Here is a 72,089-nt window from a genome sequence, read left to right as displayed (position 1 = left end):
GGAGGCTGAGGTGGAGGGATTGCTTGAGTCCAGGAGCGTCCACACTGCAGTGAGTGAGTTATGGTGGCACCACTGCCAGGTTGACAGAGTGAGATGCTGCCTCTAAATCGGTCAATCAATCAATCAGATCACTGGAAGGTGCTGTCTGTGTCTTATTTTCAAAGGGTGTCTCTTTAGGCCAAGCAGGCATGGTGCCTCACGCCAGTAATCCCAGCACATTGGGAGGCTGAGGCAGGAGGAAAGAAGGAAGGGAGGAAGGGAGGAAAGAAAAAAGGCAGGAAGGCAGTCAGGCAGGAAAGGAAGGAAGGAAGGAAGGAAGAAACAAAGAAACAAAGAAACAAACAAAGAAATAAGAAGGAAAGAAAGAAAGAAAGAAAGAAAGAAAGAAAGAAAGAAAGGGAGGGAGGGAGAAGAAGAGAGAAGAAAAGAGAAGAAAAAGAAAAGAAAAGAAAACGGGGAGGGGCATATCTCCTTGACTGGTGACTGCCCAGGATACAGCTGACTGAAGCCTCGACCTGTGGGGCCTCAAGTGTTCTTCTCCTTATCTCAGCCTCCCGAGTAGCTGCGACTACAGGCAGGTATTACCACGCAAAACTAATCTTATAAAAATATTATAATTATTATTGAGAGAGAGTCTTGCTCTGTCTCAATAATTGCCATGGCATGATCTCAGCTCACTGCAACCTCGGCCTCCCCAGTTCAAGCAACTCGCCTGCCTCAGTCTCCTGAGTAGTTGTGATTACAAGCCTATGCCACCAGAACTGGTAATTGTTCTATTTTTCATAGAGATGGGGTTTCACTATGTTGGCCAGCCTGGTCTTGAATTCCTGGCCTCAAGGGATAAACCCACCTTGGCCTCCCAAAGTGCTGGAATGACAGGCGTGAGCCACTGTGCCCAGCCCAGATGATCTTTTTTATAAATTGTAGAGAAGGAGTTTTGTCAACCACAGGGTGGAGGGTGGGGTGGGTTTTACTCAGACTGCGTACTGTGAAAAGGGTAAATTAGCGTGGTTTGTGAACTAGATGTGGAAATTGTGTGTGTGTATGAGAGACAGAGACCAATCCCACCATGAGGACGCGGAAATGGTGTTTGATTTGGGTACCTGTCTATTCACCTGTCTGTGTGTAGATGACTGAAGATTCCACAAATGAAGGTCAGCAGTATCTATTGAGCTGTTTCTCCCTCTCATGCATCTCATGTATGTGGTGGAGAAAGGAAAGAAAAGAGGTTCTGATGGGAAGTTGTCTTCATGCCTGAGGAAGCTGAAGGCAGGCTGACGGGACGGAGGACATCCTATGTGACATTTCCATACCAGGACACCCTTTACAATGCTGGGGCTGCCAGTCCACCCTGTATGTCAACATACCCCCAAGAACAGCATGGTCCGGGGTGGCCCAGTCTCATCCCATCCGGCCCACCCGGGGTATCTGGTGGAAGTCTTCACTGGAGGATTCGACACCATGGAATACTATGCAGCCATAAAAAATGATGAGTTCATGTCCTTTGTAGGGACATGGATGAAACTGGAAACCATCATTCTCAGCAAACTATCGCAAGGACAAAAAACCAAACACTGCATGTTCTCACTCATAAGTGGGAATTGAACAATGAGAACACATGGACACAGGAAGGGGAACATCAAACACTGGGGACTGTTGTGAGGTGGGGGAAGGGGGGAAGGATAGCATTAGGAGATATACCTAATTCTAAATGACGAGTTATTGGGTGCAGCACAACAACATGGCACACGTATACATATGTAACAAACCTGTACGTTGTGCACATGTACCCTAAATCTTAAAGTATAATAATAATAAAATTTAAAAAAAAGAAAAAAGAAAGCGTCATCGCAGTTCCCTTGGGGTCACCAGGCAACGGCCAGCCGGGAGAGGGTGGTGGGACATGAAGGGGGACGGGGCATCAGCCTCAGAGCTCGCTGGAAGGTGGCAGGTAGCCAGTGGGGGACACTGAGCCAGAGACGTCTGGCAGGATACAGATCTGGAAGGTGCATCAGTCCTCTCCCATACCTCTCCCACGGAAAATCCCACAGCGGCGGTGGGAGCCTTGGCTGGGGGAGAAGCAGGGACAAGGGGGAGAGGGAAGGAGGCCCCCGGGAGGATTTAGCACAGAAAACCCACCCAGGCAAGCTCCCTCCGTCCTATCGGGTCCAAGGTACACCCTGGGAGGTGGCAAGAGAAACGTTCACCCCATACTTTTTGTCTTTCTCTTTATTTTTTTTTGTCTTTTCCATTTTACAAGAGATGCTCATTTCAACAACCAGGCGGTGGATGTGACGGGAGAAGTGTCAAGGCCAGGAGACCAACCTGATCAACTGAGCAACACAAGTAGGAGAGCCCAGCTGAAAAAAATGAAAAAAAAGGGGGAGGAGGAGGAAAGAAAAGAAAAGAAAAAAGAAAAACAATCACCAAGAAAGTTAAAATTCTCTAATGGTGTAGGCACAAAAAAGAGTGATTTCACGTCTTTTCCCACAACATGGATAGAGCTGGAAGCAAGTATGTACCCAGTGAACTGCCTTCTGCTTAAAAGTGGGAGGTAAACAGTGGGTACGCACACGGTCATCAAGATGGAAATAACAGACACTCCAAAAGGGAGGGGGAGGACAACAGGGGGACGAGGGATGAATAAATCGCCCGTCAGAGACAACGTTCGCCACGTGGGTATCGGATACACTGGAGGTCCACTTCTACATCCGGAGGCAGTAGTATGCTGATCTAACAAACAAGTAGGTACACCCCCTAAGTCTGTAAAATACCAAAACAACGACGACAGCACCAGCAGCAGCAGCAGCAACAACAACAGCAACAGAACAGAAGCTGGAACACAAAACCACCACCACCACCACCACAATCACCAGTTGGGGGTTGGGGGAGGGTGGCCGCGCTCCAGGCCTTCAGGCTCAGTCCCCTCGGGTTTAAAAAACAAAACAGCAGACTCATTCCTGCCTGTAGGCAGGAAAAATCCAATCAAAGTTCTCCATTGCTAGAAAGGGAAGTAGAATACGGAGAAGGGCTTATTGATCTTGTGATCGATCGCGGCCATACATGTAGGAAAAAATTAAATGCAGACAGCAACACTTTCTACACTGTTCAAAAGCATCGTAGATCAGACGCACCACACTCCATGGGGCTTGTGCCACTAGAAAGAAAAGACAGGCTGGGCGCGATGGCTCATTCCTGTCATCCCAGCACTTTGGGAGGCTGAGGCGGGTGGATCACGAGGTCAGGAGATCGAGACCGTCCTGGCTAACACGGTGAAACCCTATCTCTACTAAAAATGCAGAAAATTAGCTGGGCCTGGGGTGGGCGCCTGTATTCCCAGCTACTCGGGAGGCTGAGGCAGGAGGATGGTATGAACCCGGGAAGCGCAGCTTGCAGTGAGCCAAGATAGAGCCACTACACTCTGGCCTGGGCTAAAGAGCAAGACTCCGTCTCAAAAAAAAAAAAAAAAAAAAATCCAAGCATATTGCTGCATGCCTGTAGTCCCAGCTACTCAGGAGGCTGTGGTAGAACAATCACTTCACCCAGCAGTTTGAGGCTGCAGTGAGCTATGATCATGCCACTGCACTCTGGCCTGGGTGACAGAGAGAAACCCCTTCTCAAAACAAAGAACAACCAAAAACTTTCAAGAATACTCAGAGATAGTGTAGGTTTGGTTCCAGACAACCACAATAAGGCAAATGTTACAATCAAATTAGTCACATAAACATTTTTGTTTCCCAGTATTTATAAAAGTTGTGCTTAAACTGTGTTGTAGTCTAATGAGTATTTAATAATTATTAATTAATTAATTAGTAATCACATTATGTCTAAAAATCCATGTACATACCTTAACTTAAAATATCTCATTGCTGAAAAATACTAATGAATATCTGAACCTTACCAAGTCATAATCTTTTTGCTGGTGAGTGAAGGGGCGGCCTGCTCCTCCACACTTGTGGGTATTTCTAGTCAAGTGGGAAGAGAAACTGAGAAAATAATTAAGACACAGAGACAAAGTATAGAGAAGCACTAGCAGGCCCAGGGGACCAGCACTCAGCATACCAAGGACCTGCACAGGCACCGGCCTCTGAGTTCCTTCAGTTTTTATTGCTTATTATTTTCATTATTTGAGCAAAAAGGAATGTAGTAGGAGAGCAGGGTGATAATAAGGAGAAGTTTTTATTGCTTATTATTTTCATTATTTGAGCAAAAAGGAATGTAGTAGGAGAGCAGGGTGATAATAAGGAGAAGATTTTATTGCTTATTATTTTCATTATTTCAGCAAAAAGGAATGTAGTAGGAGAGCAGGGTGATAATAAGGAGAAGGTCAGCAAAAAACATGTGAGCAAAATAATCTATGTCAATTAAGTTCAAGGGAAGGTACTATGACTGGACGTGCACGTAAGCCAGATTTATGTTTCTCTCCACCCAAACATCTCAGTGGAGTAAATAATAACAAAGCAGCATTACTGCAAACATGTCTGCCCTCCCATCATAGGGCGGATTTTCTCCTATCTCAGAATTGAACAAATGTACAATCGGGTTTTATACTGAGACATTCAGTTCCCAGGGGCAACCGGGAGACAGTGGCCTTCCTCTATCTCAACTGCAAGAGGCTTTCCTCTTTTACTAATCCACCTCAGCACAGACCCTTAACGGGTGTCAGGCTGGGGGACAGTCACGTCTTTCTCATCCCATGAGGCCATATTTCAGACTTTCACATGGGGAGAAACCTTGGACAATATCCCGCTTTCAAGGGCAGAGTTCCCTGCGACTTTCTGCAGTGCATTTTGCCCCTCGTTTATTAAGATTAGAGAATGGCGATGACTTTTACCAAGTATACTGCTTGTAAACATTTTGTTAACAAGGCACGTCCTGCACAGCCCTAGATCCCTTAAACCTAGATTTCATACAACGCATGTTTTTGTGAGCTCCAGGTTGGGTCTGAGTGGCTGGGGCAAAGTGGCTGGGGCAAAGCGGCTGGGGCAAAGCTACAAATTAACAACATTTCACCAAAGCAATTGTTTAAAGTACAAGTCTTTTTCAAAATGGAGTCTCTTATGTCTTTTCTTTCTATATAGACACAGTAACAGTCTGATCTCTCTTTCTTTTCTCTACAGTGAGGGTCTTGCCTCTATGTTGATGGCTGCTGACTGATCAGTATGGGGGCTGCTGAAGTTTGGGTACCTGTGTCAATTTCTTAAAACAATGAAGTTTGTTCCTTTCACAAAAGATTTCCCTATAGCATGTGATGCTGTTTGATAACATTTTATCCACAGCAGAACTTCCTTCAAAATTGGAGTAAACCCTCTCAAACCCTGCTGCTGCTTTATCCACTAGGTTTATGGAATATTCTAAATCCTTTTTTGTTATTTCAACAATGTTCATAGCATCTCCACCTGGAGTAGATTCCATCTCAAGAAAATATTTTCTTTGCTCATCCATAAGAAGCAACTCGCCACTTGTTCAAGTTTCATCATGAGTTTACAGCAATTTAATCTTATCTTAAGGCCCTAATTCTAATTCTGATTGTCATGCAATTTCTACCACATCTGTAGGGACTTCTTCCACTGACATCCTGAGCCCTCAAAGTCATCCATGAGGGCTGGAATCAACTTCTTCCAAACTCCTTTTAATGTTGATATTTCAACCTCCTCCCATCAAACACAAATGTCCTTAATGGCATTTGCTATTAAGGACATTTGTGATTCACAGGAGGAGTTTGAAATATCATGAAGGGATTAATGGTGAAACCTTTCCAAATGGTTTTCAATTCAGTTTATCCAGACTCATCAAAGAAATTACTATCTATGACAGCTATACCTTTACAAAATGCATTTATTATTTAATAAAAACACTTGAAAGTCAAAACCACTCTTTGATCCACAGGCTGAAGGATAGATATTGTCTTAGCAGTCAGGAACATAACATTAATTTCCAAGTACATCTCCATCTAAGCTTCTGGGTAGATAGGAGAATTATTAATAAGCAGCAATCTTTTTTCCTTTTTTCTTTTCTTTCCTTTTTTTTCTCCTTTATATAGTTTCCCTCTTGTTGCCCAGGATGGAGGGCAGTGGCGTGGTCTTGGCTCACTGCAACTTCCGCCTCCAGGGTCCAAGCCATTCTTCTGTGTCAGCCTCCCAAGTAGCTGAAATTACAAGTACCACCACCATGCCCGGCTAATTTTTTTGTATTTTTATTAGACATGGGGTTTCATAATTTTCGCCAGGCTGGTCTCCAACTTCTGACCTCAGGCGATCCAACCACCTCGGCCTCCCAAAGTGCAGGGATTATAGGTGTTAGCCACTGCACCAGGCCAAGCAGCAATCCCTTTAAAGGACTCGTTTTTTTTTTTTTTTTTTTTTTCTGAGCAGTAGGTCTCAATAGTGGGATTAAAATATTCAGTAAACCATCCTGTTAACAGTTGTGTTGTCACTCAGACTGTGATGTTCCATTTCTAGAGCACAGAAAGGATAGATTTTGAATAATTCTTAAGAGCCCTGAGATTTTCAGAGTGGTCAATGAGCATTGGCTGTAACTTAAAGCCACCAACTGCAGTGGTCCTCAAAGACAGTCAGCCCATCCTTTGAAGTTTTGAAGCCAAGTGTTGACGTCTCTCTAGCGATGAAAATTTTACATCTTCAGTAAGCTTAATCATTTCTAGCTCTTTACTTAAAGTGAGAGACGTGCAATTCTTCCTTCCATTTGAGCTCTTTGAGGCCACTGTGGTTACTAATTAACACCCCCAGTGGGTGTCATCCTCCTCCCTCCTCAATGGAGTTCACCCACAGCTCTGCGTGGGGAACGGGGCTTTCTGCACCACACACGCCCTGCATGCCTGGGGCTCTCCCACAGTGGGCTTTCATGAGCCAGGGAGCAAGGGCCGTCCCCCCGCTCCAGCCCAGCCAGGCTGTGCAGGCAGAAGGAATCTCTCAACCTGCCATTGCACGTGGGAATTTTTGTGTTCACTGCCCTGGCTCCTCTGGAAGTAGGACTGTCTCACCCTCAGACACCTCGGTCGCCTCCACACCCCAACAAATGCCAGGAGGACAAGGATCCACAGCACGGCAGCCTGCTGGGCGCGTGCTCAGTGGGACAGCTTGGGCCCCCTCAAGCTGAGTCACAAGGGCAAGGTGTGTTTGCACCACCCACGTCCCACCGGAGTCCGCGGTGGGTCTGGAGCCCCAGGTCGCCAGGGCGGGATGGGAAACCAAAGACGGGGCACCTCCACCTCCGAAGCTAGCGACCCCGGACGCCTCCGCATCAAGCACAGATGCAAGCCATCCAGGCACCTCTCAACCGCTCCGGGAGCCGGGGCGCTCCTCTAAACTCACCTCCAGCCTGTTAGATGAGCTCCTGTCAACCCCAGAGTTTCAGCAAAAGGCACAACCTTTCCTAGGTCCGGCGCCACTGGGGAAGCTGAAGGAAGTGGAAGAGCCCGTTCCGCTGGAACCACTCCTCAGCCAGGAAGAAGACCGGGCTCTGCTGGAGAAGCTTTAGGACGCGGGGTGGGGGCGGGGTGGGGGCAGGGCGGCCGCCTCTCTTTCGCGGTGAACCTCTGACTCGGTATGGAGAGGCATGTCTTCCCTTCCAGCTGACCTGCCTAGGATCTCTGAGTTCCAGGTCCCATGAGAGACTCCACTCAGAGGAGGGCTGTCATTCTTTCCTGAGCATCCCGGGGATCCCAGGGCCCGTCCAGGTACTGGGAGGTGGAGTGTCTACTGCTCATGCGCGGATGAGCAGGCAGCAGCCTACGTTTTCTAACCAGCTCAGGCGGAGCTCTCATCCCTTCCCTCTTGCGCCCCCGCCGCGTTCTTCACTGGGGCGGGCGGAGACCTCCATCCCGGGAAACACTGGCCTGGGCAGGTGCCAAGCCTACTCTTCTTTCCGCGTCTCGCCACCTCTGTCTCCCCGCCCCACCGTCACTCGCCTACCCTTGCCCAGCCAGCTTCCTCGGCATCACCGTGGAGTGCCTGATGGCTAAATGCAGACCCGAGACCCCGAGCAAACCGGGTTGCTGCCCTTTATACGCGGGAGGGAACTCAGGCAGAGATGGGGAGAGGAATGGAGACAGAGAGGGAGGGAGCGATGGAGGGAGAAAAGAACGGATGGACCCAGGGACCTTGGAAGGTTTGGAAGGATAGGAGGGAGAGAGGGAAGGAGGGAGGGAGGGAGGAAGGGAGGAACTGAGGGAGGGACGGAGGGAAAGAGGGAGGGAGGGTGGGAGCAAGAAACAAAGAGGGGAAGGCAGAGAGAAAAGCGGTCTTCTTCCTCCAGGACCAGCAGGATCTTGCACTCCGGGAAAATGTTGGGTGCCCAGGGCAGGCTAAGTGCTCGGCCCACAGCCGCGTCAGCCTGTGGGGCTCTCACCGTCCCTCTGGATCGCCAGCCTGGGTTACTTCATCTGGTAGCGATTCAGACGAATTTCGTCTCCAAAGGAATAAGCGAACTACCCAGAGAGCAATGAGCCGAGACTCGGGTGATTGTCCATTTTTCATCCACATGGTTCACAGATGAGATAGCCCCACGTTGAGCCTGCAACGGAGCGCGAGGTGGACAGTCCCGCCCACACAGGAGTCACACTCAGGCCGACTGAAGCATGGTTTCGGGTTCCACGTTCCTTTGTCTTCTGCAAGGGGGCCTGTTGCTCATGTGTCTCTAGCCCACTAAAGCGTGACCATTTTGACTGTTTGTTTCCCGAGCTCTGTGGGGACACAGAAACCTCCAGAGAATAGTGGAAAAGCAGCATCGTGTTTTTGCTCTCCTTTCCAGTTTCCTCTTTGGAAACAGGTCATAGTGGAGACTCCCCATTTCTTACGAAACAGGAAACCATCGTCAGGCCGTGATGCACTGGGCGTTTCTTTTCTCTGTAGTTTCGCTCTCGTTTTCTACATGAAAACGAGCGAGATTCGTAAGGAATCAGAAAAGAATTTATGGTACACAAGTCTTGACTACTGTTGCATTCCACTTTGAAATCACTTTGAGCTAAAACAACAGTTTTCCAAGATTTAAAGAAAAATAGATTTTATAAAAGGGATTCTTTTATTCACTCAATACATAATTTAAGTTACTGAGAGTAACAAGTGATATTTTTTAAACTATAATTTGCTCTGATGAAAGAAATAATTCTTTTAACTCCTCACAAATGCTACATTTTCAGGACTAAAGGAATAATCAGTAGGCATTCTTTCTTCTTGATCTAAGTTATTTGTCTCTAGAATATGTCAAGTAAGCTTTTAAAGATTCAGGAAGGGGCAGTTTCATGATTTTTTTCACTCAGAAAATTTTGAGGTGGCTCCTCTGGCTTCATCGCTTCACTGTGATCTTTTTCTTCCTCTTCTTTGCTATCTTCTTCCATTTTTTCACCCTCCTCACTGTCTAGAGGCTGAAGAATAAGCTGATTACCCACAAATACATAAGTGGTAATTCTCTGTTTAACTATTTCTTTTCCTTTTGGGTGGAGCCCTTTGAGGAATCCCTTTGGCCTGCATCTCATCATTTATGAAATTTCTAAGTGTGGGTCGAATGTAAATACAAGCCGAGTCCTATAGATTCCTGACAGTGATTCCTTACAGATTTATAGTGGTGAGGGTTAGATTTAATTTTATATAAGGGTTAAATAATAGTTAAGCTTATGTAACCTGATCTGAATTTGCATTTCCTCTATGAAAACTTCATTTATCTAATAAGGAAATCAAATGATTGTAGACCTATTTACCTTACTTTTGTTGCAATCACTGTTGCTGTGTTGCTGTATATATATTCTGGGCAATAAATGAGTGTAATAACAATACAAAATATTGAATAATTTAGATTTTAAAAGTCCCAAAAACTTTATGAAATTTTACAGCACTGCTACTTTTGCTTTTGAATCTCTTTCCAAAAGACTTGAGTAAAATATCGACTTCTCTCATATAGATTTTAAGAGCAAAGCAAGTGAATTATTAAAATAGGAAGTATGTACTTAATGCAGCTTTTTATATGGACCCTTTACAATTTCAGTATTTTTAAAAATGAGGTTATCTTAACTCTCTAGAATTTTTTTTTATTATTATACTCTAAGTTTTAGGGTACATGTGCACAATGTGCAGGTTAGTTACATATGTATACATTTGTAATGCTGGTGTGCTGTACTCATTAACTTGTCATTTACAAGTAGGTAAATCTTCTAAAGTTATCCCTCCACCCTCCGCCCACCGTACGACAGTCCCCAGAGTGTGATGTTCACCTTCCTGTGTCCGTGTGTTCTCATTGTTCAGTTCCCACTGATGAGTGAGAACAAGTGGTGTTTGGATTTTTGTCCTTGCAATAGCTTACTGAGAATGATGATTTCCAATTTCATCCATGTCCCTACAAAGGACATGAACTCACCATTTTTTATGACTGCATTGTATTCCATGGTGTATATGTGCCACATTTTCTTAATCCAGTATATGATTGTTGGAAATTTGGGTTGGTTCCAAGTCTTTGCTATTGTGAATAGTGCCACAATAAACATACGTGTGCATGTGTCTTTATAGAAGCATGATTTATAGTCCTTTGGGTATATACCCAGTAATGGGATGGCTGGGTCAAACGGTATTTCTAGTTCTAGATCCCTGAGGAATCGCCACACTGACTTCCACAATGGTTGAAATAGTTTACAGTCCCACCAACAGTGTGAAAGTGTTCCTATTTCTCCACATCCTCTCCAGCACCTGTTGTTTCCTGACTTTTTAATGATCGCCATTCTAACTGGTGTGAGATGGTATCTCATTGTGGTTTTGATTTGCATTTCTCTGATGGCCAGTGATGGTGAGCATTTTTTCATGTGTTTTTTGGCTGCATAAATGTCTTCTTTTGAGAAGTATCTGTTCATGTCTTTCACCCACTTTTTGATGGGATTGTTTGTTTTTTTCTTGTAAATTTGTTTGAGTTCATTGTAGATTCTGGATATTAGCCCTTTGTCACATGAGTAGGTTGCGAAAATTTTCTCCCATTTTGTAGGTTGCTTGCTCACTCTGATGGTAGTTTCTTTTTCTGTGAAGAAGCTCTTTAGTTTAATTAGATCCCATTTGTCAATTTTGGCTTTTGTTGCCATTGCTTTTGGTGTTTTAGACATGAAGTCCTTGCTCATGCCTGTGTCCTGAATGGTAATGCCTAGGTTTTCTTCTAGGGTTTTTATGGTTTTAGGTCTAAAGTTTAAGTCTTTAATCCATCTTGAATTATTTTTTGTATAAGGTGTAATGAAGGGATCCAGATTCAGCTTTCTACATATGGTTAGCCAGTTTTCTCAGAACCATTTATTAAATAGGGAATCCTTTCCCCATTGCTTGTTTTTCTCAGGTTCGTCAAAGATCAGATAGTTGTAGATATGTGGTGTTATTTCTGAGGTCTCTGTTCTGTTCCATTGATCTGCATCTCTGTTTTGGTACCAGTACCATGCTGTTTTGGTTACTGTAGGCTTGTAGTATAGTTTGAAGTCAGGTAGTGTGATGCCTCCAGCTTTGCTCTTTTGGCTTAGGATTGACTTGTTGATGTGAGCTCTTTTTTGGTTCCATATGAACTGTAAACTAGATTTTCCAATTCCGTGAAGAAAGTCATTGTTAGCTTGATGGGGATGGCATTGAATCTATAAATTACCTTGGGCAGTATGGCAATTTTCACGACATTTATTCTTCCTAACCATGAGCTTGGAATGTTCTTCCATTTGTTTGTGTCCTCTTTTATTTCATTGAGCTGTGGTTTATAGTTCTCCTTGAAGAGGTCCTTCACATCCCTTCTAAGTTGGATTCCTAGGTATTTTATTCTCTTTGAAGCAATTGTGAATGGGAGTTCACTCATGATTTGGCTCTCTGTTTGTCTTTTATTGGTGTATAAGAATGCTTGTGATTTTTGTACATTGATTTTGTATCCTGAGACTTTGCTGAAGTTGCTTATAAGCTTAAGGAGATTTTGGACTGAGAAAGTGGGGTTTTCTAGGTATACAATCGTATCATCTGCAAACAGGGACAGTTTGACTTCCTCTTTTCCTAATTGAATACCCTTTATTTCCTTCTCCTGCCTAATTGCCCTGGCCAGAACTTCCAACACTATGTTGAATAGGAGTGGTGACAGAGGGTATCCCTGTCTTCTGTTAGTTTTCAAAGAGAATGCTTCCAGTTTTTGCCCATTCAGTATGATATTGGCTGTGGGTTTGTCATTGATAGCTCTTATTATTTTGAGATACGCCCCATCAATACGTAATTTATTGAGAGTTTTTATCATGGAGGGTTGTTGAATTTTGTCAAAGGCCTTTTCTGCATCTATTGAGATAATCATGTGGTTTTTGTCTTTCGTTGTGTTTATAGGCTGGATTACATTTATTCATTTGTGTATATTGAACCAGGCTTGCATCCCAGGGATGAAGCCCACTTGATCATGGTGGATAAGCTTTTTGATGTGCTGCTATATTTTGTTTGCCAGTATTATATTGAGGACTTTTGCATCAATGTTCATCAAGGATATTGGTCTAAAATTCTCTTTTTTGGTTGTGTCTCTGCCCAGCTTTGGTATCATGATGATGCAGGCCTCATAAAATGAGTTTGGTAGGATTCCCTCTTTTTCTATTGATTGGAATAGTTTCAGAAGGAATGGTACCAGTTCCTCCTTGTACCTCTGGTAGAATTCGGCTGTGAATCCATCTGGTCCTGGACTCTTTTTGGTTGGTAAGCTATTGATTTTTCCTCAATTTCAGAGCCTGTTATTGGTCTATTCAGAGATTCAACTTCTTCCTGGTTTAGTCTTGGGAGGGTGTATGTGTCGAGGAATTTATCCATTTCTTCTAGATTTTCTAGTTTATTTGTATAGAGGTGTTTGTAGTATTCTCTGATGGTACTTTGTATTTCTGTGGGATCGGGGATGATAACCCCTTTATCATTTTTTATTGCGACTTTTTGATTCTTCTCTATTTTCTTCTTTATTTGTCTTGCTAGTGGTCTATCAATTTTATTGATGTTTTCAAAAAACCAGCTCCTGGATTCATTGATTTTTTGAAGGATTTTTGTTTCTCTATTTCCTTCAGTTCTGCTCTGATTTTACTTATTTCTTGCCTTCCGCTAGCTTTTGAATGTGTTTGCTCTTGCTTTTCTAGTTCTTTTAATCGTGATGTTAGGGTGTCAATTTTGGATCTTTTCTGCTTTCTCCTGTGGGCATTTAGTGCTATAAATTTCCCTATACACTGCTTTGAATGTGTCCCAGAGATTCTGGTATGTTGTGTCTTTGTTGTCATTGGTTTCAAAGAACATCTTAATTTCTGCCTTCATTTCGTTATGTACCCAGTAGTCATTCAGGAGCAGGTTGTTCAGTTTCCATGTAGTTGAGGGGTTTTGAGTGAGTTTCTTAATCCTGAGTTCTAGTTTAATTGCACTGTGGTCTGAGAGACAGTTTGTTATGATTTCTCTTTTTTACATTTGCTGAGGAGAGCTTTACTTCCAACTATGTGGTCAATTTTAGAATATGTGTGGTGTGGTGCTGAAAATAATGTATATTCTGTTGATTTGTGGTGGAGAGTTCTGTAGATGTCTATTAGGTCCGCTTGGTGCAGAGCTGAGTTCAATTCCTAGGTACCCTTGTTAACTTTCTGTCTCGTTAATCTGTCTAATGTTGACAGTGGAGTGTTAAAGTCTCCCGTTATTATTGTGTGGGAGTCTAAGTCTCTTTGTAAGTAAATCAGGACTTGCTTTATGAATCTGAGTGCTCCTGTATTGGGTGCATATATATTTAGGATAGTTAGCTCTTCTTTTTGAATTGATCCCTTTACCATTATGTAATGACCTTCTTTGTCTCTTTTGATCTTTGTTGTTTTAAAGTCAGTTTTATCAGAGAGTAGGATTGCAACCCCTGCCTTTTCTTGTTTTCCATCTGCTTGGTAGATCTTCCACCATCCTTTTATTTTGAACTTATGTGTGTCTCTGCACGTGACATGGGTTTCCTGAATACAACACCCTGATGGGTCATCATTCTTTATCCAATTTGCCAGTCTCTGTCTTTTAATTGGAGCATTTAGTCCATTTACATTGAAAGTTATATTGTTATGTGTGCATTTGTTCCTGTCATTATGATGTTAGCTGGTTATTTTGCTCGTTAGTTGATGCAGTTTCTTCCTAGCCTCGATGGTCTTTACAATTTGGCATGATTTTGCAGTTGCTGGTACTGGTTGTTCCTTTCCATGTTTAGTGCTTCGTTCAGGAGCTCTTTTAGGGCAGGTCTGGTGGTGACAAAAATCCCTCAGCATTTATTGTCTGTAAAGTATTTTATTTCTCCTTCACTTACGAAGCTTAGTTTGGCTGGATATGACATTCTGGGTTGAAAATTCTTTTCTTTAAGAATGAGGAATATTGGCCCCCACTCTCTTCTGGCTTGTGGAGTTTATGCTGACAGATCTGCTGTTAGTCTGATGGACTTCCCTTTGTGCGTAACCCGACCTTTCTCTCTGGCTGCCCTTACCATTTTTTCCTTCATTTCAACTTTGGTGAATCTGAAAATTATGTGTCTTGGAGTTGCTCTTCTCGAGGAGTATCTTTGCAGCGTTATCTGTATTTCCTGAATCTGAATGTTGGCCTACCTTGATAGATTGGGGAAGTTCTCTTGGATAATATCCTGCAGAGTGTTTTCCAACTTGGTTCCATTCTCCCCGTCACTTTCAGGTACACCAATCAGATGTAGATTTGGTCTTTCCACATAGTCCCATATTTCTTGGAGGGTTTGTTTGTTTCTTTTTATTATTTTTTCTCTAAACTTCCATTCTCACTTCATTTCATTCATTTCATCTTCCATCACTGATACCCTTTCTTGCAGTTGATTTCATCGGCTCCTGGGACTTCTGCATTCTTCACCTAGTTCTCGAGCCTTGGATTTCAGCTCCATCAGCTCCTTTAAGCACTTCTCTGTATTGTTTATTCTAGTTATACATTCGTCTAAATTTTTTTTCAAAGTTTTTTAACTTATTTGCCTTTGGTTTGAATTTCGTCCTGTAGCTCAGAGTAGTTTGATCATATGAAGACTTCTTCTCTCAACTCATCAAAATCATTCTCCGTCCAGCTTTTTTCCATTGCTGGTGAGGAACTGTGTTCCTCTGGAGGAGGAGAGGCACTCTGCTTTTTAGAATTTTCAGTTTTTCTGCTCTGTTTTTTCCCCATCTTTTTGGTTTTATCTATTTTTGGTCTTTGATGATGGTGGTGTACAGATGGATTTTTGGTGTGGATGTCCTTTCTGTTTGTTAGTTTTCCTTCTATCAGACGGGACCCTCAGCTGCAGGTCTGTTGGAGTTTGCTAGAGGTCCACTCCAGACCCTGTTTGCCTTTATAGCAGCAACAGTGGCTGCAGAACAGCGGATTTTCGTGAACCGCGAATGCTGCTGTCTGATCGTTCCTCTGGAAGTTTTGTCTCAGAGGAGTACCCGGCCGTGTGAGGTGTCAGTCTGCCCCTACTGCGGGGTGCCTCCCACTTAGGCTGCTTGGAGGTCAGGGATCAGAGACCCACTTAAGGAGGCAGTCTGCCCGTTCTCAGATCTCCATCTGCATGCTGGGAGAACCAATGCTCTCTTCAAAGCTGTCAGACAGGGATATTTAAGTCTGCAGAGGTTATTGCTGTATTTTTGTTTGTCTGTGCCCTGCCCCCAGAGGTGGAGCCTACAGAGGCAGGCAGACCTCCTTGAGCTGTGGTTGTCTCAACCCAGTCCGACTTCCCCGGCTGCTTTGTTTATCTAAGCGAGCCTGGGCAATGGCGGCACCCCTCCTCCAGCCTCGCTGCTGCCTTGCAGTTTGATCTCAGACTGCTGTGCTAGAAATCAGCGAGACTCCATGGGTGTAGGACCCTCTGAGCCAGGTGCAGGATATAATCTCCTGGTGTGCCGTTTTTTAAGCCTGTCAGAAAAGTGCAGTATTAGGGTGGGAGTGACCCGATTTTCCAGGTGCTGTCTGTCACTCCTTTCTTTGACTAGGAAAGGGAACTCCCTGACCCCTTGCACTTCCCATATGAGGCAATGCCTAGCCCTGCTTTGGCTCACACACGGTGCACTGTACCCACTGTCCTGTGCCCACTGTCTGGCAGTCCCTAGTGAGATGAAACCGGTACATCAGATGGAAATTCAGAAATCACCCATCTTCTGTGTCACTCACCCTGGGAGCTGTAGACCTCAGCTGTTCCTATTTGGCCATGTTGGCTGCCCCCACTCTCTAGAATTTTAAAATTATATGTAGAAATGTTTTCTCTATAGTTCACTGTATAAAGTATTTGGTTTTTTTAGAAAAGCAAAATCATCATTATGTGTGACTCTTGATAGGCCACAGAACGAGTGAATGAGCATGAGTGAGGCCACTTTCTTAGATGTCTGTAAGTAGAAGGGCCATGGTAGACCTGGTCAGCAGATGCACTTTAGCAGACGGAACTTCTAGTTTCCCTGAATGTTCATCCTTGACAAGGTAGGGCTGAGCCTACATTTGCTTTGGATCTTTCTAGTACAAGAAATATTCACAGAAATTGTATGTAGATAGATTTTTTTTTTTTTTTTGGAAAATCCTGTTCAGAATCATAATGTAATCTTTGGGACTCATGCCATGCTCATTTGACTTCTTCCCATATTTTTTATGTTTCTTTTGGTAAAACTATAATGGTTTTCATTTTTTACTTAATATCACACAATTAAACTGTCCATATTTGAGGTTTATTGTAGCTTATCAGTGATAAAAAACAGGTAGTAACTGCCATTGTTTGTTTGTTTGTTTTCCTAATAAGGCCTGAAAACAGCCATTCCTTATTAAGAAAGTGTGCAATGTAATATATTTGCTAGAGTTACATGGATTATATATTTCTTAAAGGGAAAAATTTGAGAGTATCATGGATTGCCACCAGGATTATTATTACAGTAGTTGCTCAGATCAGGTTAAGGAAGCCCAATCAATGTATAGTGAAAGGATTATTATCTCTCTGCTAAGATTCAGATACAGTTTCAAAAATCTCAGCCCCAGTAATTCCACAACATCTGAAAACAAGTGTTTGTGATCATGTGTAAGCATGAAATTGTTCCAAGTAATTGAGGATATTTTAGTTATGTGAAAGACAGTATCAATGGAAGGTTATTTGTTTTATACCAGTGGCTAGGATGGTGGAATTGGGGTTATTTCTACAGTTATTCTTAGATGATTAGTAAACTGTTAAGAAATGTCCCATATCATTTGTATCTAGGAAAGAAAAAAATCAGTATCATACTGTTGTCATCTGTCAGAAATGTTCACTTTATTCTGAATTAAATGTGGCTTTTGAAGTTACCTTGAATTCCTGGTGACCACACGTTTTTATCTGGAAAACCTGGGGAAAGTTGTCTGTCCCATCTACCCTGCTTTTTTTTTTTTTTTTTTTCTCGGTTGGAACTGCTGTTTAGATGATGCTTTTACTATTTAGGACAGAGTTTTTGTTAAGAATATATTTGAAGATAGGCTTTTCCGTATTGTCTTTCATTCTTTGACTTTGGCAAAGTGTACAGTAGATTTTCATGATCATTGCATACTTCTTGTAACTGAAATGTATTTTTATATTTTTAAATGCATTCATTTTGCACTTGTGACTTTATTATTGACTTTAAGAGGTAGAAATAAAAAATGAAAATTTAAAAATACGAAAATGAATGAGATCCACACACCTGCCTGTGTGAGACTATCACGGCAACAGCGACACCCACAGGCATTGCTGCCTTCATGGAGTGGGCATGGAAAACTCAAGACTATCATGGAGGTTCAGTTCTACACGCCAGCCTTCCAAGGTGGTTTCTCCCTGAAATCGTGTGTGAGCCCAGAGAGAAACTTCCAGTTTCTGTAGAATTCTGGAGAACTCAGAGAGCCAGCCCCGGAAGCCCCCCTTTCACGGCTGATCTGGCCCCACCTTCACCTACCACACAAGGCCCTGGTCTGTGGTTTCTGGCTTCAGAGGGCCGGTTACCCAGGGCCCTTAGGTGCTCATGCGTATTCGTGAAGGGGTGAAGCTGGTGGGTCTTTATAAGGGCCACTGGCGGTGTTGGACTCCTGACTGGCCTGTGTGCAGTACAAAGGCCAACTGAGGCACGTGGGAGCCGCCAGCCACTCTCTGCCCATGTCTGTCCATGAAATTCTGGCCAGGTGCCCTCGCGATGGCTCTCCCGACACCTTCTGACAGCCCCTTCCCTCCAGAAGCCTGAGGACGAGGACAGCAAAGGAGACTCGTTTGTAACCTGAACAAAAAAGATGACCTGCCAGCATGCTTTGAGCATAACCCTTACCCGAACTGGCCAGAGAGACCTGTCTTTTAGAGTCCAGGATTCAGATTTCGTGTCAGAATCGAAAGTTCAGGCATCCAGGCCAGGGTGGCAGGGAATCCGTGCACGCAGGCAGCCTGTGCAACATGGCCCACCAAGATGCCACCCTCCCTCCTTTGTCACCTTCACCCCCACCAGGGCGTGGGGAACAGGGGGCTTTCGTGAGCCAGACAGCAAGGCTCGCCCCTCTGCTGCAGCCCAGTGAGGGTTTGCAGGCAGAAGGAATCTCCCAACCTGCCGTGGCACACGGAGATTTTGGGTTTGCTGCCCTGCCTTCTTCAGAAGTGGCGCTGTCCCACCCTCAGACACCTGGGTGACCTCCGCACCCAAACTGATGGCAGGGGGACCAGGATCCGCACTACTGTGGCTTTCTGGGTGTGTGCTCCATGGGACAGCTTGGGCTGCTCACGTTGAGTCAAACAGATGGCAGGGGTACCAGGACCCGCAGCAAGGTGGCCTTCTGGGTGCCTGCTCAGTGGGACAACTTGAGCCACTCAGGCTGAGTCACAGGAGCAAGGTGTGCTTGTATTGCACACGTCCCAAGTGAGTCCATATTGGGGCTGGGGCCAGGGTCTCCAGGTCGCCAGGGTGCTTGGGGACACGAAGCCGAGGCACATCTACCTCCGCAGCTGATGCCCATGGAGGCCTCTGCGTGTCAGAAGCAGATGTAAGCCATCCAGGCACCCTCCCAACCGCTACAGGAGCTGAAGCATTCATCTGCACTCACATCCACCCTGTTATATGAGCTCCTGTCGACCCCAGAATTTCAGCAAAAGGCACATCCTTTCCTAGCAACAGAGCCACTGGGGGAGTTGAAGGACGTGGAAGAGCCCACATTTCTGTAACCACTCGTCAGCCAGGAAGAACACTGGGCTCAGCTGGAGGAGCTTTAGGACGCGGAAATGGGACAGGATGGGGGAAGGGGGGTGGCCCTCCTTTTGCGGTGAATCTCTGGCTCGGTATGGAGACCTGTGTCTTCCCTTCCAGCTGACTTGTCTAGGATCCCTGAGTCCAGGTCCAGCGAGAGACTCCACAGAAAGGAGGGCTGTCATTCTTTCCTGAGTATCTCAGGGATTTCAGAGCCAGCACAGGTACTCAGAGATGGGCCGTCTACTGTGCATGCGTGGGCCCGCAGGCAGCCGGCTAGGGTTTGGGACCAGCCCAGGCAGGGCTCTCCTCCCTTCCCCACCCCCCCACACCGTATAACCCCCCTGCCCCCGCGTCCTTCAGTTGTGTAGGCGGAGATCTCCACCCTGGGAAACACCGGCCGGGGCAGCGGCCAGGCCTGCTCTCCTTTCCGCAGCTCAACTCCACTGCCTCCCTGCTCCACCATCACTCACCCACACGTGCCCTGCCATCTTCCCCGGCATCACGTGGAGTGCCTGGCAACTAAATGTAGACCCCGAGATCTCGCACAACCTGTGGTTCTGCCCTTTCTAGGCGGGAGGGAAGCCAGACAGAGTTGGGGAAAGGAATGGAGACAAAGTGAGTGGGAGTGACAGAGGGAGGAAAGGGCGGATGAACAGAGGGACCTTGGAAGGGATGGAGGGAGGGAAGGAAAGTAAAAGAGAAAAAGGGAGGGAGGGAAGGAGGGAGAAAGGGAGGTATGGATGGAGGGAGAGAGGGAAGGAGAGAAGAACAGAGGGAGGGAGGGAGAGAGGGAGAGAAGGAAGAATAGAGGGAAGGATGGACAGAGGGAGAAAAGAAGCAAGAAACAGAGAAAGGAAGGCAAAGAGAAAAGCCGTCTTCTGCCTCCAGGACCAGCAGGACCTCGAACTCCGGGAAAATTTTGGGTGCCCAGTGCAGGCTGAGTGCTCGGCCAAAGGCCGCGTAGGCCGACAGTGCCCTCAACGGCCCTCAGGATTACCAGCCTGGGTTACATCAACTGGGAGCGATTCAGACGAATTCCGCCTCCCAAGGAATGAGTGAATTCCTGAAAGAGCAGAGCTGAGACTCGAATGGTTGTATGTTTTTCATCCACATGGTTCACAGATGACATATCCCCACACTAAGCCAGCAACAGAGTGCGAGGCAGATACTCCCATCCACACAGGAGTCACACTCAAGCCGAGTGAACCATGATTCCGGATTCCACGTTCCTTTGCCCTCTGCAAAGTGGTCTGTTGCTCACTGGCCTCTGGCCCCCGAAAGCATGACCATGTTGACTGTTTGTTTCCCGAGCTCTGTGGGGATACAGAAACCTCCAGCGAAGCATGGAAAAGCGGCATCGTGTCTTTGCTCTCCTTTCCAGTTTCCAAACAGGCCATTTTGGAGACTCCCCATGTTGCAGGAAACAGGAATCTGTCGTCAGGCTGTGATGCCGCAGTCCCCTGCCCTGGCTCCAGGCCCACCAGGCGGCCTCCCTTTCACTGACCCTCCAGGCCTTCCACTGGCTCACGAGCTCCCAAGATTACAACACATGGGTCCGGCTCAGGAGAGGGTGTATTTGGAGGCGTTAGGGCTCAAGGCCCACAGTCCTGGGATCACCTCTGGTCCTCTGCCTTACCGCGGAAAAATTGTTTTGGATCCCTCGCTGCCCCTCCTGCAAGGCCCGCTCTTGCCCCACACACCCAGAGCCGCCAGGGCTGCCCAGGGTCGAACAGCCTGCTCAGCCCTTTTTCTCACAATGCCCACACCATCATCACTTGTCCCGAAGAGGACCTGCCTGTGGCCAACGGGACTAGAAGGCCCTGCTTTGCCCCAGCTGGCACTAGAGCCCCAGCAGCCTGATCCCGGGAAAGAGGGGCTGACGGATACCCAGACACACCACACCAACAGCACGAGCAAACCCACCGCGACACACACACAGATACACACAGGTGCACGTGCACAGGCACACATGCACACACTCGGACACACACACAAGGACATACAGACAAAGACACAGACACAGCTTGAAAGAGAGCTAGGGAGACCGGGATGGAGAGATAGGAATGTGGGGAGAGAGAGAAAGGTGGAGGAGGAGAGAGACAGAAGGTGACAGAAGAGTGAAAGGTGGAGGGGGAAATAGAGAAAGGGAGATGGTGAGGGAGTTGTAGAGCAAGAGAGACAGAGCCTTGGAGAGGGAGGCTCTGCTCAGGTAGACAGGGCACCTTTGAGCAGGCCGGGGTGAGGTGGAGGGTGCTTGGGCCAGGCTAGAACAGGGGGTCAGGACTGCCCAAGCGGGAAAACCAACGGAGCCCTGAGACGTGTTTTTTTTTTTTTTCTTGGATTGATTGGTTGCTTTGGGGGTGCATTTCGTAGGGTCCTTCTGCCTCCTTGGTGTGGTGGTCCCTGAGATTTGTAGAGTGCACCCGTCCATCTGGTGGAAGCAGTGGCACTGAGCATGTCCATGTGGTCAGGCCTGGGTCTCTCTCGTGTCCTGAGGACTAGAGTTTACACAAAGTCGGTGGCAATGGGAAATAGGGTGCACAGGGACGGATTTCTTCGTGGCCGGTAAAGACAATGTCCTTCCCTCGGGGAAAGCAGCCCACGTGTTCTGGAGCGGAGGTCTTGGCTAGCGACTGTGGGACCTGCTGCCCCAGCTTGGATGGTTGCAGTGGCGCTTGATCAATGAATTGAATTGCCTGGGGTCCGGGGAGTGGGAAGACACCCCAGAGGGCAGTAAACCCTAGCCTGTGCCTTCAGGGTCTAGTACCTGCCACAGCGCCCCGGCTGGAGCCGGGATCCTGGTGGGGCTGTAGCCAGGCGGAAGAGGTGGGATGCTGCCCCCTGGCGGTATTGCAGCTGCGGATCCCCACGAGGAGGTTTCATCTCGACATAAATCTTTTTATTTCTTCAGCTGATATGTATCCTTAATTTTAGATTAGTGGTAACTGCACAAATTTAGAGGCACAAAATATGATTGCCCACACCTTATAATCGCATTACCACTTCGCATTACCATCACCTTTCCCCCTCCTCACCACCCTCAACCCGTAGACTAGGTCTCGCCATGTTGCCCAGGCTGGCCTCAAACTCCTGGGCTTAAGTGATATGCCTGCGTTGGCTTCTCAAAGTGCTGGGATCAGAGGTGTGAGTCCCCATGGACAGACAACCACCAACAAGTTTTGATTCAGCAGCACTGGGTCGTGGAGCTAAGGACCCACAAATTTAGAAAAGTTTTTAAATATCATAATTTTTCTGTGAGGAAATAGTATTTGGTATTACATTTTTAGACTCTTTTATAATGTTCTGTTTTTTCCACTGAGCACAGGACTAAGTAGTAATTGGAAAATCACAGCATAAGTCATATTACTTTTTCTAATACATAGTCCTTGGCTGTTCTCTAAGCTAAACCTGATCATCTATATTGAGAAAAAGAAAAAGCCTCAGAGTGTGAGGAGACAGGAGATAGTAGCCAAACATCCAAAGAGGTGGGAGTGAATAAGGCAGATGACACGGATGAGATGTCCAAAGGTCAAGGAGAAAGTCAGATCTTAAAGTGTGGTTTGCGAAGTTTTGCTCCAATGGAAATCTTTTCTGAGAAGCCCTGATTTCTTTCTCTTGCTTTCATTAGAGACAAACATCTTCTGACCCATGCTCTTCAATTTTCTAGGACTGGACTTCCCCTTCAATGATCATTCATCTAAGTTACAAAGAAAATCAAACTCTTTGCATGGCTTGCAAGTGACTGGAGGACCTGACTGCTTGCTCTTTTATTGCTTTTGAGGACATGGGACCATCTGTGATCTTTAAGGAACTCTATGTTAAACATTTTCTAATTTCCATTTTGAATCTTGTCTAAAATGTGTAAGAGTAGTGGAGATATTGGGATTTGGTTTAGAAATTGCAGAGACACCACATCCAGGTGTCATATGTTTTCTGCTTTATAATTTCATACCTGTGAAGGTTTCAAATGTGATTCTATGGAAATTCATACTCAATAATTTTATCAGAACACTAAGCATCTGCGCCATATAATAAAACCTAATGTTATTTTACTTCAAAATTTTAAGTTTTTGGTATGTATTGAGGCTAAAACTGTAAACACTCTGTGCCATAATTCCTAAACTGTAATATGGTTTAATGTATCTACTTTCTACATTTAAAACATGTACTTTGCCATTGAGTAACTTAGAATATTGCTGAGCATGTATTAAATACCCATTTGTTTCCTGATTTTTAAATAGTTAACATTTTATAATTTTCTCTTGTTTAGTTTGAAGCTTGCTAGGATTTTGTCATTGATATGTATGTGTGTGTATATATATATATAAACACACACAAGTATATACACAACAACTTATGTAATTGATATATATGTATATGTTTTATATATGTGTATACACACACTTATGTGAATATATGCATGTGTACATAACATTAATTTTTTGACCAATAAAAATTGCATAATTATGTTTTGACTACATTATAATAATTTGATATGTATATATATTGTAAAAGGTTTAATACAATTAAGTTGATGAAAATTATGTCACCTCACATGGTTATGATTTTGCAGTGAGAGCATTTGAGGTCTCCTACTGTTGTAGCAAATTATAAGCATAAAAAACACTGTTATTAACTACATTTTAAAGCTATACATTAGACCCCCAAAACTTATTTATCTTATAACTGAAAGTTGGTACTCTTTGAACACCTTATCATTTTTTCTACCTCCAGGCCTGGTCTTTACCATTGTACTCTCAGCTTCTGTGAGTTCAGGCTTTTTAAATTCTCAATTTAAGTGAGAACATACAGTGTTTGTTTTTCTGTGCCCTACTTATTTTGTGTAGCATAATGTACTCAGGTCCATTCATGTTGTTGAAATAGCAGAATTTCATTCTTTTTTATGGGTGAATAATATGTGGTTGTCTATTTATACCACATTTTCCTTATCCATTCATCATCTACAGATAAGTCATTTTTTTAAAAAATACTACCCTTGACAGTTGTGAATAACGCTTCATTGAATAGAGGGGTGCAGATTATTTTTGAGATGCTGATTTTATTTTGTTTATAGACAGAAGTGGAATTTCGGGATTGTATGATAGTTCAATTTTTGAAAATAACCTGCATACTAATTTTCATAATGACTCTTCCAGTTTACAACTCATTAAGACTGTACAGAAATATTTTGTCACATCCTTGTTAACACTTGTCATATTTCTTTTTTTGATATTAGCCATTCCAACTGCTGTAAAGTGATATCTTTTGATTTGCAATTTTCTCATGAATGGTAATGTTTAGCATATTTCTACACACCTTTTGGACATTTGAATATGTTTGTAAAAAATATTTAGTCTTGGTCGGTGGAGCCAAGATGGCTAAATAGGGACAGCTCCAGTCTACAGATCCCAGCTTGAGTGACGCAGAAGATGGGTGATTTCTGCATTTCCAACTAAGGTACCAGGCTCACCTCACTGGGGAGTGCTGGTCAGTGGGTACTGGACAGTGGGTACAGTGCGCCACACATAAACCAAAGCAGGGCGAGGCATCGTGTCACCTGGGAACTGCAAGGGGTCAGGGAATTCCCTTTCCTAGTCAAAGAAAGGGGAGACAGATGGCACCTGGAAAATTGGGTCACTCCCACCCTAATACTGCACTTTTCCAACCGGCTTCACAAATATCACACCAGGAGATTATATCCTTCACCTGGCTCAGAGGTTCCTACATCCACAGAACCTCGCTTATTGCTAGCACAGCAGTCTGAGATCAAACTGCAAGGTGGCAGTGAGGCTGGGGGAGGTGTGCCTGCCATTGCTCAGGCTTGAGTAGGTAAACAAAGTGGCTGGGAATCTCGAACTGGGTGGAGCCCACCAGAGCTCAAGGAGGTCTGCCTGCCTCTGTAGGCTCCCCCTCTGGAGGCAGGGCACAGACAAACAAAAGACAGCAAAAACCTCTGCAGATATTAATGTCCCTGTCCCACAGCTTTGAAGAGAGTAGCTGTTCTGCTAGCACGCAGCTTAAGATCTGAGAATGGGAAGATTGCCTCCTCAAGTGGGTCCGAGACCCCTGAGTAGCCTAATTGGGAGGCACCCCCCAGTAGGGTTGGGCTGACACCTCACACGGCCAGGTACTCCTCTGAGACAAAACTTCCAGGGGAAAGATCAGGCAGCAGCATTTTTGGTTCAACAATATCCGTTGTTCTGCAACTACCACTGCCAATACCCAGGCAAACAGGGTCTGGAATGGACCTCCAGTAAACTCCAACAGACCTGCAACTGAGGGTCCAGACTGTTAGAAGGAAAACTAACAAACAGAAAGGACATCCACACCAAAACCCCATCTGTACATCACCATCATGAAAGACTAAATGTAGATAAAGCCACAAAGATGAGGAAAAAAAGAGCAGAAAAACTGGAAACTCAAAATCATAGTACCTCTCCTCCTTCAAAGGAATGCAGTTCTTCACCAGCAATGGAACGTAGCTGGATAGAGAATGACTTTGACGAGTTGAGAGAGGAAGACTTCAGAAGATCAAACTACACCAAGCTAAAGGAGGAAGTTCAAACCAATGGCAAAGAAGATAAAAACTTTGAAAAAAAATTAGACAAACGGATAACTAGAATAACCAACGCAGAGAAGTCCTTAAAGGACCTGATGGAGCTGAAAACCATGACACCAGAACTACGTGATGAATAAACAAGCCTCCGTAACCAACGCGATCAACTGGAAGAAATGGTATCAGCGATAGAAGACGAAATGAATGGAATGAAGCGTGAAGAGAAGTGTAGAGAAAAAAGAATAAAAAGAAAAGAACAAAGCCTCCAAGAAATATGGGACTATATGTAAAGACCAAATCTACATCTAATTGGTGGAGCTGAAGGTGACGGGGAGAATTGAAACAAGTTGCAAAACAATCAGCAGGATATTATACAGGAGAAATTCCCAAATCAAGCAAGGCAGGCCAACATTCAAATTCAGGAAATACAGAGAACACCACAAAGATACTCCTCGAGAAGTGAACTATAAGACACAACATTATCAGATTCACCAAAGTTGAAATGAAGGAAAAAATGTTAAGGGCAGCCAGAAAGGTCGGATTACCCACAAAGGGAAGCATATCAGACTAACAGCAGATCTGTTAGCAGAAACTCTACAAGAAAGAAGAGAGTGGAGGCCAATGGTCAACATTCTTAAAGAAAAGAATTTGGACCCAGAATGTCATATCCAGCCAAACTAAGCTTCAGAAGTGAAGGAGAAATAAAATCCTTTACAGACAAGCAAATGCTGAGAGATTTTGCCAGCACCAGAAATGCCATAAAAGAGCTCCTGAAGGAAGCACTAAACATGGAAAGGAACAACCGGTAACAGTCACTGCAAAAACATGCCAAATTGTAAAGACCATGCAGGCTAGGAAGAAATTGGATCAACTAATGAGCAAAATAACCAGCTAACATCATAATGATAGGATCAAGTTCACACTTAACAATACTAAACTTAAATGTAAATGGGCTAAATTCTTGAATTAAAAGGAACAGACTGGCAAATTGGAAAAGAGTGAAGACCCATCAGTGTGCTGCACTCAGGAAACCCATCTCACGTGCAGAGACACACATAGGCTCAAAATAAAAGGATGGAGGAAGATCTACCAAACAAATGGAAAACAAAAAAGGCAGGGGTTGCAATCCTAGTCTCTGATAAAACAGACTTTAAAACAACAAACATCAAAAGAGACAAAGAAGGCCATTACATAATGGTAAAGGGATCAATTCAAAAAGAAGCGCTAACTATCCTAAATATATATGCACCCAATACAGGAGCACCCAGATTCATAAAGCAAGTCCTTAGTGACCTACAAAGAGACTTACACTCCCACACAATAATAATGGGAGATTTTAACACCCCATTGTCAACATTAGACAGATCAACGAGACAGAAAGTTAACAAGGATACCTAGGAATTGAACTCAGCTCTGCACCAAGCGGACCTAATAGGCAACTACAGAACTCTCCACCCCAAATCAACAGAATATACATTATTTTCAGCGCCACACCACACCTATTCCAAAATTGACCACACAGTTGGAAGTAAAGCACTCCTCAGCAAATGTAAAAGAACAGAAATCATAACAAACTGTCTCTCAGACCACAGTGCAATCAAGCTAGAACTCAGGATTAAGAATCTCACTCAAAACCGCTCAACTACATGGAAACTGAATAACCTGCTCCTGAATGACTACTGGGAACTTAACGAAATGAAGGCAGAAATAAAGATGTTCTTTGAAACCAACGAGAACCAAGACACAACATACCAGAATCACTGGGACACCTTCAAAGCAGTGTGTATAGGGAAATTTATAGCACTAAATTCCCACAAGAGAAAGCAGGAAATATCTAAAATTGACACCCTAACATCACAATTGAAAGAACTAGAGAAGCAAGAGTAAACACATTCAAAAGCTGGTGGAGGGCAAGAAGTAACTAAAATCAGAGCAGAACTGAAGGAAATAGAGACACAAAAAACCCTTCAAAAAATTAATGAATCCAGGAGCTGATTTTTTGAAAAGATCAACAAAATTGATATACCGCTAGCAAGACTAATAAAGAAGAAAAGAGAGAAGAATCAAATAGACGCAAAAAAAAAAAATGACAAAGGGGATATCACCACGGATCCCACAGAAATACAAGCTAGCATCAGAGAATACTATAAACACCTCCACATAAATAAACTAGAAAATCTAGAGGAAATGGATAAATTCCTCGACACATACACCCTCCCAAGACTAAACCAGGAAAAAGTGGAATCTCTGAATACACCAATAACAGGCTCTGAAATTGAGGCAATAATTAATAGCTTACCAACCAAAAAAAGTCCAGGACCAGCTGGATTCAGAGTCGAATTCTACCAGAGGTACAAGGAGGAGCTGGTATCATTCCTTGTGAAATTATTCCAATCAATAGAAAAAGTGGGACTCCTCCCTAACTCATTTTATGAGGCCAGCATCATCCTGATACCAAAGTCGGGCAGAGACACAACCAAAAAAGAGAATTTTAGTCCAATACCCTTGATGAACATTGATGCAAAACTCCTCAACAAAATACTGGCAAACCAAATCCAGCAACACGTCAAAAACCTTATCTACCATGATCAAGTTGGCTTCATCCTTGGGGATACAAGGCTGGTTCAACATACGAAAATCAATAAATGAAATCTAGCATATAAACAGAACGAAAGACAAAAACCACTTGATTATCTCAATAGATGCAGAAAAGACCTTTGAAAAAATTCAACATTTCATGCTAAAAACTCTCAATAAATTAGGTATTGATGGGACTTTTCTCAAAATAACAAGAGCTATCTATGACAAACCCACAGCCAATATCATACTGAATGAACAAAAACTGGAAGCATTCCCTTTGAAAACTGGCACAAGACAGGGATGCCCTCTCTCACCACTCCTATTCAACATAGAGTTGGAAGTTCTGGCCAGGGCAATCAGGCAGAAGTAGGGAATAAAAGGCATTCAATTAGGAAAAGAGGAAGTCACACTGTCCCTGTTTTCAGATGACATGATTGTATATCCAGAAAACCCCATCATCTCAGCCCAAAACTTCCTTAAGCTGATAAGCAACTTCAGCAAAGTCTCAGGATAAAAAATTTATGTGCAAAAATCACAAGCATTCTTATACACCAATCACAGACAAACAGAGAGCCAAATCATGAGTGAACTCCCATTCACAATTGATTCAAAGACAATAAAATACCTAGGAATCCAACTTACAAGGGATAGGAAGGACCTCTTCAAGGGGAACTACAAACCACTGCTCAATGAAATAAAATAGGATACAAAAATGGAAGAACATTCCATTCTCATGGGTAGGAAGAATAAATATTGTGAAAATTGCCATACTGCCCAAGGTAATTTATAGATTCAATGCCATCCCCATCAAGCTAATAGTGACTTTCTTCACAATATTGGAAAAAACTACTTTAAAGGCCATATGGAACCAAAAAAGAGCCCGCATCACCAAGTCAATCCTAAGCCAAAAGAACAAAGCTGGAGGCATCACACTGCCTGACTTCAAACCATACTACAAGTCTACAATCACCAAAACAGCATGGTACTGGTACCAAAACAGAGATATAGACCAATGGAAGAGAATAGAGCCCTCATAATGCCGCATATCTACAACTATCTGATCTTTGACAAACCTGAGAAAAACAAGCAATGGGGAAAGGATTCCCTATTTAACAAATGGTGCTGGGAAAACTAGCTAGACACATGTAGAAAGCTGAAACTGCATCCCATCCTTACACCTTATACAAAAATTAATTCAAGATGGATTAAAGAGTTACATGTTAGACTTAAAACCATAATAACACTAGAGGAAAACCTAGGCAATACCATTCAGGACATAGGCATGGGCAAGGACCTCATGTCTAAAACACCAAAATGAATGACAACAGAGGCCAAAATTGGCAAACAGGATCTAATTAAACCAAAGAGCTTCTGTACAGCAAAAGAAACCACCATCAGAGTGAACAGGCAGCCTACAGAATGGAAGAAAATTTTTGCAATCTACTCATCTGACAAAGGGCTAATATACAGAATCTACAAAGAACTCAAACAAATTTACAAGAAAAAAACAAACAACCCATCAAAAAGTGGGTGAAGGATATGAACAGACACTTCTCAAAAGAAGACGTGTTTGCATCCAAAAAACAGATGAAAAAATGGTCATCATCACTGGCCATCAGAGAAATGCAAATCAAAACCACAATGAGATACAATCTCATGCCAGTTAGAATGGCGATCATTAAAAATCAGGAAACAACAGGTGCTGGAGAGGATGTGGAGAAATAGGAACACTTTCACACTGCTGGTGAGACTGTAAACTAGTTCAACCATTGTGGAAGGCAGTGTGGCGTTTCCTCAGGGATCTAGAACTAGAAATACCTTTTGACTCAGCAATCCCATTACTGGGTATATACTCAAAGGATTGTAAATCATGCTGCTATAAAGACACATGCACACGTATGTTTATTGCGGCACTATTCACAATAGCAAAGACTTGGAACCAACAGAATGTCCAACAATGATAGAGTGGGTTAAGAAAATGTGGCACATATACACCATGGAGTACTATGGAGACATGAAAAAGGATGAGTTCATGTCCTTTGTAGGGACCTGGATGAATCTGGAAACCATCATTCTCAGCAAACTATCTCAAGGACAAAAAACCAAACACCGCATGTTCTCACTCATAGGTGGGAATTGAACAATGAGAACACATGGACACAGGAAGGGGAACGTCACACACCGGGGACTGTTGTGGGGTGGTGGGAGGGGGGAGGGATGGCATTAGGATATATTCCTAATGCTAAATGACGAGTTAATGGGTGCAGCACAACAACATGGCACATGTATACATATGTAACAAACTTGCAAATTGTGCACATGTACCCTAAAAGTTAAAGTATAATAATATTAAAAAATAATGTTTAGTCTTTTGCCTATTTTTTAGTTGGGTATTATAATTATTATTGTTTAGTTTCTGATTTATATGAGTTTCTGCTGTATTTTGAATGCTATCCTCTTATCATATATGGTTTGCAAATATTTTATCCCATCTTAAATGTTTTCTTATTTTTTGCTGTGCACAATTGTTTAATACACTACAGCTTTATGTCTGGTTTTATAGCTATACTTTTGATATCATATTTAAAAAAATTGCCAAGGACAGTATCATGGAGGCTTTTCATATGCTTTTTTAAAGATTTTCTTTTAAGAATTTATGTATTAAATTTAAGTCAATTTTTGTGTCTGGCGTAAGAAATATGATCAAGTTTTATCATTGTGCTTGTGAGTATCCAGTTTTCCCAGCACTAAGTATTGAAAAGGCTACACTTTTTGTATTGCTTATTCATAGGGCTCTTGTCAAAAATTAACTTTAGATGCATAGTTTTACTTCTGGGCTCTGTATTCTGTTCCATTGGTTTTTGTGTGGGTTCCTATAAACATACCATTCTATTATGTTTACTGTAGTCTTGAAATGTAGTTTTAAATAATAAAGTATAATGTCCCCAGTTTTCGTTTTATTCCTCATGATTGCTTTGGCCTTTCAATATTTCTGATAGTTTTATATACATTGCAGAATTTATTTTCTATTACTGTAAAAAGTGGCACAGGAATTTTGATAGGAAGTTGAATTAATCTACAGATTGATTTGGATAATATGGCTCTTAGACAATATTCTTCTAATCCATAAACATGCAATATATTTACATTTATTTGTGTTTTTTAAATTTTTTTCATCAACATATTTTATTTTTTATTGTAAAGATCTTTCACCACACTGGTTAAATTTACTGCTGAGAAATCTATTATTTTGTTGCTATTGTAAATGAGATATTTTTTCTTTTTTATTGGTTTGTTGCTAGCATATAGAAACAAAACTGATATTTGTATGTTAATTGTATATTCTGCTTATTTACTGAGTGCATTTATTAGATGCACTATTTATATACAGATGCACTAAATGCACTATTTAAATGTATTATTTATGTTTTTTATATATAATATTATGTCATCTACAAACAGTGACGTTATTTCTTCTTTTCAATTCGGATCTTTTAGCTTTTCTTGCTTAATTTTTTGACGTAGGACTTAATTAGTCTATGTTGGACTTCCAGTTCTATGTTAAAATAGAACCGTTAGAATGGTCATAATATAGACTTGCATTGGTGTTTGTGCATTTGAAGGAGCAAACACCTCTTTTCATTTTTTTGTTGTTGTTATTTTGTTTTTCAGATGGAGTCTCGCTTTGTCACACAGGCTGGAGCACTGTGGCACGATCTTGGCTCACTGCAATCTTCACCTCCTGGGTTCAAGCAATTCTCTGCCTCAGCATCCCGAGTAGCTGGGATTACAGGCGCCAACCACCATGCCTGACTAATTTTTGTATTTTTAGTAGGGACAGTGTTTCACCATCTTGTCCAGGCTGGTCTTGAACGCCTGACCTCGGCCTCCCAAAATGCTGGGATTACAGGTTTCGGCCACAGTGCCCAGCCACCTCTTTTCATTTTTATAAACTGGTTTTAGTAGGTAAATATCTTCATCTGTTGGGTCTCAAGGTTGATGAGATCTTTACTGGGTTTGCAGTAAAAAGTCTTGTAGCTGCGTCACAAGGTGGCTGCCGAATCTGAAGTGAGTTTTACCTTTAGTGGGTTTGTTGCCCGGAGCACGTGTGGTTGTGAGTTCTGTCATGTTTTTGGGCAGGCTGGATTGTTTTCAGGGTTTTGTTCTGTGGAGCAGGCACTAGGGCAAGTTCTGCTATATGCTGGGCCTAATAGCAGATGTGTGGGTGAGTGTGGCTCCCACTGAGTACCTAGAACGGTTTCCTCAGTTTATCTACAAACAGTGATTTTTGAACTGTTTTGTGTGAGTCACGAGTATGACGTCCCCAGCTTTTTTCTTATTCCTCATGATTGGCTTGGCCGTTCAGCCTACATTGTAGGCTTACATTTTCTATTACTATAAAAAGTGGGACAGGGATTTTGATAAGGATTTGAGTTAACTTACAGATTGCTTTGGATAATATGACACCTTATTAACCAAAGGGCCTGCCTTCTCAAAATGACCCTTTTTGATCTTGAGTTTTAGCAAGGTTTCATAATGCCCTGTATCCCAAAGCTCACTATATTGCCCAGGCTGTTCTTGAACTCCTGGCGTGGCAGTCCTCCCACCTCAGGCTCCTGAATGGAGGAGATTACTGTCATGAGCCACTGTGCCTGGATCTCTCATAAAGTTACTTTGGTTGATGGATGGCTGACTAGTTTTTATTGCTGCAGGAGAATACAAAAGTAGGGACCTCCTATTCCACCACCTTGATAATGTCACTGTCTCCATACATTTCTTCCTAATTTTGTTCTCTTGTATGTTTTTGTGTTATTTTAGGTTCAAATATTAAGACCAATAGGCTAGGACTTATACATTGTGTGAAAAGTAAATTAGATAGCCAGTAGGAACCCTATATATATTATAATATTATAATATTCTCCTATAAGATTAAGTTTAGTGCAGGCAAAAAGGGCTCCTTAAAATTTTCATTCACTTTTTTCATCCTCTATCCAAACTATAATGTAATTTGTGCCCCAATTTTTATTTTATCAATTACTTTTAACAATATTTCATAAAATTTATCTTTTTTCTTTATTTAGAAATGTAAGGCTATTATTTGCTTTTAAAGGCTGTAATACAGTTTTTTTATTTTGTGAAATAATAGCACCAATATTATAAATATTTATAGTGTAAATACTTATTCATTAAAATCTTCCCATTAGAGAATTTCATTAATTATTGTAGTGTGTTTCTGTAAAATTGTACTGCCACACACTACAGGGCAATGATTCAAAATGCCTGGTCTTCACAGATGCACAGTCACAGTTGAACATTGTAGTTATTTACAAAAAATATTTTCAAGTGTTATATCAATGTTCCAAACAAGTTTTTATGGGTAAATATTTCTCCCATTCTAGTTTTGCAATTGCATGTTAATTGTATTTTTATTTTAGGGTAGGTTCATTGACATTGGTTTATAGTATTTTTGATTTTAACTAAGTATTATTGTGGATGACTGTGTGCAGCAACTTTTAATGTATAGTTTATGTCAATGTGCAGTTTAATTACAATATTAATCAGCCATATATTTATTCACAATTCAAGTTTAACAAACTTAATGAAAACTAAGCAAACTAGCATTACATGATAATGCCCCAATCAGCTATCTTATACTTAAGCAAATTCACCAAAAAATAGTTTGTAGCTTTATTGCTGCTTTTGTTCAAACTATGGTTTATATTCCCTATGACCAAGGAAATTTCTGATATTTTCCTACCACGCTAAAGAAACAGACAAAAAGACAGTGATCATACTTTGAAGTAGCAGTTTGTGTAGAGCCCCAGATATTCCATCTGTAAACCACTATGCTCATATTTCTTTGTTTTAATAAGGCTGTAGCCCAAAACCTTACATTTTTGTGGAAATTAAAGCTTTTCATTTCCATACAAAAGACAGGACAGCCCCATGATCTAAATCCAAGGGTGATGGCTTAGAGTGAGGACCATTTCTTGTTGACATGGAGATGGTTGAGTTGGTCTACAATAAATCTATCGGAGAGGCAGGTTGTGGTAAGTTGGAAGTGTTGGCTGCCTTCATGGTCTCAAAGTTCCCTGTCAAGTTCACCTCAGCACTGCTGTACTCCTGTTCTGATGTCAGGTTGGGAATGCTTGGCCAGTAGTGGTTCTCCACATGGTCCTCAACTGCCAGTGATTACCTGATCCACTGCCTGCCAGAAATGCAACTGTAGCAGAGGAGGCTGGTAAGGGGACAGAAGCCAGAGATAGTAACAGGCCCACTGCCTGGTGGGGGAAGACAGCAGTGGGCTCTCAATCCTAGCTCACATGCCAAGTGCCATTCTCATCCCAGCACCCAGTTGTGTCTCCCATAATGTGCACTGCCTGGCATGAGGTAAATGGAGAGCCCAGCTAAGGCATAACGTTGAAAAGGGGCTTTCCAGAGACCCACGTGTGCTGGACATCTCACCAGCCCTGGAAAGAGTCTTTGTCCTTGTGGCCACAGATAGACAATGATGGGAGCCTGCCCACATTTCAGGGCCTTCTGGAGTCTTCACTTGAGAGTTCAGCTCTGGCAACAGAGGACACTTCTGGTGTCCAGAGAGTCTCAGTGCCTGGCGGAAGTAAAACCGATTGATGGCATCTGTTGGTTTCTGGGAGCACTGCTTGGCCATCCTTATCTGTGGGCCCCAGCCAAGGCACTGCAGGAAGCCTGGTCTCTGGCTAGCATTCTGGACTGTGAAACAGCATGGCTGCAGCTAGCACTGGATGGAGAGAGTACAGTGTGGTGAAGTGGGGATAGTGGGCATTCTGCCACATGGCCTAGGGTTTCTCGTGACTCTGGACTGCCCAGGTGCAGTGAACAGAAGGGAATCAGGGAGTGGAGACCATTTCTAGGCCACAGCTCAGGGAGAGAGAACCCAGGCTGAGCCTGGTGATGGTCCTGAGTTGAGGAGATAACCTCGGAGTCCAGGGAGACCAAAGAAGCTCAGATAAACTCTGCAGGGCAGAGTATTCAGGGCATGAAAAGGACAAAGTCACAAAATGAAAACGCTCCAGAATCTTCAGTTAAATACTGATCAGCACATGTACGTGTGTAAACTACAAGTCTGGGGGAAAAATACCTGAAGGAAACAGAAAGAACAATGCTTGAACCTCCCACAGAACCAGGCATATTTGGTGTTCCCACCAGCAAGAGTGGACAAATCTTATACTTCCCGGACGATTGGATGGAACACTCAGAAAAGAATTGCCTCAGCAGTGTGAAAGACTAGATCTAGGCCGAGGCTGCTAAGGTCCTAAATAACAAGACCTGAAAGAAAACCCTCAAAGAACCAAAATTTTCCAGATAATTTAACTGCATCCTAGAACATAGCTCAATAATATTTATAGGAACCCAACAATATCCAACACACAATAAGATATATTTCATGTTGTCTGCCATCCAGGTGAAAATTACTAGGCATGTGAAGAAAAAGGAAATGTCTCAATAATGAGAAGAAAACTTGATCAATAGATGCAGAAATTGCAAATAGGATGTAATTAGTAGGCAACGATATTAAAACAGTTATTGTAATGATAACATTCCACAAGAAGAAAGTAAAGGGAAGCTACAACATGGAAGTAGAGACATGGAAGACCCAGCTTGAACTTCTAGAGATGAAAAATACAATGTCTGAGATGAAAAATATACTAGATGGCATTTAAAATAGAATAGATGTTATAGAAAAAAGGATTAGTCAACTGGAAGATGTAGCAGTAGAAACTATCAAAAAATGGAACATGGAGAAAATAATGGAAAAAATTGAACAGAAAATCAGCACCAACAGGACTAATATATGTGTAATTGCAGTTCCTGAAGAAGGTGGGGAGGAGTAGGAGAAAAAATATTTGAAAAAACTGTGGCTGAAAAATTTTAAATTTGAGAATAACTGTAATCCCAGAGATCTGAGAACCAATGGACCCTTAGCACAAGAGACATGAGGATGACACACTAAAGCACATCATAATCAAATTGCCCCAAACCAGTGACAAAGAGAAAATCTGAAAAGTTACCAAAGGGAAAAGGACATTATACAGAGAGGAACAAGGATGAAAATGGGCTGAGCGTGGCGGCTCACACCTATAATCCCAGCACTTTGGGAGGCTGAGACAGGATGATCACTTTAGCCCAGGAGTTCAAGACCAGCCTGGGCAACATGGCAAAACCCCGTCTCTACTAAACACACAAAAATTAGCAGGGCATGGTGACACGCATCTGTAACCCCAGCTACTCAGGAGGCTGAGGCAACGAGAATCGCTTGACCCTGTGAGGCAGAGGTTGCAGTGAGCTGAGATGGTGCCATTGCACTCCAGCCTGGGCAACAGAGCGAGATTCTGTCTCAAAAAAAAAAAAAAAAAAAAAAGATGGCAGAATCTGGTTAGAAACAACGCAAGGCCAGATGTGGTGGTGCATGCCTGTTATCCCAGCAATTTGGGAGGCCAAGGCAGGATGATCACTTGAGCCCAGGAGTTCTAGACCAGCCTGGGAAATATGGCAAAACCTGGCCTCTACATAAAATGCAAAAATTAGCTGGGTGTGGTGGCGCATGCCTGTAGTCCCAGCTACTTGGGAAGCTGGGGTGAGAGGATTGCTTGAAACCAGGAAGTAAAAGTTTCAGTGAGCTGAAATCATGCCACTGCGCTGCAGCCTGGGTGACAGAGCGAGACCCTGTTTCAAAAAAAAAAAAAAAAAAAAACAGAAACAATGCAAACCAAAGGATTGTAGAGTGACTTCTATAAAATACTTAAGGATAAAACGATTGTCAGTCTAGAATTCTACACCCAGCAAAAATATTTTTCAAAGATGATAGTGCAGTAAAGACTTTCAGACATTGAAAAGCTTGAAGAATACATTACCAGCAAGTCCTCACTGCAAGGAATATTAAAGGAAATCCTTCAGGCAGAGGGAAAGTGAAACCAGATGGAAGTCCAGATGTACACCAAAGAATGTAGAGCACCAGAGATGGCAAATGTTTGAGCAAAAATACAACATTAAAAAGCATTTTTAAAAGATAATTGACTGTCTAAGGCAAAAAATGATAACAAATTAATGTGAGTTTACAGCACATATAGAAGTAAAATGCATGAAAACAATAACACAAAACCCAAAAGGAGGGAAATGAACGGGCACTCTTTTAAGTTTCTTATCTGCTATGTGAAGTGGTATAATGTAGATGGCAGCCAATGCTAAGTTAAAAACATATACTCTATTATTCTGTTCTTGCACTGTTATAAAGAAATGTCTGACACTTCTCAAAATAAGACATTTATGCAGCCAAAAAACACATGAAAAATTGCTCATCATCACTGGCCATCAGAGAAATGAGAATCAAAACCACAATATCATCATTGGCCATCAGGGAAATGCAAATAAAAACCACAATGAGATACCATCTCACACCAGTTAGAATGGCGATCATTAAAAAGTCAGGAAACAACAGGCGCTGGAGAGGATGCGGAGAAATAGGAACACTTTTACACTGTTGGTGGGACTGTAAACTAGCTCAACCATTGTGGAAGTCAGGGTGGCGATTCTTCTAGAAATACCATTTGACCCAGCCATCCCATTACTGGGTGTATACCCAAAGGATTATAAATCATGCTGCTATAAAGACACATGCACACGTATGTTTATTGCCACACTATTCACAATAGCAAAGACTTGGAGTCAACACAAATGTCCAACAATGATAGACTGGATTAAGAAAATGTGGCACATATACACCGTGGAATACTATGCAGCCATAAAAAATGTTGAGTTCATGTCTATTGTAGAGACATGGATAAAGCTGGAAACCATCATTCTGAGCAAACGACTGCAAGGATAAAAAACGAAACTCCACACGTTCTCACTCATAGGTAGGAATTGAACAATGAGAACACATGGACACAGGAAGGGGGACATCACACACCGGGGACTGTTGTGGGTTGGGGTACTGGGGGAGTAATGGCATTAGGAAACATACCTAATGCTAAATGACGAGTTAATGGGTGCAGCAAGCCAACATGACACATGTATTCATATGTAACAAACTTGCACATTGTGCACATGTACCCTAAAACTTAAAGTATAATAATAATTAAAAAATAAATAAATAAACTAAAAAAAAAAAGAAATGTCTGAGACTGGGGCTGGGCATGGTGGTTTACGCCTGTAATCCCAGCACTTTGGGAGGCTGAGGCAGGTGTATTATGAGTTCAAGAGATTGAGACCATCCTGGCCAACATGGTGAAACCCTGTCTCTACTAAAACTACAAAAAAAATTAGATGGGCTTGGTGGCATATGCCTGTAGTTCCAGCTAAGCCACTTGGGAGGCTGAGGCAGCAGAATCACTTGAACCAGGGAGGCAGAGGTTGCAGTGAGCCAAGATCGCACCACTGCACTGCATCCTGGGCGACAGAGTGAGACTACGTCTCAAAAAAAAAAAAAAAATCTGAGACTGGGGAATTTATGATGAAAAGAGGTTTAATTGGCTCACAGTTCTGCAGGCTGTACAGGAAACGTGATTCTGTCATCTGCTTGGCTTCTGGGGAGGCCTCAGGGAGCTTACAATCATGACAGAAGGCAAAGGGGTAGCGGGCGCATCTTATGTGACTGGAGCAGGAGGAAGAGAGAGAGGAGGAGTTGCCACACACTATTAAACAACCAGATCTTGTGAGAACTCAGTTGCTATGTGGTACCAAGCGGGGATGGTGTTAAACCATGAGAAACTGGCTCCATAATGCAATCACATCCCTGCAGTCCCCACGTTTGGCATTGGGGATTAGATTTCCACATGAGATTTGGGTAGGGACACAGATCCAAACCATATGATATACCATAAACCATAGAGTAATGATTAAAACTCAAAACCAAACCAAGCAAAAATAGTTATATGTAAAAGGCCAACAAAGAAGATTAAATGAAATAAAAATACTCAACAAATTCAAAAGAGGTCAGAGAAAGAGGAAAAGGACAACAAACTACAGATGGGACAAATAGAAAGCAAACAGGAAAATGACCAATTAAAACAAACTCTCCGGCATTCCACCAGTTGCGTGTGGTTATTTAGCAACTCTCTACCTCTGACAACAATACCTGTCACACAGGGTAGTCATCAGAACTTGCCACATGTGATATGGAAACCCTGCCTTTTGCAGACCTGCAATCATTATACATTAGCTCGTAATGTTGGTAGGAGAGACACAGGTCTCTGTGTTGGTCATGCTGAGAGCTCCCTTCTCATTGCTCTGTTTTCCTCCTACTTTGGTCCCTTCCTGTACTTCCACACCCCACACCATCTAGTTGGAGAAGATTCTCAGCCTCCCAGTCTGCAAATGTTCAATGTCCATGAACCAAATAGCCAACAAATGTACTTCTGTACGTTTATCTGCTACCCAGGGATCCAGGAGAAATGCTTTCCTTCCTGCAAGAAGTCCGTGGTTGCTGATGCCAAGAATGTGCTCTCTCTGTCCTCTTCTCTTTTCTGATCTGCATATTCTCAGCTGTTCTGCATTTCTGGGAAGACTTTACACGGGGACAACTATGAGTTTTTGTAAGAAGATGAGAAGTCACCACTTTGGGAACCATCCATTAGACGTTCCAATATTGCTGCAGACAGGGACTCTAGCATGTTCTCTTCTTCTCTGACACCCACCCCTTCCCCCATTGGCCACAGCAACTTGGGTTTGCTCTTCAGTTATGGCAGTACCTACCCCTGGGGAACTGTGAATTGTTTTACACCCTATCTAATAACACAGTGTGTCCTTATACAAAGTAAGTATTCAATATACATCTATTGAAGGGATTTCATCACAGTTAAATCTGTGGAGAGTTCAGCAGATAAGTGAGTTGCTCAAGATGGTCAGAGGCTCTCTTATTCCATTTGGGCTACCGTAACAAAATACCTTAGCCTAGGGGGCTTATAAGCAGCAGAAATATATGTCTCATAGTTCTGGATGCTGGCAAGTGGAAAGTCAAGGTAGAGGCAGATTGGGTGTCTGTTGAGGGCCTGTTCCTTATGGAGGGCACCTCCTAGCGGTGTCCTCACATGGTGGAAGGAGAGAACAAGCTCCCTTGGTTCCCTTTTACAAGGCCACTTATCCCATTCATGGGGTCTTTGCTTTCATGATTAAATCAATTCCTAAAGTCTTTGCCTCCTAATTCAAACCTAACCTATCAGGGGTTAGGTTTCAACACACGGATTTTAGGGGCACAAAAACATTGACTATAGCAAAGACATAGATGTACCTGGGTCTGGGACCTTCTGGGTCCAGCTCCATTATGACACCCACACTGCCCATGGTCTCCCACATGATGTAATTCTGTCCTGTGACATTGTGCCCATGAGGCAGGAATGCAGTAGAGGCCTCTGCAGACATGGCTTGTTCTTGGGACTTCGGCCTGGCTTTGTGCTGCCAGCCTGGAAGAATCCACCAGCTGCCCACTCTCATACCTGATTCAGGTTCTTGGGTCCCTCCAGGCACATGTCAGATAGTCCACTCAATTTTTTACTTGCCCCACCTCCATGGGTTCCCTTCTGAACTCAGGGACCATGGAGGGAGGTGGGAGTCTCTGTTTTTAGTTGATGCTCTTGTCTCCTATTTGGGAACAATGCCCAGGCAAGGGAATCTCTTTCCTACTGTTTTCTAAGAACATCAGGGGCTTCCTCCAAACTCTTCACCTACTCCCTCCACTAATCCTTTCTCCCTCAGGGACACAGGGCACAAGCCCACTTCCTGTGTGAAGATCCTGCCACAGGGTGGCTCTTTGGTTTTCTGCAGACATCCAGACAAGAAGCTAAAGGTGAATGCACTCCGGAATCCAGGAGCACTGGCGATTTTCTCACCTTAGCTCAGAGAACATCCCCACAGATACCCCTCGCCCCACCACAGGCCCCCTGAATCCATACCATAAAATGTATGTCATTTTGTTCAAATAAGGACCCAGCTGAGTATTTAATCCCTATTTAAAGATGATGTTTATTTTATTTTTGAGTTTAAATTAGTCAGCCTCAGGAAACAGAATTAGATAAGGCTGGGATTTAGCTCCCCTGGAATAATTCATTTCACATCAAGCCTTCTTAACTCTTTGGCTGCAGAGGGAAAGTGTCTGTGTCTTTCTCTACAGAGTTTCCCAGGGCTGGCCAGGTGAACAGACATGCTCCCTCCTCCCCGTCCTGTCAGCCAGGGCACGGTGTGTGCTTATGATGCATGGAGTTAGAATACTAGCCTTTTCATCACAACAGTCTTAAATCCTCACACAGGGAAATAGAGATAATATACAAGTAGGAAAAAAAAGAAAAATAAGCAGTCTTGAATTCTGCTACCTAAAGATAACCATTGTTACCATGTAGGCAAGCTTCCTTTCATGCTGTGTCAATTGTTTAAAAAATATGGCTCAATATTACAAACACACAGAACTATGTAGAGGATAATGACATCAAACTTTCATGTACCTCCCAGTTAAAATTCAAACGTGGTAGTTTTGGATGCATTTGCTCCAGAGTTTAAGGGAAGAAAACTACGGATTCAGCCTTGTTTATGCTGACTCTCGAGTTATATGTCCCTTTTCTAGTCCATTTACCGCCTCCTTCCCCACTATCCTGAAGTCAATGTGTGTCTTTGCATCCATGTCCATGAAGAATAGATAGTGCTCTTTGGTCTGTTTTTGCAATTTTATACAAATATCTGTCCGTACGTACTCTCCTGAAAGTTGCTTTTCCCTTCAACAATGTCTTCCAGATGAATCTAGAATTCTGCATTTCTCATGAGGAGAGGACGAGGGACCACCCCTGCAACCCCCACCCCAAGGTGATGCTGATGTTCTGGTCCAAGGCCTGCACACAACCTGGTGAGGCTTGGAGTCTTGGGAGAGGTCTGTTGTCAGCCCTTCCTTCCTAGGAAGCACAGCCAGATGACCTTGGGGCTGGAGACCTCACTAGGCCCCTCGCCAGCAGTGCGCACATCCGTCTTCACTCATCTTCATCAATATTTGTTATCACACTTTCTGATATTGTCTGTGGATTTTGCTGTGCAGCTGAATGCCTGCCTTGTTTTTCCCAGCCTTTTGGGTCTCCTCCTCTGTGAATTGCTCCTGTCCCATATGTCTGTTGGGTTTTGGCTTCTCTTTCCTGATTTGTAAGTGCTTTTTTTTTTTTTTTAGGTGGTGTTTTGCACTTGATGCCTAGGTGGGAGTGCAATTTCATGATTGCAACTCACCACGACTTCTGCCTCCTGGGTTCAAGCGATTCTCCTGCCTCAGCCTACTGAGTAGCTGGGATTACAGGTAAGTGCCACCACGCCCGGCTAATTTTGTATTTTTAGTAGAGACAGGGTTTCTCCACGTTGGTCAGACTGGTCTTGAACTCCCGACCTCAAGTGATCCACCCGCCTCAGCTTCCCAAAGTGCTGGGATTACAGGCATGACCCACCACGTCTGGCCAATTTTGATTTTAATGATCTGGATATCAATGCTTTTTTGGCCAAATACCTTACAAATATGTTTTCCCTTTTGGTGCACTATATTAGTCCATTTTCACACTGCCAATAAAGAGATACCCCAGACTGGGAAGAAAAAGAGGTTTAATTGGACTTACAGTTCCACATGACTGAAGAGGCCTCAGAATCATGGTGGGAGGTGAAAGGCACTTCTTACATGGCGGTGGCCAGAGAAAAATGAGGATGATGCAAAAGTGGAACCCCCTGATAAAACCGTCAGTTCTCATGAGACTTAATCACTACCAGGAGAACAGTATGGGGGAGCCGCCCCCATGATTCCAATTATCTCCCACCAGGTCCCTCACACGACACAGGAGAATTATGGGAGGACAATTCAAGATGAGATTTGGGTGGGGACACACAGCCAAACCATATCATGCACTGTCTTTGTCTTTTAACTTTATTCATTGCCTCTTTTGTCACATCAAAGCTTCTACATTTAATACGATTGAATTTATCAGTAATTTCTTTTATGGTATCTGTGTTTTGTGTCATATTAAAAAAGCTTTTCTCTGCTTAGTGTCATAAAATCTGTCCTCTGTTTTCTTCTAAAAATTGGAAATCTGCTTTTCACGTTTTGTTTTATTTCCTTTGTTCTTTGATTCATAGGGATATGAGGTAGAAATCTCTATTAGTTAACTCTCGTTTTGTAACAAATAACCCCACAACTCAGAGGCCTACGACCATAGGTCACCATTTCTCACTCATGGGCATGGGTTTCTTGGGAGGTTTCAGCTCGAACTGTGGTGGCTGAGCTGGACCTGCTCCAAGTGTCTCTGATCCTCCTGGGTTTGGGGCCTGCCAGGGTGCCTTATTCTCATAGCAATGGCAGGAGTGCAAAGAACAAAGGGAAATGTGAAGGTCTCTTATCTCACCACCCAGGCTGAGAATGGGCAGACTACCACTTTACCACATCCACTGGCCAAAGTGAATCACGTGGCCAAACCAGAAGTCAAGGGCAGGAAGTTTACGTATGAATCCCATCTCCACGTGCTATGATTTCCTGGGCTTTCAACTTCTTAAGGCTGAATTGTTTTATTCTCACCTCCCCAGACTGCAGAAAACACATTTTCTCCAGGACTCGTTGAGCCATAGGGCAGCATGATTGTAGTTGATAAGGACTAGACGGAACTCAAGTCTCCAGCCTCTGTGCAGTGGGCAGGTGCCATTTGGCCACTGAGGCCACTTCCTTCCCCTTGTCCCCATTTAGGTCCTCTGTTCTGCTCCAATCTCCCTGTCATTCTTCCCAGGCCTTCCAGGCATCAGCCTCTTAATAGTTCCTGGCTTTGTTCCCTCTCTATTATGTGAGGGTTTCCATCTTTATTTGGTGTAGGAGGACTGGACTGAGTCAACTCAGCCTGTCACGTCCCCACTCTCAGCACCTGGGTACCCCTGAGTGCTCAGCATAAGTGGTGTCCCTTGGTGCCTCCCTCCATGGCATGTTCTGAAGGCATAGGAGCTGGACTGATATTCGGGACACCTAAACCTTTGTTCCACTTCAGCCATGACAACTTCATTGGTCTAGGCAAATCATGGCAGCTCTCTATGCCTCATTTATTTATTCCTCACACAATGGAATGACATAACCCTCAGTGCTTACCTAAAGGAGGATAAATGATTCCCCTGCCTTCTCCCCATTTCTGCATTTGCCAGAGCATCAGATTTTTGTGTCTGGACAAAAATATAGGGAAGGAAGAGCAGGTAAGCTTTGAGCACAAAGAGGGCGTTTAGGGATTTCACTTAAGGAAAGAAAGCCAGGGGGCAGAGAGGGGTGGTGGAGCATGATCTTGGGCCAATGGTGAAGAACCAATGAAGTGCAATTGCATGGGTTAAGTTGTGTAGCAGCCTGGGTTCCATCAAGAGATAGAAACCACATAGTGGGTCTAAAGGGGAAATGTAGTATAAAGGATTGCAACTATGATAAAAGAGTCACGGTAAGACATAAAGCAACTCTGCCTTGTGCCCTAGTGCAGAGGGAGGTATCCAAGGAAGTACAGATTTGAAAGGTGTTTGGACGTCATAAAATATGGTTCAGCCACCACATAAGAGACGTTTGTGGATTTGGGCAGGCTGGAGCTCGTCAGCAGCTTTTGCACAAGCACTAGGCCACCCACTGGAGTGCAGGTGAGGGAGCCTGCTGTCAGCCACTGGTGCAGGTGAGGGAGCCAGCCGTGAGCTGCTGGAATGCAGGGGAGGGAGCTGGCCATGAGCCGCTGTTGTACAGGGGAGGGAGCAGGCCATGAGCCGTTGTGGCAGATGAGGGAGCTGGCCACGAGCCACTGGAGTGCAGGTGAGGGAGCTGGCCGTGAACCGCTGGTGCACGGATGCATGGCGGGAGTCTGGCTGCCTTTGTAGGGAAGGAAGCCTCCAGAATGCGTGAGTCCCGCAGGGTCTGGCAGAAGAAATGGCAGCTTTGTGTGCACCCTCTAGAATACAGGTCACTGTGTGCAGATTGCACAAGGGGTACTAGAGGGGGTCTGGGAAAATTTCAGGAACTTTCTGATCACATGGTCCCTGCTGCGTTTTGGTTTCCATGTCAAGATATTGCAAGCCAAGGCTACAAGGTGGCTGAGGGACCACGCCTAGGTCTGAGGTTGGGGCTTGAATATGATCAAGGCCCAGCCAGAGAGCTCCTGACACCTGCAGTCTCTCCATCCTCTACCTAGATGCCTGCAGAATGTTCATTTCCAGAGGGTATATTGAACGGTGTTTCCCAGTTTATCACAGTGCACTTATTGAAACGTGCACTAGGAGCTGGGAGGCAACAGACTGAAAACTGACACTGGAGACGCTGGCTCATAGCAACGAAGAGAAGCTGAAAAGGAGTGGGAAGGAACTAACTGTAATTTTACATCAATGATCTGCATCTTTGTTTCGATGGTTTGGGGCAACCGAAATGACTATTCTTTCTACCTTGCTAGTTCAGACACAGCCTTTTTTTTTTTTTTTTTTGAGATGAAGTCTCACTCTGTCACTCAGGCTGGGGTGCAGTGGCCTGGTCTCGGCTCATTGAAATCTCTGCCTCCCAGGTCCAAGTGATTCTTCTGCCTCAGTTCCAGAGTAGCTGGGGCTAACAGGCACCCACCACAATGACCGGCAAACTTTCGTATTATTGGTAGAGATAGGGTTTCTCCATGTTGGTCAGACTGGTCTTCAACTCCTGACATCAGGATATCTGCCCGCCTATGCCTCCCAAAATGCTGAGATTACAGATGTGAGCCACTGTGCCCGGCCACCTGAGACATTTTGGGCAACAACTGTGACAGAAGAAATGTGTATCCCTTCCGGGCAGGGGATTTAAGAAGTGGTTCATGGCTGTTTGTGTTTTCTTTGCTCTGTTTCTGGAACTGTGGGAGCATCTTCTGGGATAAGGTCTATCTGTTTGAGTCTCTGAATGACTACGACCACCAGAGCCCCCTTGTTGACCCGTGATGGATGTGAAATTAATTGAGAAGTCAAGGCCGGGTGCGGTGGCTCACACCTGTAATCCCAGAACCTTGAGAGGCTGAGGTGGGCAGATCATAAGGTCAGGTAATCAAGACCATCTTGACTAAGACGGTGAAATCCGGTCTCTACTAAAAATACAAAAAAATTAGCCAGGTGTGGTGGCAGGCGCCTGTAGCCCCAGCTACTCAGGAGGCTGAGGCAGGAGAATCTCTTGAACTCAGGAGGTGGAGGTTGAAGTGAGCTGAGATTGCACCACTGAACTCTAGCATGGGCGACACAGCGAGACTCCATCCACTGCACCGCACCCCCTGAAAAAAAAAAAAGAAAAGAAGTCAACTTTGCTGTTGAAGCCACTGAGGTTTGGGGGCTTTTTTGTCACACTGCGTCACCTGTCCTGACGAATGCATGACTCATTTCATCCTTGCCACAGCCCCTGAGAGAAGGGGCTTCATCCTCATTTCACAAATGAAGAGTCAAGTCTCAGAGAGGTTAGGAGCATGAGCAAGGTCACACAGTGAGGGGTGGAGCTTGGATTTGAATCCAGGTCTGTCTAACCTCAAAGACTGAAGTGGGATGAAAATAAGTTGCCATTGTTGTTTGCCTGTCACCCAGGTGATGTAACTCTTGTCTAGGCTCTGCCTACGGGGGCTTTGTGACATATCTCTGCACTGATCACCTAGGTGATGGGACTCTTTTCTAGGCTCTTCTATCCTTGGATTGTAAACTTGCAGGATCTTGGACTCATATCCTTTCAGGGATCATAGAAGTGAACACATCAAAGCTGCCATGATAAAGTTGTGGAAAAGTGGGCAATATTGCCAAATGCAAAATATCTGGGCTATATTTTGGTCTGAGATAACCATTTGAGATTCCTGGAAGTTAGGGAATGTGGAGGCCAACTCCCATAGGGATGTCGTATAAGACTCCAATTCCTAAGTCAATGATCTCAACACTGTGGATCAGCACTCTCCCTGTAATGGGACATCTTCACTCATTTTGTGCTGCTATAACAGAATACCATAGACTAGAGAATCTATAAAGAAAATAAATTTATTTCTTAGAGTTCTGGAGGCTAGGAAGTCCAAGGATGAGGGCTCTGCATCTGGTGAGGGCCTTCTTGCTGTGTTATCTCATGGCTGAAGGCAGCTGGGCAAGACTTTGAGAAAGAAAGAGAGCAAAAGGGGCTGAACTTGCTTTTTATACAAGCCCACTCCCAAGGTAACTAACCTACCTCCAAGATAACTAACTTATTCCTGAGATAGTGACATTAATCCATGCATGGGGACTGAATCTCATAAACCAATCACTCTTATTAGGGCCCACGTCTCAACAGTGTTACATAGAGGATTAAGTTTCCAAAAATTGAGCTCTGGGGGACAAATGCAGACCTTACATGGGGGATTGATGAGTATATGGGAGGGACCAGTCATGAATATTTTGGCTGAGAGTTGTGTTTGGGAGCTGAAGCCATGCTCCATCATGGCAGGGCACACATAGACCTTTGAATGCTCTGAGGAATGAATATTGAACAGTGTAACTCACGGCAGAAGGTGGAATATTTAAAAAGCAGAAATGCCTGGGTCAACTAAAAGAGTGAACAAACAGCCTGTAGCCTGTGGCTGGCTCCTCTTCTCTTCCCATCTCCACCTTTCACCTTCTCTCTTTCCCTCCCTCCCTCTCATTCTCCCTTCCTTCCGTTCCTCATTCCTTCCTTTCTTCCTTCCTCTGCCTTCTTCTTTCTCTCCCTCCCTGCTTCCTTGTTTCTTTCCTTCTTTCCGTTTCCCTGTTTCTCTCCCTCCTTCCTTCTTTCTCTCTCATTTCCCTCTCTCTTTCTTTCTCTCTCTCTCGATCTTTCTCTTCCTCCATCCTTCCTTCTCTCATTCTTTCCTTCCTTCTCTCTTTCCTTCTTTACCCCCTTATTTCCTTCCTTTCTTCCTTCCTCCTTCCTGCCTTCCTTTCTTCTCTCTTTCTTTGACTGATGTGTTCTGAGCCCAAGCACCCTGTGGGGTAGTAAGTGGTACCAAAATTGACTCAATAATCAAGAAGAAATAGAAAACCTAAGAAGTACTATAACATGAAGAACATAAAACCTCTAGTAAAATAAAATCTTTCACAAAGGAAGGACAAGGCCCAGATGATTGTATGAGCAAATTTTACAGACTTTCAAAGAATGGATCATTCTAATTATGATGCCCCAAACAACTGTAGCTAGGAATATTAATGCTTGATTTTTCAAGAGCTTCATTTCCTAAAATCTGTAGGATCAAAGGTAGATTGGCATGTGTTGGAAATTCTCAAATGTTGTGCAGTTCCTTGGAGTCTTAGCATTAAAAAAGAAAGGCCTTGCTTGCATTAACTTTGAATTTTGTAACAGTTACCAGTTAATAGAGATACTCTATGAATTTATATACATTCTGATTTTATAGGAATGGAGGCATATCAGACAATTGCCACTGCACCCAGATTTTTTACTTTGTAACATATCTTGGACATCATTTTTGAGCATCCTTTTAAAATTTATTTTTTCAAATAGCGGCATAGTATTCTATCATATGAATAACCATAATTTCAATAAACAGTAAGGTGATAATCATTAATGTGATTGATAAACATTAAGGTGATTTCTAGACTTTTGTTAATTAAAAAGATGGTATAATACTTTCTCCCATTCATACATAATTCCAGGCATCATGAGTATGTCTGTAGGGTAAATTTCTGGAAAGGAAATTGCTGAATCAGAGGGTATTTCCATTTATAATTTTGTTATATATTGTTTAATCACAATTGATATAGTTTGTACTAATTTATAATCCCAGTAACAAGATGTGAGTAACACTTCAAACTCCACAAATTCACTGCCAGTGCTTGAAGTCTTGATGCATATTGCCAGCCTTCCTTCAAGTAAAATTCTATAAATGGCAGACGTTACATTTCCAGATAGCTTTGTGGTAACCAAAAAAGAATTGATTTATTAGCAATTTGTGTATCACATTGAGACAAAATACATTTGTAATAAATATCATTATTGTTACGTACTTAAAACATCCCATGTATTGCAAAATCATACTTTAGATGGGGCCAAGCTGGCCGATTAGAAGCAGCTGTGGCCCGTGGCTTTCACAGAGAGCAATGAAAACCGTGAGTGAATTCAGCACCTTCAATTGAGGTATTCAGGTTCTTGCATTGGGACTGACTAGGCAGACAGCTCGACCCACAGAGAGTCAGGAAAAGAAAGTGAGTCAATGATCCACCCAGGTGTGGCACGGAGCTAGCTGAGCCCTCACTCGCAGGCAAGGGAGGCTATGAGTAATTGTGTGACTCTGCCCGGGAAACCATGCTTCTGCAATGGATCTTTGTAACCTGCAAATCAGGAAGTCCCTTCATGAGCTCAGCCACCATGGCCTCGGGTCTGAAGCAAAGAGCTGTGTGGAGTCTCAGCAGCATGCTTGCTGGCTTACTGGGGCATGCATGGAAACCCAGGAATTGTGTATACTCTGCCCTGAGAATTCCAGCAAAGCGAGAGATATATCTGTGCATTCCCTTAGGAAGGGGGCTGAATCCAGGGAGCCAGGTGACATCATTCTGAGGCCCCACTCCCACAGCACCTCGCAAGACCCATTGGCTTGGAATCCCACTTGGCCAGTCGCAGCAGGATGGAGAAAGCCAGAGGTAGACCGAGTTTGCAGGGGGAGAGGCAGCTGCTCTATCTTTGGTTTGAGTTTACCACTCTAGCCTGCTGGCACCAGGGAACAGGAAGAGTCCCCTATAACATAGTACAGCTGTTGTGACTGATCGTGGCCAGGCTGCTTCTTTAAGTGAGACCAAAATCCATCCCTCCTCACTGGACAGGGCCTCCCCATAGAATTTTAGCAACTCCAGCCAGAGTTCTATGGACAGAACTCTAATTTTTCCCTGGGATGAAGTCCACAGGGAGAGGGGTAGCTGCTGTCTCTCCAGTTCAGCCAACTGAACTTTTCCAGCCTGCTGGCTCTGGAGAGTCCTGGGGGTCAGAACAACACACCTGCTCTGCCAAAGGTCAGCCAGACTGCTTCTTTAAGCAGTCCCTGATCCTGTTCCTTCCTCCTGACTGGGTGAGACCTCCCAACCGGGGTCTCCAGACACCTCCTACAGGAGGGTTCCAGCTGGCATCAAGTCAGTAATCCCTTGGACTGGTGCTTCCAGAGGAAGGAACAGGTTGCCACCTTTGCTGTTTTACAGCCTTCACTGGTGATACCTCCAGGTGCAGGAGAGACTGATGTGACTAGGGTCCACAGTGGACCCCCAAAAACCACAGCAGCCCTAGCCCTAGGGAAGAGTGGTCTGACTGTTAAAAACAAACAGAAAACAACAACAACATCAACAAAACGACCCCATGAAAAACTCTGTACAAGTCAGCAACGTCAAAGACCAAAGGTAGATAAGCCCACAAAGATGAGAAAGCATCAACACAAAAACGCTGAAAACTCAAAAAGGCAGAATGCCTCTTCTCCTCTAAATGACAACAACACCTCCCAAGCAAGGGCACAGAACTGACCCGAGGCTGAGATGGCTGAATTTACAAAAGTAGGCTTTAGGAAGTGGGTAATAACAAACTTCTCTGAGCTGCGGGAGCGCGTTCTAACTTAATGCAAGTAGCTAAAAATCATAAAAGAACACAGTAGCTGATAACCAGAATATTCAGTTTAGAGAGGAACATAACTGACATGATGGAGCTGAAAAACACAACATGAGAACTTCACAACACAACCACAACTATCACTCACAGAATAGGCCAAGTGGAGGAAAGAATCTCAGAGCTTCAAAACTATCTTTCTGATATAAGACAGGAAGAGAAGAATAGAGAAAGAAGAATAAAAAAGAACAACAAAACCTTCAAGAAATATGAGATTATGTAAAAAGACTGAACTTAAGACTGATAAGGGTAACTTGACCCACCATGATCAAGACGGCTTCATCCCTGGGATACAAAGTCGGTTCAACAAAGGCAAATCTATAAATGTAATTCATCACGTAAACAGAACTAAACACAAAAACAACACGGTTATCTCAATAGATGCAGAAAAGTCCTTCAAAAAATTCAACATCCCTTCATGTTAAAAACTCTCAATAAGCTAGGTATTGAAAGATCACTACTCAAAATAATAAGAGCCATATATGACAGACCCACAGCCAATATCATACTGAGTGAGCAAAAGCTGGAAGCGTTCCCCTTGAAAACTGACACAAGAAAAGGATGGCCTCTCTCACCACTCCTATTCAACGTAGTACTGGAATTTCTGGCCAGGGCAATCAGGCAGGAGAAAGAAATAAAGGTATTTAAATAGGAAGAGATGAAGTCAAATTATCTTTGTTTGCAGATGGCATGATCCTATATCTAGAAAACCCGATCATCTCAGACCAAGAGCTTCTTAAGCTGATAAACCACATCAACAGAATCTCAGGATACAAAATCAGTGTGCCAAAATTGCTAGTATTCCTATAAACAAACAATAGGCAAGTAGAGAGCCAAATCGTGAATGAAATTCATTCACAATCGCTACAAAAAGAATAAAACACATAGGAATACAGCTAACAAGAGAAGTGAAGAACCTCTTCAAGGAGGACTACAAACCACTGCTCAGAGAAGTCAGATAGGACACAAACAAATGGAGAAGCATTCCATGATCATAGATAGGGAAGAATTCATTCCTGAAAATGTCCATACTGCCCAAAGTAATTTATAAAAGAATTCAATGCTATTCCCATTAAACTACCAATGAAATTCTTCACAGAATTAGAAGAAAGTATTTTTAAATTCTCATGAACCAAAAAAGAGCCCAAATAGCCAAGGCAATTCTAAGCAAAAAGAACAAAGCTGGAAGCATTACACTACCCAACTTCAAACTACACTATAATGCTACAGTAACCAAAACAGCATGGTACTGGTACAAAAACAACCAATGAAACAGAATAGAGAACTCTGAAATAAGACCATACACATACAACTATCTGATCTTTGACAAATCTGACAAACACAAGCAATGGGGAAATGATTCCTTATTTAATAAATCATGTTGGGAAAACTGGCTAGCTATATGCAGAAACTGAAACTGGACTTCTTCCTTATACCTTACACAAAAAATAACTCAAGTTGGAATAAAGACTTAAACATAAGACCTAAAACCATAAAAACCATTGAAGAAAACCTAGGCAATACCATTCAGGACATAGGCATGGGCAAAGACTTTGTGACTAAAACACCAAAAGCAATGGCAACAAAAGCCCACATTGACAAATGGGATCTAATTAAACTAAAGAGCTTTTGCACAGCAAAATAAACTATCATCAGAGTGAACAGACAACCTACAGATTGGGAGAATATTTTTGCAATCTGTCTGTCTGACAAAGGGCTAATATCCAGAATCTACAAAGAACTTAAACAAATTTACAAAGAAAAAAAAGCCCCATCAAAAAGTGGCCAAAGGAAACAAGCAGACACTTCTCAAAAGAAGACAGTTATGTGGCCAACAAACATGAAAAAAAGCTCATCATCACTGGTCATTAGATGAATGCAAATCAAAACCACAATGAGATACCATCTCACGCCAGTTAGAATGGCGATTGTTAAAGTCAGGAAACAGCAGATGCTGATGAGGCTGTGGAGAAATAGGAATGCTTTTACACTGTTGGTAGGAGTGTAAATTAGTTCAGTCATTGTGGAAGACAGTGTGAAAATTCCTCAAAGATGTAGAACCATAAATACGATTTGACCCAGCAATCCCATTATAGGGTATATACCCAAAGCATTATAAATTATTATAGTATAAAGACACATGCACTTTATGTTTATTTCAGCACTGCATATTTATTTCAGCGCTATTCACAATAACAAAGACTTGGAACCAACCCAAATGCCCATTAATGATAAACTGGATAAAGAAAATGTGGCACATATACACCATGGAATACTACTCATTTATGTCTTTTCCAGGGACATGGATGAAGCTGGAAACCATCATTCTCAGCAAACTAACACAAGAAAAGAAAACCAGGCCAGGAGCACTGACTCATGCCTGTAGTCTCCGAACTTTGGGAGGCTGAGGAGGTGAGTTTGAGATCAGCCTGATCAACATGGAGAAGCCCCGTCTCTACTAAAAATACAAACAATTAGCCAGGCATGTTGGCACATACCTGTAATCATAGCTACTTGGGAGGCTGAGGCAGGAGAATCGCTGGAACCCAGGATGCAGAGGCTGGGTTGAGCCGAGATCATGCCATTACACTCCAACCTGGGCAACAAGAGTGAAACATTGTCTCAAAAAAAAGAGAGAGAGACAGAGAGAAAGAAAAAGAAAAAAGAAAAGGAAACCAAACACTGCATTTTCCCACTCATAAATGGGAATTGAACAATGAGGACACATGGACTCAGGGAGGGGAACATCACACACTGGGGCCTGTCATGGGGTGGGAGGCTAGAGGAGGAATAGCGTTAAGAGAAATACCTATGTAGATGACGGGTTGATAGGTGCAGCAAACCACCATGGCACTTGTATAACTATGTAACAAACCTGCATGGTCTGCCAATATATCACAGAACATAAAGTACAACAAAGAAAACTTTACATAAATACATAAAGTCTAGAACAGCTAATACATTATAATGAAAAGTCAACAATAATCTCAGCTCAAAGAGAACACCATAAAATTATGAAGAGCTCTCAACAAATCTCTAAATTTATGTCCTCATAAGATTACATTTCTATTTCTTCTTGAATAATTTCCCCATTTTAGCTATGATTTGGTGATAGTAAGATGGTAATTCTGAAGAGAAAATTCTCCTAACCCTTCATTGAGAAAATTCTGCCTCATTTCACCACACACCTGAGTCTTAAGCAGTCACTTCTAAAGTAGCTGAATAATAGATCCTCACCCAGCTGAGTCTATGAGTTGAATCCATGTACGTGAGATAAGGCCCCCAAGGAGAGGTAATAAGCTGTGAATGCCATCAGTTCATCTTTCTTCAGGCCTATATTTGTCATTGTCACTTGTAGTAGCAGGACAGCCCTGGCATTGGGATTTGTAGTAACAGAGAGTATCGAAGGGAAAACTGAACTTCCCTAATTTTTGGAGAAAAGCAGATTGGAAGCAGATGAGTTCCAACGTTTTCCATGTGTGAGGTCATTGTCCCAGGTAGTCTTGCTCAGCACATTTCTTGTCAGCAAAACAGAAGTCAAACGATATTTCTACCTTCCAAGAGAATAGAACATAATGTCAGATTTTCTCATGGATTCCCACAAGTTCAAGAAACTTTCATGGCCTTATTTAACTGCTTAAGCATTTCAACTAAAAAATTGTCTTTCAAATACACAGGAATATGTTTGGAAAAATTTTAACCAGAAAAAGTTGGAATTCTAAAGTAAAAAATTCATGAGGCCATAAAAATTTTTACATCTTTTAATTTATATGTCAACTGGGGAAAGAAAAACATTCTTTGAAGTTTCCTTTTATACCATTAAAGACTTATTCTTTATTTCAGCAATACAGGGTGACTTATTCAGGTTGAATCTTGAAGGTAAACTTTAACTTAATTTTAAGTTCTGGCTAATTTTTAAGCATTTCTCAGTCACCTACCATGATTTCATCTCAGAAACCAAAATCTCAATTTCATTTAGACCTTTGAAATATTAAAACAAAAGGTTAAATGCTTCAAAATAATATTCATGTAGAGACTTACATATGTGGACCAGGAATCTCCAGGTATTACAAAGTTTATGAGAACATAACAAATGTTGATACACACACTTAATTCTGAAATAAAAACTTACAACAAATAAAATTAACAAATCAAGAAAATTTTGTAGGTTACACATTTTATGTCTAAAAATATAGGTATGAAACACTCAAGGATGGATAAAAGAAGAAATCACAATAGAAAATAGAAAATATCTAGAGACAAATTAAAAACATGAAGTCCCAAAAGTTAAGAAATACATCAAAAACAGTACCATAAGGGAAAAATTTATAGCTATAAGTGATTATAAAAAATAAGATACCGAATCAACAACTTTACTCCTAAGGAACTAAAAACAGAGGGAAAAAGAGGGACTATTAAAGAGGGACAACTAAAAGCTAGCAAAATTAAAAAAATGATAAAGATAACAGTGGAAACAAGTGAAATAGAGAATAGAAAAACAATATCAAAACTCAACAAAACCTAGTTTTTTCTCTGAAGAAGATCAAAACTGACAAAATTTTATCTAGATTGACTAACAAAAAAAGGCAATATTCAAATTATTAAACTCAAAAATAAAATGAGTACATTACTAACAAATTTTTGGAGTAAAAAAGGGATGTAGGAGAGTACCATAAGGAACTATACATTAAAAAATTGAATAGTCTAAATAAAATGAACAAATTCCTAGAAACAAAAAACCTACTAAGACTGAATCAGAAAAGTTGAATAAACCTAAACCTATTCAGCAAGGAGATTCAGCAGGAAGATTGCATCAGTAATCAAAAACCCAGCAACAAAGAAAAACCTGGAGCAGAGGGCTTCACTGTTGAATTCTACCCAATGTTTAAAGCAGAATTAACACCACTTTTTCAGAACTTTGAAGACGAGATAATTTTTTCTAACTTATTCTATAAGTCCAATATTACCCTGACACCAAGCCAGACAAAGGCACCATAAGAAAACTACAAACATCCCTTATAAATGCTGATGCAAAAATCCTCAACGAAATACCAGCAACTCAAACTTAGCAGTACATTAAAAGGATTATACACTATGAATGAGTATAATTGACTCCTGAAATAAAAGTATGTTCCAACACATGAAAATCAGCATAATATCACATTAACATAAAGAAGGAAAAAATCCTCATGTCATCATCTTAATCAAAGAAGAAAAATCATTTGTCAAAATTTAACCCACATTCATGATAAAATATAAACTATAAAAAGAAAGAAAACACCTTAACATAATGCTATACAAAAAACAAAACAAAATAAAAAAACACAGGTAACATGGTGAAAGACTGAAAGCTTTTACCCTAAGAGCAAAAACAAGGATGACTGGTTTTACTACTTCTATTTAATATAGTACTGAAGGTTCTGGTTAGTTAAAACAGTAAGGTGAGTAAAATAATTAAAGACATTCCAATTTTTTTAAAAAGTAAAATTATCTGTTTGCAGATGACATAACTTTATATATTAAAAATCTTTTAGTTTCTGTGAAATAAACTGTCAGATGCAATAAATAAAATTCAGCAAAGCTGCATGATACAAAATAATACACAAAAATCAGTTGTATTTCTACAATAACAATAAACTATCTGAAGAATAAATCAAGACAACAGTATCCTGTATGATAGCATCAAAAGAATAAAATACTGAGAAACCCATTTAACCAAGGAAATGAAAAACCTGTGCAACAAAAACTATAAACATGGCATGAAAGTATTAAAGATGACACAAATAAATGAAAAGACATCATGTGTTTATGGACTGGAAGACAAAATCTTGTCAAGGTGCCATTGTTATCTATAGTCTTCTACAGATTCAATAAAATCACTACAAAAATTCCAATATTTGTAAAAATAGAAAAACCTATTCTAAAATTCAGATGAAATCTCGAAAAACCCCAAGCGGCCAAATCAGTCTTAAAAACTAACAAAGTTAGAGGACTAACACCTCCTGGTTTCAAACTTCAGTAAGCAAAACAATGCTGTAACAGCATAGAGACGGACACAAAGACGAATGCAATAAAAATAAAGAAAAAAATATATAGTCACGATTTTTAACAAGGGTGTCAACACTGTTCAATGGGGAAAGGACGATACTTTTTTAAATGGTGTTAAAAACAGATATTTACATCTATCTATCTATATATTTATATGTATATATATACATATCCCAAATTAGCTTTTTGTCTGTCATGTACGTTGCAGATATATTTTCCCAGTCTGTTGACTTTTGACTTTGAGGCAGTTTTCTCTCATACAAAATTTTAATTTTTTGGAGTCAAATACAACCTTGGCGCCGATCTGGTTCCCGTACTGCCCGGCCTGCGTGAGCACGTTTTCCCTCATGGCCAAGGCGGGATTAGAGCGGCAGGAGAAACGCGAGAAGGTGGAGCAGACGCACAGCTACCCAGCCCGCCCTCCATCAACGCTGAAATAGCCCCGCACCCACCTCCCTCAGCCTTGGATTTGGCTCCCAGAATAAGCAAAAGCTTTACTTCCACACAGGTGTACCCACCTGTTCCCTTGGCGTTGAACGTCTGTTGGAGAGCTCAGCTGTCCTGCTGTGGTCCTTTCCACGTTGGGGAAAGCTGGTCAGCTGGAGAACTTCCTCCCACATCTTTAGTAAGACTAAATCCCTAGCTGAGCTGAAACTGAATTTTCCTCCCATGTGGGAGGAGAAGACTCTTGTTTCCATATTCACAGAGTGCCTTTGCACCTGTCATAGATTGATGACGTATTGTTGTAATTGATGAGTCTTTTCATCTATTAGGAGATCTATGCTTAGGAAAGGTCTTCCGAATGTTAACTCAACAGGATTTAATTATAAGTTTTACTTTGGAGCAGTCCAAATCCGCAGTAAGCTATGGGTGTTAGAGATAGTCAGGCGTCTGATTTAGCTGGAGTCTTCTTTAGAGTAGCATTAGCCCTTTCACCTTTTCAGAGGACTGCATTCTGCACACAGAGTGAAGGTAATATTGGATTCTTAAAGCTGAGGATAGGTGTTGGGATACACCTGCTGTGAAAGACAGGCCATTGCCACTTTGCAGGCTTTTAGATTACCCAAACTGAGGAGTTATTTCTTCTGGTAAACATTTTTCAGATGGGGTGGGGAATGCCACGATCTAACCAGTGAAGTTATCAGTAAGCATTAGCAAATATTTGAATCTCCTGCAGAAAGGTATCTGAGTAAATTAGAGTTGCCAGTTCTTACCTGAATAGGTTCCTCAATTTTGCACAGGTTTATCTGGAGAAGGAGAAAATTGCTGGCCGTTTGGGTCATGTCAGGCACAGAGATCACAGGGCTGAATCACCTGTTTTGGTGTCTTGAAAATATTTTCCCCTATAAACAAATGAGACATTAACAGAAACCAAGAATCCCTTCGAGGGTGAAAAGAATCATGAAAGTGCTGAATTATATTCCTATGATTGGTACTTGGCATTAGCAATTTATTACCATCATTCAGCCAGCCAGAGGGGCCCTGGACTGAAGTGCAAACCCTGGCCCATTTTTGTTCTTCTTCAGAGTGTTCTGGCCCAGTTCTATGTATGCTGTCCAGCACGCCCATAAGCTTCATTGGCCCTTTCAGTGCAGGGGCCTTGGCTGTGGCATCTACAAGGGCATTTCCTTTTACATAGTCAGTCTCTCTTTTGATGTCCTCTGCAATTAATTATAGTCACTTTTTGGCAGCAAAGCAGCATTCTAACAAGCTCAAAATTTGAATGATATTGTATGGAAAAGCCCTTGGGGGTCAGGAGTCCCTACCCATTCCAAATTGCAGCATAAGCATGAAGCACTAAAAAGTCATACTTGGAATCAGTGTAAATGAGAACTTTTAAATCCTTTCCCAACTGCAGGGGCTGAGTAAGTTCAATTAACTCAGCTTTTTGAGCTGAGGTCGAGGCCAGCAATGCTTGTGCCTACTACTAATAGCATATCTACCCCTCCCGTTTTCCTGATGCATAAAACAACTTACATCTGTTAACCAACCTTCCTTGGGATGGTCAAGGGGCTCATCCTTCTTAAGTCTGGCCTGCTAGAATAAGTTTGTTTCATAACCTGTGACATGCTTTGACTGTGTCCCGAGTCAAATCTTATCTTGAATTGTAGCTCCCATAATTCCTATATATCATGGGAGGGACCTAGTGGGAGGTAATCAAATCGGGGGATGGGTCTTTCCCATGCTGTTCTCGTGACAGTGAATAAGCCTCATGAGATCTGATGGTTTATTTATTTATTTTTTAGACATAGTCTTGCTCTGTTGCTGAGCTGGAGTGCATTATCATGACCTTGGCTCACTGCAACCTCTGACTCCTGGGTTCAAGCGATTCTCCTGCCTCAGCCTCCCGAGTAGCTGGGATTACAGGCGACTACCACCATACCTGTCTAATTTTTGTACTTTTAGTATAGATGGGGTTTCACCATGTTTGTCAGGCTGGCCTCGATCTCCTCACCTCAGATCATCCACCGCATTGGCCTCCCAAAGTGCTGGGATTACAGCTCATGGTTTTATAAAGGGGAGTTTCCCTACACAAGCCCTTTTGCCTGCTGCCATGTAAGAGATGTGACATGGCTCCTCATTTGCCTTCTGCCATGAGTGTGAGGCTTCCCTGACCATGTGGAACTGTAAGTCAATTAAACCTCTTTTCTTTATAAATTAACCAGCCTCAGATATGTCTTTATTAGCAGCATGACAACAGACTAATACAACCTGTATGCCAGAAAGGCTAGAAGCACCTGTGGACTCTGGCAGATAAGTAGCTGGGTTTATGATTTGGCAGGCTTTAAGGGTTATGTCTGGAATGTCTAGCAATAAGGCCTGATACTTTCGTAAATGTTCTCTTATTATCCACTGCTGCCCTTTAGCTTCTAGGACCACCTTCCATTGGTGTGGAGTCAAAAACCTGTAGGTGCTGTTCTAATGTTAATTTATTAGCTTTGCCTGCTAGAAAAGTGGTAGCAGCAATAGCTCTAAGACATCAAGGCCACCCTGAGTCCACCTGGTCTATCTGCTTAGAAAATTAGGCTACTGTCCTTGGAATGTCCCCCAGTTTTGGGACAAGGTTACCGAAGGCCTATGCCTTGCTTTTTGGTCACATAAAGAACACATGGTTCATCCAACTTGGGGACTCCCATGGCTGCAGCAGAGCCCAATTTCTCCTTGAGAGTATTGAAGGTTTGCTTGCAGTTCTCATTACATTCTAGGAGCTCTAAATCTTTCCTTTAGTGTATCATATAAAGGCTTGGCTACATGCCCAAATCTGGGCACCCATAAGCAGCAGTATCCAGCCGTCTTCTAAAAAAGCCCACAGTCATTTTTTGGACAGGGACTCTTGGGTGACTAAAATAACTTTTTTATCTTCTAGGGATGTTGTTCAGTTCCAGAGGTTAAGACAGATTCGAAATATTTAAGTCTTTCAGTCAAAATCTGAGCTCTGTGTGGTGATGCCCTATATCTGCAAGTTCCCAGGAAATTTACCAACTTAACATTATTATTATGAGTCTTCTTTAGTTGGGCTAGCAATGAGCAAGTCACCTACATACTGAATAATTGTGTCCCTTTCCAATTGTAGATTTTTAAGTCCTTAGCTAGAGCATTTTCAAATAAGTGGGGGCTATCTCAGAACCCTTCAGAGATGACTGTCCAGGTTAGTTTTGAGGCTAAATGCATATCTGGATCAGTCCATTCAAAGGCAAACATATTATGAATTTGGATGCATTGAGATCCAGAAAAGTGCATCTTTCAGATTTAGGAATGTAAACCAGCTTGCATCCCCTGGAACTTGGTAAGTATTGGGGACAATGAGGTGTATGGAGACAACTGCATTTCTTAATGCTCTAAGGGTTCTGACAAATCTGTACTTGCCATTAGGCTTTTTATCTGGTAACATGAGAGTATTGTAAGGAGACTCTCATTGCCTTAATAACTCATATGGCAAGAATTTGGCAATAAGGGGTTGAATTTCCCCTCATGCTTCTTGCCTTAAAATGTATTGTCTCTTCTGAGGTCGAGGAGAACTAGGCTGAAGTTGGATTTGAATGGGTGAGGTGTTTAGTGCGTTTCCCAGAGCCTGTGTGGACCAAACCTCAAGATTTATTTGAGACAACACCTCAGGTGGTAATTGTGACAGCTCATTCTTAACTTCTTTCTTCCCCTGAGGGGTCAGGAACAAAAGTAACAGTTTATATGCTTTATGATCTGTGAAGGTGACAATGACTTGGTCCCCTGAGTCAATAAACCTCTCCCCAGTAAGAGGTCAGGCAATCAGACAGTACTAAAAAGGCAGGCGAGAAACCTAGAGGCTCTGGAGGACAACTTAGAAGATACAAGAAGGAGTGTTTTGGGGCTTGTCCATAATGAGAAGACAGGAGCCCATTGTATTAAATCAGGATAGAGTAATCTGCTCCCACACATAATACGAAGTTAATACTCCTACTTGCTACTTCAAGAGTCATCTGAGGCTCCTCCATCTCTCAATAGCTAGTAGTCCAATGGAAGCGGAGATAGGAAATATCAGGCCCTGCCACTTTTGAGTCTGCTGGGCTCTGATGATGGCTCCTTTGCAAGCACAGTGCATTCCTTCGGCAGTGGCTGACCTTCCTACAGAAGACACATTGATTTATATCCAAGGTGCAGTGGCCCAAAGGTACAGACTGGGACTTTCACCTTCTCACTTCCTCTGTGAGGGCCAGGGGTTAAGGGGCTGCCTCTGAAGTGGTGGAGAGCACAAGGCTGCAGCTAGAAGCTGGGCGTCTTGGAAGATTTGCTTTATTTTTTGTTTTCTTTGCCCAATTCCTGTGATGGAAAACTGCAAAATCCAAGTCTAAAATCTGATCCATGGGAGTCTGGAAGCCTACGGCTGCTTTTGGCAGCTTCCTGCAGATATCAGAAGGAGACCGCGCTATAAATTAAACTCCTGGCAATGCCTGTCCCTTTTTGGAGTCAGGGTCAGTGTTAGTGTATTCCCTCAAGGTCTAAATTATCCACCTTTGTAATAAGGCAAGTTTTCATCTTTTCCCTGAGTAATTTTCCAGACTTTATAAAAACTAAAAAGCTGTATCACACTTTTTTATTATTCCTTCACAGAGTCAAACGATCATAATTTTTTCTCTATATATCCCACTTTCTTCCTAATTCATTTGTTTTTTCTAGATTCTAGTTCTTTTGGGTCCTAGTAAGGCACTGCTGTGCCTCCTACTTGATAGGTGTCAGGCCCCTGGTTGCAGGCTGCCACCCTATTAGCATGTGCTCTAGCCACTCCCATAATGCACTGCTTTTCTACCATGCAGCAGATAAAGATAAATATATGCAAATCCTTCCTGGTCAGATCATACTTCAAGGTTAGCCTTTTAAATTTGTCTATGAATTTTCCCAGAACCTCTGAAAACTGTTTTAGTTTTTCCTTGCATATGGCTACTTCAGATATAGAAAAGTGTACATATACATATATATTGTGGGGAAAAGAAAGATAGATCAGACTGTTACTGTGTCTATGTAGAAATAAGTAGACATAAGACACTCCATTTTGTTCTGTACTAAGAAAAATTCTTCTGCCTTGAGATGCTGTTATTCTGTAAACTTAGCCCCAACCCTGTGCTCACAGAAACATGTGCTGTGTCGACTCAAGGTTTAATGGATTTAAGGATATGCAGGGTGTGCTTTGTTAAACAAATGCTTGAAGGCAACATGCTTGTTAAAAGTCATCACCACTCACTATTCTCAAGTACCCAGGGACAAAAAACACTGCGGAAGACCACAGGGACCACTGCCTAGGAAAGCCAGGTATTGTCCATTGTTTCCCCCCATGTGTTAGTCTGAAATATGGCCTCATGGGAAGGGAAGGACCTGACCATCCTCCAGCTCGACACCTGTAAATGGTCTGTGCTGAGGAGGATTAGTAAAAGAGGAAAGCCTCTTTGCAGTTGAGATAAGACAAAACCATCTGTCTCCTGCTCGTCCCTGGTCAATGGAATGTCTCAGTGTAAAACCCAGTTGTATATTCCATCTACTGAGATAGGAGAAAGCTGCCTTAGGGCTGGAGGTGATACTGGAGGCAATACTGCTCTTTAAGGAATTGAGATATTTATGTATATGCACATCAAAAGCACAGCACTTTTTTCTTTACCTTGTTTATGATGCAGAGACATTTGTTCACATGTTTTCCTGCTGGCCCTCTCTCCACTGTTACCCTATTGTCCTGCCACATCCCCCTCTCTGAGAAATGCCTGATAATGATCTATAAATACTAAGGAAACTCAGAGACTAGTGCCGGCGCGGGTCCTCCGTATGCTGAGCACTGGTCCCCTGGACCCACTTCTTCTCTGTACTTTGTCTCCGTGTCTCTTTTCACAAGTCTCTCGTTCCACCTGATGAGAAACGCCCACAGGTGTGGAGAGACAGGCCACTCCTTCAACATAGTGTCCCTATTATCATTTGTCACTTCCCAGAGAGGGCAAACATTCAACTTTGCCAGCTGATAAGAGGCCGCACTGCATGTTGTTCTGGTGAAGCTCGGGTGTTTCGAGAGTGGGGTATGTACGTAAGACAGAACTCAAAGGGCAGGGAGAAGATGATGACTGGACACTAGATAACCCTGGAAAACTAGAAGAAATTAATAACATGTTGCACACCTCACTAGAATTGGAAGGAGTCTGACTGTGTTCTTATGGGGTTCTTGGACTGGCAGGGGGAGTTCAGCCCCAGCTAAGAAAAGCCTAATATTAAGAGTAACTTGCATTAAAAGGGTAATCAATTATGTGCCATCCCTATTTTGTCTTTTCCTCCATCAAACATATAGAAGCCCATTTTAATTTTTATCCTGACCAAGCATCAGAGAAGCCTGTATATAATGTATTTCCTCCCTCTTAGTTTCTCTTCTATAAAACCAATGAAGCTGCAAAATAGGAGTTAGATAAAACAGGGGAAATGGGAAGGCTGCAACTTGTATATTGTAATGAATTAGTCCACTTTTCTTTTTTTTATATTCTTTAAGTTTTAGGGTACATGTGCACAATGTGCAGGTTAGTTACATACGTATACATGTGCCATGCTGGTGTGCTGCACCTGTATTCCACTCCGCTCCACTCCAATCCATTCCATTCCACTCCTTTCTATCAACAGGACCTCCCTCTGTCACACAGGCTGCAGTGCAGTGGCACAATCTCAGAACAAATTTCTCTATTCCATTCCATTCCATTCCGTTCCTTTCCATGCTCTTCCTTTCTGTTCCATTCCACTCCACTCCTCTCCACTGTATTCCATTACAGCCGTTTCCATTCCACTCCATTCCACTCCTCTCCACTCCACTGCACACCACTCCACTCCATTCCACTCCATCCCATTCCATTCCACTCCATTCCACTGCACTCCACTCCAACCCACTCCACTCCAGTTCATTCCATTCCATTCCATCCCATTCCATTCCTCTCCATTCCGCTCCACTCCACTTCACTCCACTCCACTCCAGTCCACTTCTTTCCATTCCATTCCATTCCATCCGATTCCATTACTCTCCATTCCACTCCACTCCATTTCACTCCACTCCACTCCAGTCCACTCCTTTCCATTCCATTCCATTTCATTTCATTTCATTTCATTCCATTCCATTCCATTCCATTCCACTGCATTCCATACCATTGCTTTCTTTCGAGAGTGTCTCACTCTGTCACACAGCCTGTAGTGCAGTGGCACAATCTCAGCTCCCATTACATTATTCCAATCCTTTCTATTTCATTCCATTCAATTCCATTCCATTCCACTGCATTCCATTCCATTGCATTCGATTTCATTCCATTCCTTTCAATTACATTCCTTACCATTCCATTGCATTCCATTCCACTCTACTCTGCTTCACTCCACTAAACTCCATTCCATTCAATTCCATTCCACGCTACTCCATTCCACTCCACTCCACTCCATACGATTCCAATCCATTCCATTCCATTTCATTTCATTGCATTGCTCTCCATTCCATTCCACTCCACACCATTTCATTCCACTCCACCCCAATCCATTCCACTCCACTCCACTACATTCCAGTCCACTCCACTTCATTCCATTCCATTCCACCCCACTCCATTCTACTCCACTCCACTCCATTCCCCTCCATCCATTTCCATTCCGCTCCGTTCCACTACAGTCCACTTCACCCCACTCCACTCCACTCCATTTCACTCCACTCCACTCCAGTCTACTCCATTCCATTCAATTAAATTCCATTCCATTCCACTGAATTCCATTCCATTCCTTTCTTTCGAGAGTAGCTCACTCTGTCACCAGCCTAGAGTGCAGTGGCACAATCTCAGCTTGCATTCCATTCCATTCCATTCTGTTCTGTTCCATTGTTTTCTGATCTTTTCTGCTTCGCACCACTCTGCTCCCCTCCCATCCACTCAATTCTATTCCATTCCATTCAATTTCATTTCATTTCATTCCATTCCATTCCATTCCATTCCATTCCACTCAATTCCATTCTGCTCCACTCCATTCCATTCCATTCCATTCTATTCCATTCCATTCCACTCCTTTCTTTCAAAAGGATCTCCCTCTGTCACACAGGATGTAGCACAGTGGCACAATGTCAGCACACATTTCACCATTCCATTCCATTCCTTTCAGTTATTTTCCCTTCCGTTCTGTGCCGTTCCACTCTGTTCCACTCCAATCCACTCCACTCCACTACAATTCGTTACATCCGATTCCATTCCACTGCATTACGCTCCTCTCCACTCCACTGCACTGCACTCCACCCCATTCCACTCGATCCCATTTCATTCCACTAAATTCCACAGCACTACACTCCACCCCATTCCACTCCACTTCTTTCCATTCCATTCCATCCCATTCCATTCCTATCCGTTCAACAACACTGCACTGCACTCCACAGCAGTCCACTCCATTCCATTCCGTTCAATTCCATTTCACTGCATCCCATTCCAATACTTTCTTTCGAGAGAATCTGACTCTGTCACCCAGCCTGTGGCACAGTGGCATAATCTGAGCACACATTTCATTATGCCATTCCTTTCCATTCAATTCCATTCCATTCCAATCCATTCAATTTCATTCAATTCAATTCAATTCCATTCCATTCTACTGCATTCCATTCTATTCCTATCTTTCCAGAGTATCTCAATCTGTCACCCAGCCTGAATTGCAGTGGCACAATCTCAGCTCACATTCCATTCCATTCCATTCCATTTTGTTCCATTCTGTTTTGCTCCGCGCCTCTCCACTCCACTCCAAACCACTCCCCTCCATTCTATTCCATTCCATTCCATTCCATTCCATTAAACTCAATTCCACTCCGTTCCACTCCAATTCATTCCATTCCATTCCATTCCATTCCAGTCCTTTCTTTTGAAAGGATTTCCATCTGTCAAACAGGCTGCAGCGCAGTGGCACAATCTCAGCACACATTTCTCCATAAAGTTCTGTTCCACTCCGTCTGTTCTGTTCTGATGCATTCCATTCCGTTCTGTTCCACTCCGTTCCACTCCACTCCACTCCACTCCACTACTTTCCATTACATCCTATTCCATTCCACTCCATTCCACTCCCCTCCACTCCACTGCATGCCACTCCATTCCACGCCATCCCATTCCATACCACTCCATTCAACTGCACTCCACTCCATCCCACTCCATTCCACTTAATTCCGTTCCATTCGATCTCATTCCACTCCTCTCCATTCCACTACACTCCACTTCACTCCAAACCACTCCAATCCACAAAATTCCGTTTCATTTCATTCCATTCCATTCCATTCCACTGCATTCCACTCCATTGCTTTCTTTTGTTAGTATCTCAAACTGTCACCCAACCTGGAGCACAATGGCACAATCTCAGCTCACATTTCATTATGCCATTCCATTCCATTCCGTTCCGTTCTGTTCCAATCCATTGCATTCCATTCCTTTCCGTTCCATTCCACTGCATTCCAATACACACATTTCCTTTCCATTGCATTTCATTCCATTCCTTTCTTTTGAAAGTTTCTCACTCTGTCACCCAGCATGGAGCACAGTGGCACAATCTCAGCTCACCTTTCTTTATGCCATTCCATTCCACTACATTCCTTTCCATTCCATTCCACTGCATTTCTTTCCATTCCATTCCATTCCATTCCATTCCACTACATTACATTACATTCCCTTCTTTCGACTGTATCTCACTCTGTCACCCAGCCTGCAGTGCAGTGGCACAATCTCAGCTCACATTCCACTCCGTTCTGTTCCATTCCTAACCGTTACATTCTGTTCTGTTCCATTCCTAACCGTTACATTCCGTTCTGTTCTGTTCCGCTCCACTCCACTCCAATCTGCTCCATTCCAGTCCATTCCATCCCACTCCACTCCGTTGCATTATATCCCATTCGATTCCACTCCATTCCACTCCAATGCACTACACCCCACTCCACTCCAAACCACTTCACTGGATTCAACTCCATTCCCTCCATTCCATTCTGCCCCATTACATTCAACTCCATTCCACCCTACCCCATTCCATTCCACTCCACTCCACTCCACTCCATTCCACTCCACTCCATTCTATTCCATTCCATTCCATTCCACTCCACTACATTCCATTCCACTCTACTCGACTCCACTCTAATCCACTCCATTCCATTCCATTCCACTCCACTCGATTCCATTCCATTCCATTCCACTCCATTCCATGCCATTCTATTCCATTCCACTCCACTGCACTCCACTCCAATCTACTCCACTCCGTTATACTCCACTCCATTCCATTTCATTCCATTCCATTCAATACCAGTCCTCTGCACTCCACTCCAATCAATTACATTCCACTTCAGTGCACTCCACTCCACTCCACTACTTTCCACTCCACGCCATTCCATTCCACTCAACTCCCCTCCAATCCACCACACTCAATTCACCTCCAGTCCACTCCATTCCACTCCATTCCATTCCATACCACTTCACTCCACTCCACTCCACTCCATTCTACTCCCTTCTATTCCATTCCATTCCATTCCATTTAATTCCATTCCTTTCTATTTCAATCCACTCCACTCGACTCCACTCTGATCTACTCCATTCCCCTCCACTCCACTCCATTCCATTCCACTCCACTCCTCTCCATTCCAATTCATTCCATTCTATTCCATTCCACTCCACTCCACTCCATTACAATCCACACCACTCCACTCCACTCCTTTGCATTCCACTCCACTCCACATCACTCCACTACAGTCCTTTCCATTTCACTCTATTCAACTTCACTCCACTCCATTCCACTACGCTCCAATCCATTCCATTTCTTTCCACTCCTATCCACTCCACTTTATTCCATTCCACTCCACAGCTCTCCATTCCACTCCACTCCACTCCATTCCACTTCTCTCCACTCCTCTCCACTCCAATCCACTCCATTCCTCTCCATTCCATTACACTCCTCTCCACTCCATTCCACTCTGTTCCATTCAATTCCTTTCCAATCCACTCCATTCCATTAAATTCTTTTCTTTCCGTAGGATCTCACTTTGTCACAAAGGCTGGAGTACAGTGGCTAAATCTCAGCTCACATTTCTTTTCACATTTCCATTGCATTCCATTCCATCCCTTTCCATGCCATTCTATTTCACTCCACTTCACTCCACTCCACTCCATTCCATTCCACTCCATCGCAATCCATTCGAGTCCCCTCCATTCCGCGTGATTCCATTCCATTCCTTTCCACTCCACTCCCGTCCACTCTATTCCATTCCACTCCATTCCACTTAACTCCATTCCACTCCAATCCACTCCATTCCATTCCAATCCATTCCACTCCACTCCCCTCCATTCCACTCCACTCCATTCCACTCCACTCCATTCTATTTCATTCCACTGTACTCCACTCCACTCTACTCCACTCCACTCTGTTCCATTCCATTTCATTCCATTCCACTCCATTCCATTCCACTCCACTCCTTTCCAGTAAATTCCATTCCATTCCACTCCACTCCACTCAACTCCATTCTATTCCATTCCTTTCCACTCCAGTCCATTCCATTCTGCTCCACTCCATTCCATTTGATTCCATTCCACTCCAATCCAGTCCATTCTCCTCCACTCTAGTCCACTGTACCCCACTACATTGTACTGCATACCACTCCTTTCCTTTCCATTCCATTCCATTCCATTCAATTCCATTCCACTCCACTGCATTCCATTCCGTTCCACTCCACTACATTCCATTCCATTCCATTCCTTTCCATGTCACTTCATTCCTTTCCATTTCACATCATTACGCACCACTCCACTCCACTTCATTCCACTCCACTGCACTCCACTCCATTCGACTCCATTCCACTCAACTCCATTCAACTCCAATCCTCTTCACTCCACTCCACTGAATTTCATTCCACTCCATTCCACTCCATTACATTCCATTCCACTCCAATCCACTGCGCTCCAGTCCACTCCACCGTATTCTATTCCACTCCATTACATTCACCTCCATTCTACTCCACTTAACTACGTTCCACTCCACTTCATTCCATTCCTTTCCATTCCATTCCACTCCACTCCATTCCATTCCACTCCATTCCACTACTCTCCATTCCATTCCACTCCACTCCACTTCGTTCCATTAGACCACTCCGCCCAACTCCATTCCACTCCACTGCATTCCATTCCATTCCACTCCTTTCCACTACATTCCATTACACTCCATTCCACCCCACTTCATTCCCTTCCACTGAATTGATTCCATTCCATTCCCCTCTACTGCACTCCATTCTGCTCCACTCCACTCTAATAAACTCCATTCCATTTCATTCCACTCTACTCCTTTCCATTCCATTCCATTCCACTCCATTCCACTCCATTCCACTCCACTCCATTCCACTCCATTCCACTCCATTCCAGAAAACTCCATTCCATCCCACTCCACTCCACTCCACACCATTCCATATCAATCCATTGCACTTCACTCCACTCCATTCCACTCCATTCCATTCCATTCGATTCCATTCCATTCTACTCCACTCCACTCAATTCCACTCCATTCCACCTCACTCCCTTCCATCTCATCCCAATTCTTGCCACTCCATTCCATTCAATCCCGTTCCCCTCCACTCCACTCCATTTCCTCCATTCCAATCCATTCCACTCCATTCCACTCCACTCCATTCCAATCCATTACACTCCATTCCATTCCATACAATTCCATTCCACTCCGTTCCTTTCCACTCCAATACTTTCCAGTTCACTGCACTCCATTTCACTCCACTCCACTCTTCTCCCCTCCACTGAAGTACATTCCATTCCTTTCCAGTGCATTCCATTCCAGTCCATTCCACTGCACTCCACTCCACTCCCGTCCATTCCACTGCATTCAATTCCACTCCATTCCATTCCACTCAATTCCACTCTATTCCAATCCATTCCACTCCACTCCTCTCCATTACATTCCACTGAACTCTACTCCACTCCTCTCCATTCCACTCCACTCCACTTACATTCCACTCCACTTCATTCCATTCCATTCTACTACACTCCACATCACTCCATTCCATTCGACCCCGATCCATTCTACTCGATTGCACTCCACTCCACTCCACTCTACTCTACTCCACTCAACTCCATTGCATTCCACTCCACTCCATTCCATTCCACTCCACTACATTCCATTTCATTCCATTAAACTGCACTCCACTCCACTCCATTTCAATCCATTCCATTCCATTCCAATCCATTACATTCCATTCCATTCCATTCGACTCCACTCCCCTCCATTCCACTACACTCAATTCCCCTCCACACCATTCTATTCCATTCCACTAAACTGCACTCCATTCCACAACAGTCCACTCCATTCCACTCCACTCTACTCCATTCCATTCCATTCCACTCCATTCCATTCAACTCTACCCTTTTCCACCCCACTCCACTCCATTCCACTCCACTCCACTCTACTCAACTCAACTCCATTCCACTCCGTTCCATTCCAATCCATTCTATTCCACTCAATTCCATTCCTCTGCATTCCAATGCACTCACGTCCATTCAACTCTATTCCACTGTATTCCATTCCACTCCATTCCATTCCACTCAATTCCACTCCACTTCATTCCATTTCACTCCACTCCATTCCATTCCATTACACTCCACTCCACTACATTCCACTCCACTCCACTCCACGCCATTGTACTTCACTCAACTCCTTTCCATTCCATTCCATTCAACTACATTCCACTCCACTGCAATTCATTCCACTCCACTCCATTCCATTCCATTCCATTCCATTCCACTCCATTCCATTCCATTCCACTCGATTTCATTCAATGCCACTCCATTCCTGTCCACTCCACACCACTCCACTCCACTCCATTTAACTCCATTGCACTCCATTCCGTTCGACTGCATGGCACTCCACTCCATTCCATTACATTTCTCCCCATTCCACTCCAGTACAATGCATTTCATTCCTCTAGACAACACTCAATTCCACTCCATTCCATTCCACTCCAATCCACTCCATTCCATTCCATTCCATTCCATTCCACTCCACTCCATTCCTATCCATTCCACTCCATTCCACTCCACTCCCTCCATTCCATTCCATTCCACTCCTTTCCACTAGACTCCATTCCAATAACTTCCACTCTACTCCATTCCATGCCATCTAATTCCATTACAATCCATTCCATTCGAATCCACTCCATTAAATTCCATTCCATTCCATCCCATTGCACCCCAGTCCACACCATTCCTGTCCATTCCCCTCCATTACCCTCCACTACACTCCATTCCATTCCTCTCCATTACACTCCACTCCACTCCATTGCACTCCATTCCACTCCATTCCATTCCACTCCACAGCCTTCAAGTCTGCTCCATTCCATTCTACTCCACTCCATTCTACTCTACTGAACTCCATTCCAGTCCATTCTGCTCCACTACACTCCATTGTATTCCACTCCTCTCCATTCCACTCCATTCCTCTGCATTCCGCTTCATTCCATTCCACTCCATTTCACTATTCTCTAATCCATTCCATTCCATTCCACTCCCCGCCACTAAATTCCACTCCTCTCCTGTCCATTCCATTCCACTCCATTCCATTCCATCCCACTAAAC

This window comes from Pongo abelii, chromosome 17 (assembly GCF_028885655.2).
Source record: "Pongo abelii isolate AG06213 chromosome 17, NHGRI_mPonAbe1-v2.0_pri, whole genome shotgun sequence".
NCBI lineage: Eukaryota > Metazoa > Chordata > Mammalia > Primates > Hominidae > Pongo > Pongo abelii.
This window is presented reverse-complemented; position numbering follows the sequence as displayed.